General features: G+C 42.7%; 1 protein-coding gene across 1 annotated transcript; it reads left to right on the top strand.

Annotated features, from left to right (window-relative positions):
• The first annotated feature begins 18,799 nt into the window (after nucleotides 1–18,799).
• LOC128703123 (uncharacterized) lies at nucleotides 18,800–61,583 on the top strand. Its single transcript, XM_070103454.1, has 3 exons — nucleotides 18,800–18,945; nucleotides 40,293–40,407; nucleotides 60,676–61,583. Exons 1-3 carry the CDS (start codon nucleotides 18,805–18,807, stop codon nucleotides 61,164–61,166), a joined length of 747 nt encoding a protein of 248 aa, XP_069959555.1. The 5' UTR covers nucleotides 18,800–18,804; the 3' UTR covers nucleotides 61,167–61,583.
• The last annotated feature ends 10,506 nt before the right edge of the window (nucleotides 61,584–72,089 follow it).

The following is a 72,089-nucleotide window of genomic DNA, read 5'->3' as shown; positions in this document are numbered from 1 at the left end:
TAAAGGAGGGGTTTGGGATATTGGCAGTTTGGAGGGATATGTTGTGTATCTTTATACTTATATGCTTCTAAACTGTTGTGTTCTGAGCACCTCTGCAAAAACAGTGATAATGTGTGAGTGTGGTGAAAGTGTTGAATGATGATGAAAGTATTTTGATGAAGTCAGTTACAGGCTGATCATCTAGTAAGCCAAGGTTGATGTTGAAGTCTCCAGCTAAGAGAAGGTGGTGCTTATTCATTTGTCTGTTTGTTATTAGTGACTTTAATTTCTCACTGAAATTTGGGATGTTTGTGTGAGGTATCCGGTAAATAGGCGTCTTAAGGTTTTTTACAGGAAAATTAGCAATAATGTATTCCCCATATTCATCACTAAAGCAAGTGGTGCTAAGACAAGATAATTGGTTAGAGTAATAGATTGCAATACCACCCCCAACTTGGTTTGGTCTGCAGTTGTGAATTGCTGTGTATCCTGGTAGAGGGTAGATATCTATTGTGTCCTGCTTAAGCCAGGTCTCAGTAAGAATAATGCAGGAGAAGGGTGTCTTTAGTGATTCAAGGAGTGCTAAGAGGTCATCATAGTGTTTGCTTAAGGACCTGATGTTGTAGTTAAGTAGTGATAGACTTTTAGCATTGTTTAGGATAGTGCTGGCTTGTGATGCTGTGTAATAAAGGCAGTTACTTTCCAATAGGTTTTGATTGGGTGTCAGATTATGGAGGTTTAGATCAGGGTCAACGTGATCAATCATCTTCTAGGTTTAAATTATGGTTATTTATATCCTGAGTTGTGTGTTGAGTTCTAGTACTGATATCTGTAGTGGTAGGAAGTTTGGACAAGTATATAGCTAGAGTATTTTGGTCATGTAGAGTATAGTCACTACTACACATAATGAAGTTGATGTTGTCTATGTGTTGTGCTGGAATGAACTAAAGTACAACTAGGTATAAACTAGTAATATAAAAATACAAATTAAAAATAGAACAAGACTCTCACTTGTAATTGCACTAAGGTCTAATAATGACTTTTGTGGAGTCTATGTTTTGAGCTAGAATGAGCTATAGTACAATAGGTTTAATCTAGTTTTATAAAAATACAAATTAAAAATAGCACTAGTCTCTCACTAGTAATTGCACTATGGTCTAATATAGTGAATTTGGTATTGACTATGTATTGAGTTAGAATGAGCTATGGTACAACTGAATTTAATCTAATAATATAAAAATACAAATTAAAATCAGTGTTCAACGGGAAGACAACATGGCAGAAAACCTGATCAACTAAATCTCCAAGGAAATGACAGGTCTGTAGGACATTTTTCTTCAGTGCCAAACGAGGGAAAGAATTGAGCCTTTAAACATGGCTGACCGGCATCCAAACAGCAGCTACTGCCAGACGTACAACTAGCGAAGTGAAATTCTCATCTTTACTGACGTTCATCTGTTGACAGTAGCATCATATCTGTACCACCATCATATCACCTGTACCAGTGCTAACCAGAGGGAAACACAGGAGACATTGTCAAATCAACAGTACAAAACTCCAAGGTATAGGACGGTTATCCCTCAGTGCCAGTCGTGGGAAAGAAATGAATAGTTAAATAGTCAAGGTTAATGTTTTAGTAGCTGACCTATATTCAACTGACCAGTGTACAGTGAGAGAATCATGGCAGAAAAAGCCAAATATATCTATAAACTCAAGGTAAGTCAGGTTGTAGATGGCGTTACTCCCCTCAGTGTTTTAAAAATGGCTGAGTCAGCAGAACAGGTCAGGAGACAACAACACCACACAACCCCCGATAAATGGAATTGAGGGGGATTTGGAAGGATAAAAGCATTGATTAAACCTTTCTGGTCTTCCAGAATGGAAAGGAGTTAGAAGTTAATTGGTGAAGCCAGACTGTGAAGTGAGGTGGGAAGGGGAGTGTGTAATAAGGGGTGAACTATAAGGGGTTTGTGAAGTTAAGGGAAAAGTGAGCAGTGAAGAGGGTTTTGAAGAGGAAATTTTACTAGTAATTCAGTGGTGGTTGCTAAAGCAGATACTAAGTGTACTAGGGACTGGAAAAGAGAAATAAATATTATTGTATATGAGTAAAAGAGCGAAGAGTGAAAATGGCAGGCATTAGGGGGGTACAGGCTGTCATAATTATATTTATCTTTCTTCTTCAATTCCATGAAGAAAGAAATCAGTCATGGGGGCTGGAAAAGGTGAATGGAGTAACAGCGCCCTGGACAGTAAAAGCCCAACAGTTGCCATCCTACCAGAAAAGTAAATGTCACTATCACCGCAAGGTATGGCAACACTGCATACCCAAACAAAAACAGTGGCACACAGCTCTTATTGTAGCACTCTTAAGTGGTGATATCCAAATTAATCCAGGACCTCAAACTATTGTGCAGAGGCAAAACAGACAGATAAATGACTGCGATAATGACGGTCTAGTAGCTAGGAATGATAACCTTAACTCCATATGTAATGCATACATAGGTCAATGTGAGACAATACAGCCATTATTATCTCAAACACTACCAAACAGGTGCATACACTGTACTAAAGTACGCATGAAAAACAGAAAAGGCACCTTATGTAAAATGTGTAAGGGGTGGGTGCATGATGGGTGTATGTACAATTATAGTAACGGTGCCAGAATTCATTTTGTGTGTAACAAATGCACTTTGGCACAGTTACCCTTTAGCAATGATGACATTGATTTACCTAATTTTAATACAAATGACCCATTGCCATATATTGATGATTATGATTGTTTTATGAAAACAGGCCTTCACTTTATTCATGTCAACGCAAGATCACTTCTTCCTAAATTGGCAGAGATTAGGATTCTAGCTAACAAAATTAAGGCGGCAGTTATAACCATCTCTGAATCTTGGTTGGATGATACGGTGACTGACGACGAGGTCAAAATAGAAGGTTACAATATAAAACGCTTAGATAGGAACAGAAAGGGTGGTGGAGTATGTGCCTACATTAGAAATGACTTAGCTTACAACCCAAGACCTGATTTAAATAACATTAAACTGGAGATTCTATGGTTTGAAGTGCTGCTGCCCAAGACCAAACCCATCTTAGTAGGAACTAGTTATCGCCCTCCTACCCAGGACCAGTTCTTAGAAGACTTTTCCAGAGTCTTGTCCGGAGTTGAAAACAATTGCGAGACAATAATACTGGGCGACTTCAATATCTGTTTTCAGCAGCAAAATAACGGGCTATGCAAAAGGTATAAGCAAATTCTAGGTTTAAATAGTTACACTCAACTAATTAATACACCAACCTGGATCACACAGTTCTCAGCCACCCTAATTGACCACATACTTTGTAACCGCGCTGAGAACATTAGTCAGTCAGGCGTCATTACCACAGGTCTTAGTGATCATTTCATCATTTACTGCACCAGGAAAATCACTAGGGATAGGATAGGCCTACACAGGACAATAAAAATGAGGTCAACTAGAAACTACAGTAAAGAAACACTGGTAAATAGGCTACACAATTGTGACTGGACAGAGATAACAAGTTGCACGGACGTAAACGATGCCTGGGAAAAAATCAAAACAATGTTCACTACCATCCTTGATAATATTGCACCAGTTAAAGAGGCTAGGATTAAACGAAGAACTGAACCCTGGATGACTACTGAGATATTAGATAATATGAAATTCAGAGACCAGCTGCTAAAAAGATTTAAAGCAAGCAGACAGGATATTGCAGCACTAAATGAATTCCAAAGGGTGAGGAACAGAGTACAGAGACTTATAAAAGGAGCAAAGGCAAAGCACTATTGCTCAAAAATTGAAGAGTATAAGCATAACCCCAGAAAGCTCTGGCAACAACTAAAACAGTTGGGGTATAGCGATAAGCCAGTAGATAGGTCTAACATAGTACTCACTATCGATAATGAGGTATGCCACGAAACATCTAAGGTGGCAAATTGCTTTAATTCCTACTACACATCTGTTGCATCAACACTAGTAAGTAAACTACCAGCTGCATCAAATACCTTTAACACAGACTCTGATAAGTTTCAAACATACTATACCAATAAAGGGGTAACCCCAAACAGTTGTCAACTAGTAAGTGTATCTCATGACTTCATTCAAAAAGAACTAAGCAGGTTAAACCCACCTAAGAGCACAGGCCCTGATAACATCCCGTCTAAGTTCCTAAAAGATGGTGCTTCTGAACTGTCAATCCCTATTGCTCACATAATAAATCTATCAATCACCACTAATACCGTACCGGAGGGGTTCAAGGAGGCCAGAGTTACTCCTATCTTCAAGAAAAATAATAGGTCTGATGTAAGCAACTATAGGCCTGTTAGTATACTCAGTATAATATCTAAAATTCTGGAGAGGGCGGTGTATTCTCAAGTAGTTAAGTACCTTAATGACAACAGCATTCTCCATAGCTATCAATCGGGCTTTAGAAGATCCTACTCAACCGACACCTCCCTTATTAATCTGATGGATTACCTGAGAACTGAAATGTCAAAGGGGAACCTCATAGGTATGGTAACCTTAGACCTGCAAAAGGCCTTCGATACTGTCAACCACAATATATTATGTAAGAAACTTCAAGCTATCGGTATAGGTTCTGTAGACTGGTTTAAGTCCTACCTTAGCAACAGGAGACAAATAGTCAAAATCAACAAAACGGAATCAGAACCCCTGCCGATAACATGTGGAGTTCCCCAAGGTAGTATTCTGGGTCCCTTATTATTCTTATGTTATGTCAATGATATGCCTATCAGTGTCAAGTGCAAACTCCTACTGTATGCAGATGACAGTGCTCTGTTAGTGACAGGTAAAGACCCACAAGATATTGCTAATATTTTAACACTGGAACTGGAGTCCTGCAGCAAATGGTTAGTAGACAACAAACTATCATTACACCTAGGGAAAACTGAAACCATTCTCTTTGGCACAAAACATAAACTGAGAAGGGTAAATAATTTTAATGTTCAGTGTAATGGGGAGCCCATCACTTTGGTTTCATCAGTAAAATATCTGGGAATCCCCTTTGACCCATGCATGTCAGGAGAATTGATAGGGAACAGTGTAGTAAAGAAAGCGAATGCCAGACTGAAGTTCCTGTATAGATAAGCACAGTGTCTACCTACTGAGGCTCGCAGGACCCTATGTCTAGCCCTTATACAATGCCATATGGATTACGCTTGCTCTTCATGGTACTCTGCCTCGACAAAAAAACTGAAAGATAGACTGCAAATCACCCAGAACAAAATCGTAAGATTCATCCTGGGGCTGGGACCAAGAGAACATGTAGGCCAGGATGAATTACAGCAGTTGGATATGCTGAATGTTGAAGACAGAGTAAAACAACTGAAGCTAAATCATGTTTATAAAATTGCTCACAAACAGTGTCCAGAATATCTTGCTGTCAATTTTGTCAAGGTTGGGAACCAAAGCAAAAAATAAGTCACTCTGTCTGACTTTTTTGGGTTATCCTAGGTTCTCTACACATATGCTGCTATGTATGATAATTCTATGTAACTGTATTTGTGTATACCTGAATAAATTTACTTACTTACTTACTAAGAACGTGGATACTCGGCGTGAACCACAGCTGGGCGTGGGTTGTTTACACTGGCAAGCGTGTCTGGGCGCGCTGACTGACTGCGGCTTCAGCACACGGAGACAAAACATTTACTGCACTACTCGAACGTGCTAAAAACAGGCCTAAGTGAAACTATGAACTGGGACGAGTAAATTTTACTGTAACAAATCACTGGGGAAAACAGAACTGGTGATGAACTGGGAATGTAACAGCAAGGGAAAGAAAAAAGTGTTATGCTTATATTCCACTCACATGACAGGAAAAAAGACTTAATTATTGCATCTGTTAAAGTAAAGAAAGAGGTATACATAAACGAGTGTCTTACCAAAAAACGTCAGAACCTCCTGTATAGAGTCAGAAAACTTAAGCGAGAGAATAATGACACAATACACCAATGCTTCACACGGGATGGGAAAATTCTAGCAAAGGAAAACAAATGTAGGTCAACTGTACACAATCACTAACGAGAATGATCTATCACGATTTCTCAGGGATACTAATCTTACAGAGAATAACTAAACAATGTCCAACTTAAAAGTCTACGTAGTGTAGTGTATGTTTTGCTCCATTATTGTTCAAATTTCATTGTGCAATCTCTTAGTAATTAAATAATCAACTACCTCATTTTGTGAATTTACTAGTAAGCATAAGTCACCTTATGTGATTTTCTTATTTACTATTGTTCACTTGAACATTAGCTGAATTGATACTTTCTCTGTCCATATTACTACCTCTTATTTTTTTAAATACTATCCTGTTATCAATTGACATTACTTACTAAAATTAATAAATATCATTTTTACTAAAATTTCAATTTACTCTTAACATTTTTGACATTTAATAACCATTACTTGTCTAATTACCTTTACCTGTTTTAATACCACATTTACTATCCTAGATTACTCTTAATTACCTTGTACTGCCATATAACCTCTAGTGTAACTACCACTGCAATATTGAATGAAATAAACATTACTTTTTCACTTTTTTGTAATCATTATTACTTACTAAAATTTTATTAAACACCATATTTACTACCAGTCAATTTTACTTTTGTACATTAAACATTATTTTATACTTCCCATAACATTTTGTTGCCAAATTTTCAAGATTTTATATTCAACCCCAACCTTTATATTATCCTTTGTACCTGTGTACCTTGGTACCTGTCTACCATCTTACTATCATATTATAACCAAGACATTACCATTGTGATTTTTTTACTATTATTCTTTTGGTACTTTAATTGTGAATTTTATTTTGTCAATTTAAATCTAGTTATAATCTTGATCTTGTCAACAACCTATACCAGACTCTAGTGCAATTGCAAGTACCATTTCAAATTGTATTTTTATATTATAAGTTTATATTATAATTCCTACCATCTGTCCATTTAACTTTGCTTACCATTACTTAATTTTAGTCCCTTATATATTTTCTCCTTCATTTTAGCTTTATATAACTATCCTAGTTTATATATTCACAATTGTTAAAATAATCAAGGTGCTATTCTCAGGTGCTAAAGTAGAATAAGTTCACAATTTTGCCATTATATTCCAAAGCTCATTTATTTGATTACCACTTTATTGTTCACCACAACCTATATTAGTCCCTTTTTATTATAATTTTAAACTATAATTCTAACTTTAAAAAATTACCTTTATAGTACTACCTACTATCATATTCCCAAGCTCTATTATATGATCATCACTTTATTTGTATTAGTCCCTTAGCTCATTATTTTACATTTGTTAAATAATTCAGGTGCTCTTTTTTAGCTTAAGACTATTTACTTTGTTTTATACTTAATTCTAACTATAGATTCACTACAAATCTTATGATTACAAGCATTGATCCTGATACCAATCTCTTATTTAATGACTTAAATGAATCAAACAGTTACTGTAATTACTACACTGCAGAACAATCAAAGGCACTTCTCAGTGCCAACAACAACATAACTATCTTTAACTACAATATCAGATCTTTAAGCAAGCATTACGATGACCTCATAGCATTACTAAATTCCTTACATGCCAATATGTCCATCATTACACTAACTGAAACCTGGCTAAAGCCTGATAGTACAGATGTCTATGCCATTCCTGGTTACACAGCCATACACAACTGTAGGCCAGACCAACAAGGGGGTGGCACAGCCATATACTACTCAGACCAACTAGAATGTATCACTAATACTTGCACAAGGGATGAACATGGGGAATATATAATAGCTAAATTCAAATCCAAATACCTACAAAAACCTCTCACATTGATAAACATCTACAGAGTTCCACAGTCAAACATTAGCCAATTTAGTCAAAATCTAGGAAGTATGATAACTGATGAACGCATGAACAAAGATCACTTACTACTCTCAGGTGACTTCAATATAAATCTCCTGCAAGACCAGGACCCACACGTTACTGAATTCACGAACACAATGAGTAACTGTATGTTACTACCAACAGTAACAAAACCTACAAGAGTTACAGAGACTAGTGTTTCCCTACTTGACCACATCTGGACCAACACCATATCCCCTTTAAAATCAGGCATAATTACAGATAATACCACAGACCACTACCCTACTTTCCTCATAACAACTCTTGGTAAACTACCCCAAGACACTACTAAAGTCACCTTCAGACTTCACAATGAGGCAGCCATTAATAACTTCACAACAGCAGTAGCAAACATTGATTGGCACACTGAGCTAGAAATCTATACAGATATTGACGAATGTATTAATAATTTTCTAAAAAAGACCCAATACCTCTATAACAAGCACTGCCCTAAAAAAACTAAACAGATGACAGCAAAGAGACTGAACAGTCCCTGGCTAACACCCAGCATTCTCAAATCCATAAATACAAAACACCAATATGAAAAACAGTACAGAATGGGTCACATAACCAGAGACCAAACAAAACGTTACTCGTCAGTCCTAACCAGCCTGATAAGAAGGGCAAAAAAATTGTATTATGAGAACAGATTATCCAACTTACGAGGTGATATAAAAAAGATCTGGAAAACCCTATCAGAAATTCTGGGAACAAAAAAGATATCACGAAATAGCGAAATAAAATTAGCAAAATCAGATGAACCCCAACTCCCACCAACAGAAACAGCAAACAGACTCAATGATTTCTTCTCCACTATAGGACAAAACCTTGCCAATAAAATCCCAAGCTCAGATACCCCACCAAATGACTACCTCACCGGCAACTACAGGAACACACTGTTCCTAGCTCCGACTAACCCATACGAAGTCTCCCTTATTATCAACGCACTAAAAAACAAGGCAGGAGATTTAAGTACCTTACCACCCTTTATATACAAAAAAGTGTCACAGGTACTATCACCAATCATTGCAACACTCTTTAACAAATCCATTGAATCCTCCACCTTCCCTACAGTACTCAAAATAGCAAGGGTCACCCCGATCCACAAAGGAGGGGACCAAACAGAGTTGAATAACTATAGGCCAATATCCAACTTACACCCTCTCTCAAAAATCTTCGAAAAATTAATTCATAAACGAATCTACTCCTACCTTATCTCCCAAAACATACTCAACCCCTGCCAATTTGGATTCAGGCCTAATAAAAATACTAATGATGCTATTATACACATGCTAGAACATATATACACTGCAATAGAGAAAAAAGAAGTCCCACTGGGGATCTTCATTGACTTACGTAAAGCTTTTGATACAGTTGACCATGACTTGCTCCACGTAAAATTGTCACACTATGGTATAAGAGAGCACTCCCTCAACTACCTCAAGTCTTACCTCAGCAACAGAAGCCAATATGTGTACGCAAATGGAGCAAACTCTTCTGCGCAACCAATTACAGTTGGTGTCCCACAGGGAAGTGTCCTTGGCCCTCTTCTCTTTCTCCTAAACATAAATGACCTTCCAAATGCTTCGCAATTACTCAAACCCACACTATTTGCAGATGACACTACATACGTCTTCTCTCACCCAAGCCCAGTCACACTAGCCAATAGTGTAAATACCGAATTACAGAAAATATCTACCTGGATGAGGACTAACAAACTTACACTAAACATTGACAAAACCTACTTCATTCAGTTTGGGAACAGAGCTACAGATGTCCCTCTTAACATAATGATAAACGGATCACCTATCACAAAACTAACAGAGGGAAAATTCTTAGGAATCCACCTTGATAATAGACTCAAATTTCATACACATATACAACAAATTTCTAAGAAAATTTCCAAGACTGTAGGCATACTATCGAAGATACGGTACTATGTTCCACAGTCAGCCCTCCTGGCCCTATATCACTCTCTTATTTACCCCTATCTCACCTATGGAATTTGTGCATGGGGCTCAACAACAATTAACCATCTCAGACCACTAATTACCCAACAAAAGGCTGCAGTTAGAATGATAACAAATTCTCACTACAGGCAGCACACTCCACCAATATTCAATACACTAAACCTACTCACCATACAAAACATCCATACTTATTACTGCACCTATTACATACATAGGACACTTAACTCTGATATTAACCCTCCCCTCAAACATCTCCTTGCCAACCTCAACAGAACACATGACCATAACACAAGGCACAGATAACTCTTTGATGTTCCTCGTGTCCATCTCACACTATGCAAAAACTCAATGTACATAAAAGGCCCTAAAATCTGGAATTCATTACCTGTAAATATAAAAGAAACACTACCTGTTTATAAATTCAAGTCTCTTCTCAAAGATCACTTACTCACCCAAAACCAAATAAATACTGAATAACTGAACCTTATAAATTGTATATCTTAAATGTTTCTCACAATTATATCACATAAATGTTAAACCTAAAACCCAATCTAACTTTATTATTTTTTAAATACACTACCTAACAGAATCCTTCATATGACTGAATGCAACCATATGACCTGTCTTTGTAATACTCACTTGTGCTTTATAGTAATCTGTTTACATTAATGTTTTATCACTGATTTCATCATTGCTTAGTTAATCTTAAGTTAATTTTAAGCCAGCCCGTAATGCTATGCATAGTATAAGTGGCTTTGGCATGCTGCTCTTATCTGTATTTTTTGTACCTCTGTATGTGTGCTCAAATTGGTAATAAATAAATAAATAAATAAATAAAAAACTGGGCAACACAAAAAAAAACTGCACTGGCTGGAGATACGTAGACGCCGAGTAGTTGTAGACACAATGATGAGTCACGAGCTGCTGTAGACGGCGTGGGGGCTGAACTGAGTTGGCTTAGGGGCTAAGCCAACTGGGTTCGTATGTAGACAGCCTGTACTCATGTTGCTCTTTGGTCATCTTTTTATTTTTTGTAGACTTAAGAAATGTTTGGAAACAAGTTTCATTTATGTTTTTGATATTGTCTATTTGCATAATAAATTAGAAAAATACTTATTTGGTGCTTTATTAATAAAGGTGAGTACAAATAGGAAGCCAGTTTGTCTCAGCAAACGGAGGAACAAACCTTCACCACGTCTTGCGCTGAATGACCCACATGGGTTCAGCACTAATTATGAATTAATAAAAAATAATAAAAAAATTTATTAACGAATGCAACTTTGCAACATTAAAAATTTGGCACCCTTTACTGGGCAGGCCTGTATATTTGTTGACGTCGAATATTCGCAATTGAACAAAAAATTACTTTTAGAAATCCATTTATATAGGCTCATTTTCCTTACATTGACAAACTCCATCGACTAATAGGAAAGACATTTCGAATTTTGCAGTTTTTCTAACAATGACTGGTAAAAGGTTAATTAATGTGTTAACATGTTTTATTACCATATCCCTAGTGACTGTTATATTATAAAATTTATTTTCTTCAGGCCCATTATAAAAACTAATTATGTTCTGAGATATCGTTTGTGTCTTCTTGTGTGTAAACCGAGAGGAAATAATTAATAAAAGACGAATACATTTCATTCTCCCTGTCGGTAAGGTGTCCAGGGTTAGTGTTAAGAGGACCTAACTTAGCCTATATACCCGGAGAAAGCCTTACGGGTTAGTTTTTGAATCATATACAACTTCAAGTTCAGTCCCGTTTAGTTTTTCTTATCCTTTTTTAACCTCCCTCTTGATAAATTAGACACATGTGCAACTCTTGGGTATCTTTATTGAGGAAACGTTTCGCCACACAGTGGCTTCATCAGTCCATACGTAGGAGAAACTTGAAGAACAGGAGGAGAATGAGGTAATCAGTCCCTCAACCTTGAGTCGATGTGTTCAGTCCATCAATCTTGAATAGATGGACTGAACACATCGACTCAAGGTTGAGGGACTGATTACCTCATTCTTCTCCTGTTCTTCAAGTTTCTCCTACGTATGGACTGATGAAGCCACTGTGTGGCGAAACGTTTCCTCAATAAAGATACCCAAGAGTTGCACATGTGTCTAATTTATCAACATGTCGGTTCTCTGAACCATTCATCTACAAACCTCCCTCTTAATGTGAATATATTAACTCATAACACGACCCTCACCTATTATGATGCACCTATAAATTCCTTTCTTGTGCCTTAAAAGATTTTCAAGTCTCTTGTTTATCCATTTCAGATCGTTTCTATTTGATCTCATTTCTTTAAATGTAATAAATGTTGTTAGAGAAGCGTGCATAGTGTTTAGAAAACTGTCATACTGATAAGTGTTCTCTAAGCCCATTATAATCTGTTAAGCGAAAATCTGGTACTTGTGGAAAGTTCCTCTGTAATCTCTAGATGATTAACTAGAGTGTCCTTGTTATCCAGAACTATATCAAGTAAGTTATTTCCTCTCGTTGATTTTGTCACAAACTGCTCCAAAAAATAATCTTTAACTACCTCCAGCAAGTCGTTTGACTCAAGATTCCCAGTCAATGAATCCCAATCAATTACTACGTTATTGTACCTAGTGACCTTTACAATTTCTCCCCAAAGTAGTCTCCAGTGGTCTCTATCCAAGTTTGGTGGATGGCAAATCACGCCTAAAATTAATTTTTCATTCGATACCAAAAATTCTACCCCGACTCTGTGTGTGATTTTCAGGACAGTGGTCAGTACGCTGAGGTCAGTGGTCACGTGTGGTCATACCTGCCTATGTTCTTGGGGGTTAGCGTGGGCTGTTACCAAGCACCGTGGCTTGTTGTAGTGTTTTTAAATCTCAGGTTCAAGTGTTGAAGAAGGAGATTCTACTTATTCAGAAGGAAAATAGGAGGCTGAAGCATCGCATAGATGAGTTTGGGAGCGAGTGTGAGAAGGATTTAGCTGGTAAGGAAGGAATGGTCACCAGCAGTGATAGTGGCAGCCGCTCTAAGGGGCAAGTGGTGCACAGTTCAGGAAGAAGGAAGATGAGGAGAGTTAATAGAGAAGATGTGAAGGTAGGAAATCGATTCTCTGTTCTCCAAGACGAGTGTACTTCAGTGGTTAGTGAGGTTAAAGGTACCACCAATTCCTCTGCAAATCAAGGTAAGAATATTTTAATAGTAGGTGATTCTCAGGTAAGATATATGGACCGGGCATTTTGTAATAGAGACAGAAAGGTCATACAGAGAGTGTGTCTTCCTGGAGCTGGTGTTGGTGACATAGTCAGCAGGTTGGATAATATTATGATAGGTAATGGGATCAAGCCCATTATCTGTCTTAGTGCTGGGGGTAATGACATTGGGAAGGGCAGGATAGAGGAGCTGCTGGATAAGTACAGGTCAGCCATAGAAGTAGTTAGGTCTAAGGGAGGGATCCCAGTCATATGTAGCATCTTGCCTGGAAAGGGAGTGGGCAATGAATGGATGTCTAGGGCAACTGGTATAAATTGCTGGCTAGACAGGTGCTGCAAGGAACTTGCAATCCCATTCATTGATAACTGGGACCTATTCTTTGGCAAACATGATATGTATGCAAGGGATGGGGTTCATCTCTCTGGGGATGGAGTGGTTGCATTAGCCAATTCAATTGAGAGGGCAATTGATGACTTGTCTAGGAATTTAAACTGAGATTATAGAGGTATGGGTGTTTGTGGGAAACAATCAGGCTGCAGCATTAGGGTTAAAACAGCAGTTATTACCGGGATACCTGAGAGATATGTTTAAAAGACAATATTCAAAATAAAGTTGCTAGTAATGGCAAATCAATTGATCAACAAACAAAGAGAGATAGTAGAGGTCAACGAGTGACTAGCTCCCTTAAGGTTTACTATACAAATAGAAGGAGTCTAAAAAATGAGATAGATGAGCTAAAATTACTTGCAAGTGTAGGTAATATAGATATTATTGGTATAACAGAGACCTGGTTCAACCTGAAAGATAGAGAAATGCCTTCTGAATGCAACATACAGGGTTATAAACTATTCCACACTGATAGGGTCAACAGGAAGGGTGGTGGTGTGGCGATGTTTGTCAGAGAAATTTTAAATTGTTGTCTTAGATATGATATAAGATTAGAAACATCGAACACAGAATCTGTTTGGCTACAGTTTCTCGAGGGACGTGACAAATTAATTGTGGGTGTGATTTATAGGCCCCCAAACCTTGATAGGGAGTGCAGTAAGCTGTTATGGGACGAAATTCATAAGGCATCTAGATATGAAAATGTTGTGATAACGGGAGATTTTAACTTCAGACAAATTGATTCGAACAATATGACAGGAAATCATGAGTCTAGTGACTTTCTTGATACGGTTCAGGATTGCTTTTTAGAACAGTTTGTGACAGAACCAACTAAAGGAAACAATCTGCTTGACTTGGTTCTCGCCAACAAAGATTCACTAATTAATAATCTTGAGGTTAATGGTGAGTTTGGAGAAAGTGATCACAAATCACTTAGTTTCAATATATCATGGAATCACCCAGATAACTGTAATCAAATCTCTGTCCCAGATTTTCGCTTGGCCGACTTCATGGAACTGAAAAATTACCTGGGTGGGCTAAATTGGGATGTCCTGACTATGGGTCAGGTAGGTGATCTTGGTTGCCAATATGACGTTTTTCAGAGCATAGTTCTAGCTGCTCAGACAACTTTTGTTCCGAGTAGGGAAATTAGATCTAACAAAAATGATCCTATATGGATGAACAATAGATTAAAACATCTCATTGGTCAGAAGAGAGGTATATATAGGCGTAACAAAAGAGGGGATGGGCAGTTAAGAAATCAATATATTCAATTAAAGAGAGAAATAAAAAAAAGGAATATGAAAAGCAAAAAGGGATTATGACGCTAAGGTCGCAAAGGATTCAAAGACTAACCCAAAAGGGTTCTTTCAGGTATACAGAAGTAAGATTAGGGACAAGATTGGCCCACTTAAGAGTAACTCTGGTCAGATCACTGACAGTGATAAGGATATGTGTGAAATTCTAAATACCTACTTCCTCTCAGTTTTCACCCAGGAAAATATTAGCGATATTCCCGAAATAATAGATTATGTAGAACAGGATGATAATAAACTATGTACGATTGCGGTAACTAGTGACATGGTCCTCAGACAAATAGAGATACTAAAACCTAACAAATCCCCAGGTCCTGATGAACTGTTTGCAAGGCTGTTAAAGGAATGTAAAGAGGAACTTAGCATACCTTTGGCTAATCTTTTTAACATATCACTACAAACTGGCATAGTGCCTGATAAGTGGAAAATGGCAAATGTAATACCCATTTACAAGGCAGGTGACAGGTCCTTGGCTTCGAACTACAGACCAATAAGCCTTACCTCCATAGTGGGAAAATTTATGGAATCAATAACTGCAGAACCAATTCGTAGCCATCTTGACAGGCACAGATTGATTAATGAATCTCAACTCGGTTTTACAAAGGGGCGTTCCTGTCTTACGAATTTACTAACTTTTTTCACTAAGGTGTTTGAGGAGGTAGATCATGGTAATGAATATGATATTGTGTATATGGACTTCAGTAAGGCTTTCGATAGAGTTTCACACCAGAGGCTATTGAGGAAACTTAGGGCACACGGAATAGGAGGAGAAATTTTTTCCTGGGTATTGGAATGGCTGACAAATAGACAGCAGAGAGTTTGCATAAATGGGGAGAAATCAGAATGGGGGCACGTCACAAGCGGTGTTCCTCAGGGGTCAGTGTTGGGCTCGTTGTTGTTCACAATTTACATAAACGACATAGATGAGGGAATAAATAGCGACATAAGCAAATTTGCCGTTGAAACCAAAATGGGCCGTCAAATTCATTCTAATGAGGACATTAGAGCACTCCAGGATGATCTGAATAGACTGATGCAATGGTCAGAGAAATGGCAGATGCAGTTTAATATTGACAAATGCAAAGTTCTAAATGTTGGACAGTTAAATAACCATGCCACATATAAACTAAATAATGCAGATCTTAATACTACTGAATGCGAAAAGGATTTATGAGTTCTGGTTAGCAGTAACCTAAAACCAAGACAACAGTGCATTAGTGTTCGCAATAAAGCTAACAGAATTCTTGGCTTCATATCTAGAAGTATAAATAATAGAAGTCCTCAGGTTGTTCTTCAACTCTATATATCCTTGGTTAGGCCTCATTTATACTATGCTGCTCAGTTCTGGTCACTGTATTACAGAATGGATATAAATGCTCTGGAAAACGTGCAAAAGAGGATGACGAAGATGATCCCATGTATCAGAAATCTTCCCTATGAGGATAGACTGAGGGCCCTGAATCTGCACTCTCTCGAAAGGGGTAGAATTAGGGGGGATATGATCGAGGTGTATAAATGGAAAACAGGAATAAATAAAGGATATGTAAATAGCATGCTGAAAATTTCCAGCCATGACAGGACTCGTAGCAATGGTTTCAAGTTGGAAAAATTCAGATTCAGGAAGGATATAGGAAAGCACTGGTTTGGTAATAGAGTTGTGGATGAGTGGAACAAACTCCCGAGTACAGTTATTAAGGCTAAAACGTTGTGTGGTTTTAAAAATAGGTTAGATAAATACATGAGTGGGTGTGGGTGGGTGAGAGTTGACCTGACTAGCTTGTGCTGCTGGGTCTGGTGCAGGGCTCCATCCTTGAGTGGGGATGACCAGGCTGGGTGGGTCATTGGGATAATCCGAGGGGGTGGGTCACTGGTCTAATCTGGGGGGAAACATGTACCTGCTCCGCTTGGGTCAATAGGCCTGTTGCAGTGTTCCTTCTTTCTTATGTTCTTATGTTCTTATGACATATATACCACCTGGACCCTCCTTCCCGTTACTTCTATCAACGTGTAATAACTTAAAACATTTATGGCAAATAGGTCTGTGGAAAATAAATTCCCATAATTATACTGTATATTTTTTTATAATGTATATATACATGATTTATGCATTACTGTTGTTCTAAATTGTATTTTGAATAGAACCAAGAGTGTTCAATCTGTGCCTGCGCGGATGTGCAGGGGAAGAGGTCGGGAGAGGGCATCGAGAGGCGGGAGTATTTTGAATGTAGTGAAGAGGCTGTGAAAACATGGGACCAGGAAATTGGCGTTCACGGCGGCCTAAGGATTAATATAGGCCTCACTTCATAATAGGAAGTGTCATAACTGTTCCTGGTGAAGAGTGAGGGAACCTGATTTACGGGACCACCGTAAAAAGTGGTAAAATTAGTGAATAATGGTAGGACCGGGGGTGACGGGTGCGCCGCCATGGAAAGTGTCCAGGGGAAATTACCTGTGAGTTAATCCTCACTCATCGGTCTCAAATCTAAATGGAGTGACCTCTAATGTGTATAACAATTATGAGACATTAAATTGTCTTGTGAGTTGTAATGTAATCAGTGATAATAACACTAAGTTAAGGAATCGTTGAAGCGATATGAGTTGCCATTCCCAGTGTGTGTGTGCACATGTTTACCTCGTTGTTCCTGTCCCAAGGATAGTGAAGTTTTTACGGAGTCACGACTTCTAAACCGGGACAAACCAACGGATACCTCGTCCTGTTGGAATAAGAACCGTGTCGGTGTAGCAGGACATTGAAATGAGATGGTGAATGGAGGAAATAAGAAGCATCAATCACCCACAGTTAAGTAACCCTTCTAGTTACAGCAGACTGATACTGGCCAGTTAGGTATGTTGTAATTGGATAGGTTATGGGTGATCCAGCTACATCAAGTGACCACCAGAGAATATCTGGTAAGTGGTGGGATTATGTACAAGTGTTTTTCCTTGATGGATATATCCATGTGTAACCTACCCGCCCCCCTTCATTCAGTTAAACTAATATAATCTATACAGTCCACAATTAATTAGTAGCGCCGTACTTGTGGGTGCTATCCAATTTATACTGGTCTCGGACAGATATGGATAAGATTGTGAGGTCGAAGGGGCCACCTACAGTGACCAGATGTGGTTAAGTTTTCTCACATGTCTACACGGGGTGACTACGGTAAATATATAGTTGTTGTCTCCCAATGAGATTACTCATATGCATGTAATGCTGAGGTATATACAGGTAACACCCCTATAAAATTTTCCATAAGGTCAATATTACTTACACTTGCAACTAATCTCAACTTGTCTATCTTCAGCACTATCTCTATTACTGTCCTTATCACCTATTGCCACTTGCTTTCAAATTTTCACAAATAAATCAATCTTATTCTGCCTTTAAATGATGAGTGTCGGGGGAATTTTGCCTGAATGGTTCTGAGGCCTTGAAAAACAGAGATAGTGTGGGATGCTGAATTTAAATTTTTCTAGGATCTCATTATCTAGATTTATTGAAATGTTTATCAGTTTCTTAAAATATGAGCCATTGATCTAAGATCATCCATTATAAAATATAAATATTACGTATATTTCATAAAGCTCTATTAGCAGCAGTAAAAACAACACCAATAAAGTCTTAGTGTGATCGACACCATGCCTAACCCTTCTAGGGTAGGGTAGGTGCCTGAGCCCGAGCCTTTAGCTCATAAGACTGTCATTCCCATTTGCCCCCTTGGGGCGGGGATGGCAGACAAGAGAGGCCTAGCTTGTGGCTAGGCCTGGGGACAGTTGGTCCCAAAGATGAGGAGGTACTTGTGCCTCCTCCCATGGGAGACTTAGGTCTCAGACACTCCCTAAAGAGGGAGCCAAAGCCGGGCCACCACTTGGAAAAAGCCCGGGCCGGGAGAATACGGGCGAATCTTTAATAATAATAAATAATAATAAGTCTTATTGTGAGGAAATACCTCAATTCTTTATCTGTCTGAGATGGAGAAACCTGTTAGTACTCAGGTCGTGGGAATGAGATGAAGGTGCGCGGGTGCATCTACCACTGTATATATACACACACACACAGCTCTCATTGCCCAAAGTCTCTGGTAAGAACCAACAGCAGCAGCAGGAAAATGGTCTCAGCTGTTTATATATCGCTCATCCTAGCCCTTGTGGTATGTAATCAACCTCTGTTAAAGTTGTCAGCACACATACCAAACATTACATTTGATGTATTTGATGTATTTGAGTATTTCTAAGACACAGTATTACAGTATGATGTTAACATAAGAGATTACCAGAACAAAGAAATTCACAAGACGTGCGAATAAGAATCCTTAAGACATACATGTGTGTGTGTGTATATATATATATATATATATATATATATATATATATATATATATATATATATATATATATATATATATATATATTCTTCTTTCAACGTACCAGCAGTATCCCACCGAGGCAGGGTGGCCCAAAAGAAAAAACTGAAGTTTCTCCTTTTAAATTTAGTAATATATACAGGAGAAGGGGTTACTAGCCCCTTGCTCCCGGCATTTTAGTCGCCTCTTACGACACGCCTGGCTTACAGAGGAAGAATTCTGTTCCACTTCCCCATGGAGTTATATATATATATATATATATATATATATATATATATGGGTTGCTTAAATGTGCGTGGATGTAGTGCGGATGACAAGAAACAGATGATTGCTGATGTTATGAATGAAAAGAAGTTGGATGTCCTGGCCCTAAGCGAAACAAAGCTGAAGGGGGTAGGAGAGTTTCAGTGGGGGGAAATAAATGGGATTAAATCTGGAGTATCTGAGAGAGTTAGAGCAAAGGAAGGGGTAGCAGTAATGTTAAATGATCAGTTATGGAAGGAGAAAAGAGAATATGAATGTGTAAATTCAAGAATTATGTGGATTAAAGTAAAGGTTGGATGCGAGAAGTGGGTCATAATAAGCGTGTATGCACCTGGAGAAGAGAGGAATGCAGAGGAGAGAGAGAGATTTTGGGAGATGTTAAGTGAATGTATAGGAGCCTTTGAACCAAGTGAGAGAGTAATTGTGGTAGGGGACTTGAATGCTAAAGTAGGAGAAACTTTTAGAGAGGGTGTGGTAGGTAAGTTTGGGGTGCCAGGTGTAAATGATAATGGGAGCCCTTTGATTGAACTTTGTATAGAAAGGGGTTTAGTTATAGGTAATACATATTTTAAGAAAAAGAGGATAAATAAGTATACACGATATGATGTAGGGCGAAATGACAGTAGTTTGTTGGATTATGTATTGGTAGATAAAAGACTGTTGAGTAGACTTCAGGATGTACATGTTTATAGAGGGGCCACAGATATATCAGATCACTTTCTAGTTGTAGCTACACTGAGAGTAAAAGATAGATGGGATACAAGGAGAATAGAAGCATCAGGGAAGAGAGAGGTGAAGGTTTATAAACTAAAAGAGGAGGCAGTTAGGGTAAGATATAAACAGCTATTGGAGGATAGATGGGCTAATGAGAGCATAGGCAATGGGGTCGAAGAGGTATGGGGTAGGTTTAAAAATGTAGTGTTAGAGTGTTCAGCAGAAGTTTGTGGTTACAGGAAAGTGGGTGCAGGAGGGAAGAGGAGCGATTGGTGGAATGATGATGTAAAGAGAGTAGTAAGGGAGAAAAAGTTAGCATATGAGAAGTTTTTACAAAGTAGAAGTGATGCAAGGAGGGAAGAGTATATGGAGAAAAAGAGAGAGGTTAAGAGAGTGGTGAAGCAATGTAAAAAGAGAGCAAATGAGAGAGTGGGTGAGATGTTATCAACAAATTTTGTTGAAAATAAGAAAAAGTTTTGGAGTGAGATTAACAAGTTAAGAAAGCCTAGAGAACAAATGGATTTGTCAGTTAAAAATAGGAGAGGAGAGTTATTAAATGGAGAGTTAGAGGTATTGGGAAGATGGAAGGAATATTTTGAGGAATTGTTAAATGTTGATGAAGATAGGGAAGCTGTGATTTCGTGTATAGGGCAAGGAGGAATAACATCTTGTAGGAGTGAGGAAGAGCCAGTTGTGAGTGTGGGGGAAGTTCGTGAGGCAGTAGGTAAAATGAAAGGGGGTAAAGCAGCCGGGATTGATGGGATAAAGATAGAAATGTTAAAAGCAGGTGGGGATATAGTTTTGGAGTGGTTGGTGCAATTGTTTAATAAATGTATGGAAGAGGGTAAGGTACCTAGGGATTGGCAGAGAGCATGCATAGTTCCTTTGTATAAAGGCAAAGGGGATAAAAGAGAGTGCAAAAATTATAGGGGGATAAGTCTGTTGAGTGTACCTGGTAAAGTGTATGGTAGAGTTATAATTGAAAGAATTAAGAGTAAGACGGAGAATAGGATAGCAGATGAACAAGGAGGCTTTAGGAAAGGTAGGGGGTGTGTGGACCAGGTGTTTACAGTGAAACATATAAGTGAACAGTATTTAGATAAGGCTAAAGAGGTCTTTGTGGCATTTATGGATTTGGAAAAGGCGTATGACAGGGTGGATAGGGGGGCAATGTGGCAGATGTTGCAAGTGTATGGTGTAGGAGGTAGGTTACTGAAAGCAGTGAAGAGTTTTTACGAGGATAGTGAGGCTCAAGTTAGAGTATGTAGGAAAGAGGGAAATTTTTTCCCAGTAAAAGTAGGCCTTAGACAAGGATGTGTGATGTCACCGTGGTTGTTTAATATATTTATAGATGGGGTTGTAAGAGAAGTAAATGCGAGGGTCTTGGCAAGAGGCGTGGAGTTAAAAGATAAAGAATCACACACAAAGTGGGAGTTGTCACAGCTGCTCTTTGCTGATGACACTGTGCTCTTGGGAGATTCTGAAGAGAAGTTGCAGAGATTGGTGGATGAATTTGGTAGGGTGTGCAAAAGAAGAAAATTAAAGGTGAATACAGGAAAGAGTAAGGTTATGAGGATAACAAAAAGATTAGGTGATGAAAGATTGAATATCAGATTGGAGGGAGAGAGTATGGAGGAGGTGAACGTATTCAGATATTTGGGAGTGGACGTGTCAGCGGATGGGTCTATGAAAGATGAGGTGAATCATAGAATTGATGAGGGAAAAAGAGTGAGTGGTGCACTTAGGAGTCTGTGGAGACAAAGAACTTTGTCCTTGGAGGCAAAGAGGGGAATGTATGAGAGTATAGTTTTACCAACGCTCTTATATGGGTGTGAAGCGTGGGTGATGAATGTTGCAGCGAGGAGAAGGCTGGAGGCAGTGGAGATGTCATGTCTGAGGGCAATGTGTGGTGTGAATATAATGCAGAGAATTCGTAGTTTGGAAGTTAGGAGGAGGTGCGGGATTACCAAAACTGTTGTCCAGAGGGCTGAGGAAGGGTTGTTGAGGTGGTTCGGACATGTAGAGAGAATGGAGCGAAACAGAATGACTTCAAGAGTGTATCAGTCTGTAGTGGAAGGAAGGCGGGGTAGGGGTCGGCCTAGGAAGGGTTGGAGGGAGGGGGTAAAGGAGGTTTTGTGTGCGAGGGGCTTGGACTTCCAGCAGGCATGCTTGAGCGTGTTTGATAGGAGTGAATGGAGACAAATGGTTTTTAATACTTGACGTGCTGTTGGAGTGTGAGCAAAGTAACATTTATGAAGGGATTCAGGGAAACCGGCAGGCCGGACTTGAGTCCTGGAGATGGGAAGTACAGTGCCTGCACTCTGAAGGAGGGGTGTTAATGTTGCAGTTTAAAAACTGTAGTGTAAAGCACCCTTCTGGCAAGACAGTGATGGAGTGAATGATGGTGAAAGTTTTTCTTTTTCGGGCCACCCTGCCTTGGTGGGAATCGGCCGGTGTGATAATAATAATAAAAAATATATATATATATATATATATATATATATGTCGTGCCGAATAGGCAGAACTTGCGATCTTGGCTTAAATAGCAACGCTCATCTTGCGAAAATTTGTGTATGCAATAATTTCGCCAAAATCATTCTGAACCTAACGAAAAAAATATATTTCATTGTGTTTGTTTAGTATTAAATTACTGTAAACAAATCTAAAATATATTTAGTTGGGTTAGGCTAAAATAAATTGTTCTTGTTATAATAAGGTTGGGTAAGTTTTCTAAGATTCTTTTGGTGCAAAATTAAAAATTTTTACATTAACATTAATGAAAAAATATATCTTTAAACGTATAAGAGAAAATTTTAGAAAGGACTTAACTTTAAATGAGTTCTTGCTAATTGACCAGTTTTACATATTCGGCACGACATATATATATATATATATATATATATATATATATATATATATATATATATATATATATATATATATATATATATATATATATATATATATATATATATATATCATCATCATCGTTCAACACTTTCACCATCACTCAAACATAATCACTGTCTTTGCAGAGGCACTCAGATAGAACAGTTTAGATATCCCTCCAAACTGCCAATTTCCTAAACCCCTTTTTTAAAGTTCAGGGTAACTGGGTGACTGGTTCAGGGTAACTGGTCCGTCTAAACAGTTACCCTGAATCTTTTCACAAAATATTACCTTGCTCACACTTAAACAACTCGTCAGATCCCAAATACATTTGTCTCCATTCACTACTATCTAACACACTCACACACGCTGGAAGTCCAAGCCCCTCGCATACAAAACCTCCTTTACCCCCTCCCTCAAACTTTTTCGAGGTCGATCCCTACCCCACCTTCCTTTCCTTACTGATTTATACGGTCTCCATTCTCTCTAAATGACCAAACCACCTCAACAATCCCTCTTCTGCCCTCTGACTAACACTTTTATTAACTCCACACCTTCTCATAATTTCCACACTTCGAATTCTCTGCATAATATTTACACCACACATTGCCCTTAGACAGGACATCTCCACTGCCTCCAACCGCCTCCTCGCTGCAGCATTTACATCCCAAGCTTCACACCCATATAAGAGTGTTGGTACCACTGTACTTTCATACATACCCTTCTTTGCTTCCAGAGATTAAGTTTTTTGTCGCCACAGATATCTCAACGCATCACTCACCTTTTTTTCTTCTTTAATTCTATGGTTAACCTCATCCTTCATAAACCCATCTGCTGACACATCAACTCCCAGATATCCGAAAACATTCACATCTTCCATACTACCTCTCTCCAATGTGATATCCAATTTTTCTTTGTTTAAATCCGTTTTAGACTTATGTAGCCACACAGAGAAGCACATATCCTCTCGCCCTTGGAGGTGAGAAGATATGTGGTTGAAGCCAGTCAGATGTGACACTCAGAAATTATCACATGAAGAGCAGTATTTCAATTATTCTAGTTTATAAAATATGTAAATGGGGCTAACATCATTCCAAACTTTTCTCAACGTAAGGCTGACCACCAATTTAAGGACTGATTACCTCAAGTCTTCCTTATTTTCCACCTTTCTCTATATTGGACTGAAGAAGCCACTGACTGGCGAATAGTTTCTACATTGAAGATACCCAAATATTACACAAGCATCACATTTACGAACTTGTCGTTTTTCTAAACCATTTTTTCAAAAGTAAGTTTTATGTAAACTTAATCTACATAACATGCAAATTTTTATCAATGGTCATAAAGTCACAGATATTACTTGCACGTAAAGGAGCATTAAGCTGATTTAAAATACGATAACCAAATAAAGTCAAACACCGATTTATTTTTGATCAGTTTCCAATTATTTCACATAAACCAACTTAATTAATAAATCCGTCTTATGTTAACTTACACAACCTAAGGTTAAAATATTGTTGTCCTTGAAGAAAATACACCAGCACTGAAAGTTTAAAATTGACCTGAAGATGTATTTCCCAGTCATTGTACAGAATACAACAACAACAACAACAACAACAACAACAGCAACAGCAACAACAACAAATATACTTACTCAACCTTAACCTTAAGGAACATTAAAATTAAGTTAGACAAAATATAAGTGTGAAGTTCTGAGTTTGTTTAAGACCAGACTATCATGATGGTTGAAGCTGACTTCTTGAGTACCTTTATAATAATAATAATAATAATAATAATAATAATAATAATAATAATATTATTATTATTATTATTATTAACATTAATAATAATAATAGTTAATAATAATAATAATCGTAATAATTATTATAATCAAGGGGGAAGCGCTAAACCCGGAGGATTATACAGCGCCTGGGGGGAGGATGTGGAAGGCATTCAGGCTTAATTCGGGGAACTGGAGCACAGATCCAATTCCCTAAATCAAGAGCCCCTCACCAACATCAAGGAACCTTCCTTGAGGGTAATAGTAATAATAATAATCATGTTAATAATAATAATAATAATAATAATAATAATAATAATAATAATTGTGAAGGCTTACTCAGCCCTGTAACAACTTCAGACAGTATTACCAAGGCTGGCTCCTCCTCAGGAAAATTAATGAATAGAAAAAGAAATAATTCACAAAGATAAACACTTTATTATTTAGTAATGCAAAGATAAAACAGTGAAACATGAAGGTGTATCCTATTTGACAGAAAAATGAAAAATGAAACGAAAAAATGACATTTTATTCAACGCTAATACTTACAGTTATACTGGGGTGTCTGGTTGATGTTGACACTGTCTTGTAGAAATTGTAGCCGTTGTTGATGTGGGAGGGGGGGGGTCACAGGTGTTGAGTGACAACGCAATGGCTAGTTCACAGAGTCTATAGCCTTGAATAGTCTGTCCAGATGACAGGAACGCAGGTTCTTTACCACTGCCAAGATGAGGGGTAGTCGTCTGCGGTTGACTAAGTAATCAGGTAGGTAGATCAATAAATGACGTCTAATGGGCTGTTTCAGTCCGTCTCCTTCAACACTTTTCTTTGGTTGGCAGGTGACCCGAGCTGTCATTCTAAGCTGGAAAGAGACAAAGGTTATACAGTGCTTAAGAAATCACTTTCTATGATATGTACAATACCTAAAAGAATTGGTGATTATCTAAAAGCATACCGTGGAACTTAAGATTGGAAGGACTAAGTTTATTATTGGTGAAAAGTGAAGCTTTTGACCAATATATCCACTAGAATAGGAGCAGAGGCTTTTACTTACAGTTGTGCTGGGAGCTGTGAGTCAAGTGATTACTGTTTGGCCGGAGCCCCACACGTCACCTTCATGGTGGGGAAAAAGGGGGGGAGGGGATAATGGGAGCTAGACTGACCCTACCTTAACAAGCAGCTGGCAATCAAACTATCGTCTCCATATACTCGCTCCCTACTCCTATCTGTTGAGCTTTTCCCTCACAATAATAATAATAATAATCATAAAATAATAATAATAATAATAATAATAATAATAATAATAATAATAATAATAATAAATAAATAAATAAATAAATAATCTTTATTTCTACAAGGACATGATACAACTTATACAGATCATAACTGGCATCAATGACACATTCTCTTGATTCGCTGCCTGACCACGGTAGAGTGCAGTTGTGCTCTGCACCCCTCTGCTGTTTTCAGGCGAGCTACCTTGTACCAACATGGTGCCGAGTGTGAGGAGACGCGTAAATACCATTGGTATTGAGCTGCTTCGTGGGGCGATTTCACCCTCTTCAGCGCAGGTATTACTCCCAACAATCATTAGGGAGACCTATGGAATCCAGGACGATGAGGTGTATGGTGTAGCCCTGAATGGGGCATACAGAATCTTCGTCAAACTGAATTCCACGTCCGTGAACGAGTTTTTGGTGACGAGATTCCAAGACGTGAGTCTTGACGCTACTCCAGCTGTGAAGGTGCGTTTGATCGACGTATCTCGCCACTTTACGTGGGTTAAGATTCGTAATGTCCCATTTGAGGCAGATGAGGCTGACATCAGGAATGTTTTTGAGGCATATGGGACCATACATCTGGCACAACAGGGCAAGTGGATGGCAGGTGCTTACATGGGCAGTCTGGAGGGAACCTTTTCCCTGAAGATGACTCTGAGACATCCCATACCGTCTTACGTCGTGTTGGAGGACTTCAGGACGCAAGTTATGGTATCGTATGCCGGACAGAGACGTACGTGCAGAATATGTGGGGTGTACGACCATATGGCGGCAGCATGTGTGAAGCTGAGGAGGGCGCCTGCACAAACTGGTGAAGCACCAGTTACCAGCGAGATAGCTGTTGTTAAGAGCCCCACGCTAAAGCAAGGGCTTGGGCGCTTGTGGAGTGAAGAGGTGGAGGATTCCAAAGAGGAGAATGGCATGTGTGAGGTAAGCTGTGACGTAAAAGGATCTGTTACTAGGCAAGGGAAAAGTACAGAAGTGCAAGTGCAGGAGGAGGTGCAGGCTCTAGAGGAAGAGCTTCAGGAAGTATTAAGGACATTGATGCCGCCTGCAGAGGATGTTGTTCCTGAGCTGGTGAGAGGCACAGCGTTGCCTGTAGAGGAATGTAATGATAAAAACAATAGCAGGGTTGACGGGCCAACTAGTAAGCGTGAGTTGTCGCCGTGTGCCGTGGAACGAGGCGTGGTGGAGGTTGAGGTACATCGTGAGGGAACCTCATTAGATAACATGAATGTGGAGGGCATCACGAGGAAGAGAGCGGCGGTGTCAGACTCAGATGATGTCCTGACGCCGGCGCAGAGGTCTGGGAGGAAGGAAGAGCACTGTCTAGGTAGTCACGATAAGAGGCATCGCAAAAAAGGGGGGGGTTTAATGGTGTGAAGCCTTGTGCTGGCTCTGGGGCAGGAGGCCCTGGGATGAATGAAGAGAGGAGGAAGGGTTGGAAACTATAAAAAGGCCTTAGGTGTATGACTGTGAACGTAAATGGACTGTGTAATAGTGTGAAGAGGGAATGGTTTCGAATGTTTCTGTATAAATATAGGGTGGATGTAGTGTTCCTGCAAGAACACAGTTTCAAGGAGGGAAGAGTGCTCGAGGTGGAGGGGTTTCGGGTCATGACTCTGCCATCTGTACGTCTGAAAGGTGGTGTGGGAATATTGATCAGGGAGGCGAGCCCATTTGTGTTGCTAAGAAGTGAGGGGGGAGGGGGGGAAGAGTATTGCGTGTGGATGGGTGGTGGATGGGGCAGAGGGTATCCTTTGTAAGTGTGTATGCACCAGCAGAAAATGATGTGAGGGTAAAAAGGGATTTTGTATGTGAAGAACTAGTTTTCTTCTTACGTGGTTTACCTGCGGTGGCCATCGTTGGTGGGGACTGGAACTGCGTTATTATGAGGGCTGACGTGGAACCAAAAGGGGCGGGGCACGTGTTGGCGGCCTTGCAAGATCTTTTGAGGGATATTCAGTTGTGGGATGTGGTTGGAGGAGGGGCGTTGGAGGTAGAGCACACTTTTGTAAGACGGGGTTACACGGCAAGGTTGGATAGGCTGTATATATCTCAGGGGGTTTGGTTGACATTTTTCCGTACAATAGAAGTAGCTTATTCGGATCATCGGGCGGTAGTAGCAGAGGTGGGGTGGGAGTCACTAGCAGGTATATCTAGGGGTTATTGGAAGTTAAATACAAGTGTGTTAGGCAATGAGGAGGGGATAGAGGGATTTGCAATGCTGTGGGAGGGGTTACGTGCAGAGGTAAATGGGGTAGAGGATGTGGTGATGTGGTGGGATGGTGTGGCTAAAGAACGGATTAAGCAATAATACATAAAGGAAGGGAAACGTATCAATTCTTTAAAATATGGGCTTGCCAACTATTTGGAGGATAGGTTACGGGGTTGTTATGCGAGGGGGGCGGTGGCGGGCACTTATCCAATGGATGATATTATAGCAATTAAAGGGAGGCTGCATGAGGTACAGGATGAGAGGTTCCAAGCGGTGCGGGTACAGGCGGGGGTGGAAGAGGTGTTATGGGGCGATAGACCTTCATCTTGCGTATTGCGTAGGCAGAGACAAAGACAGCAGGCAATGACTATACCATGGTTGGAGGTTCATGAGTCGATAGAAGGGTACAGGGAGGGGCAGGTCATACAAGCTATGGAAGGAATGGGGGCGTTTGCTGATAAGTGGTATGAGAAGTACTGGCAACGAGAAGGGGTAGAGGATGGGGTTTCAGAACAGGTGTGTGGGAGTGTGGTATGTCAGTTGCGTAACAGTGATAGGGAAGCACTGGGTGGGGAAATAACTGAGGGGGAAATATGGAGGGCTTTAAGTTGAATGCGAAAGGGCAAAGCACCGGGAATTGATGGACTCCCGGCAGAGTTTTATCAGCAGATTACAAATTGTTTGCGAAGATTTTGGGAAATCGGGTCAAGTGTGTGGTGGGGCGGGTAGTATCAAAAACTCAGTTTGGTTTGCCAGGGAGGTCTATGGTGGAGGGGCATGGGTTACTTAGGGATTTCGTGGAGGCAAAAGGGGGGGGGGAGGGAGGGGAGGTTTGGTGGCGCTTGATTGGCAAGGGGCATACGATAGAGTGGATCGGAAAGCATTGAAAGCCATCCTCAGGGGTCAGGGGTTTGGGGAAGAAATAGTGGGTTGGGTTGAGGCGTTGTATGGAGGTGCAATGGCGAGGGTACAGATTAATGGTCGATTGGGTGGGAAGATTGTAATGGGTAGGGGACTTAGGCAGGGGTGTCCTATGTCACAATTATTGTTTGCGTGCATGCAGGACCCCTTTTATAGATTGGTGGAGCAGCGTATGTGTCACATAGAGGGACCAGGGTGTGAGGTTGCGAGGGTTTGGCCAGTTTTAATTGGGTATGTGGATGATACAACTGTTCTGATCAGGAAGGGGATGTCAATGGACACATTAGATGGGGTAGTACGAATGTTCGCAGGGGCAACTGGTATGAGGGTAAATTCAGATAAATCCATGTTTATGGGGTTAGGAGCTTGGGCAGAAAGGGTTGATTGGGGTAATGCAGTTGTGAGGAGGCAGTTGAATTCGTTAAAAATTTGCGGTCTTATTTATGCAGACGATCTAACTGTGGCATGCATGGAAAACTCGATTAGGATGGTAGACAGGATTCAGGGACGCTTGGGTGCATTGCGACCTTATCATTTGACCCTTGTGCAGCGTGCCATTGTTATTAATATCTTGCTGTATAGCAAAGTATGGCACGTGGCAGCCGTGTTCCCATTAACTGGGCCGACAATAACTAACATACTTAGGAAGGTTTTTAAATTCTTGTGGGGTTCGAGCTGTGATTGGATTAAAAGGGACGTGGTAATGTTACCTGTAAGTCAGGGGGGGTTGGGATTGCTGGACTTAAAGCAGAGGGTCAAATGTGTCTTCATTAAAAGGGAGGTGATGAGGGAAAGTGTGGGTGGGGGGGGTTTGGCCAGGATCCATAACAGATTGCAACGGATGTATACAGGAGTTGAGTTGCATGAGTGTGAAACTGTGTTGAGGGCTCTGGCGTGGGATCGAGAGCCAGCAAAGGTTAAAATACGTAGGTTGTGTAGATTGTTAGCCAGGAGGGTTGTAGCGCCTGTAGAGGGAATTTTCCCCATGTATGCATGGGGAAGTATATGAAATAGGTTGAGTAGGATGAGGTTGCAACCTCGTGTTCGGGATGTAATGTATCGTTTTCTGCACGGCATTTTACCGTCGGGTGTGGTTCTACGGGATAGACGAGTCGTTGACGGGGGGGAGTGCGAGATGTGTGGTGGGGAGGAGTCGGCTTTTCATGTAGTATATTTTTGTGACGGACTGAGGAGTGTCAAGGGGTGGTTAAATAGGGTGATAAATAGGATAGGAGGTCAAGGAATTTCTGCATTGAGAGCATTAAGTCTCGACATTGGGAGTTGGGAGGAAAGTGTAATCAGAGCTGTGGGGTACATTATGGCAGATTATATATATATAGTGTGGGGATTGCGGGGGGAAACGGGTTAGTGAGGTGAAGAGGAGGGTGTTAGCGGTAACGTTCTATAAAACGGTATGTAGAAATAAGGAAATTTATGGGAGGAGGTGGGTGAGGGATTTTTCAGAGGGATATAGGCAACTTCCGTTACAGGTTTTATTAGACTTGTAATATACAAGGGAGGGGAGGGTACGATTGGAAAGTGTTGCTGGGGTAGGGAAGTCATGGGTGAAAACAGGGTCGCCTCCCTGGTAATGGATGACAACAAATGTTTGTGTGTGTGTTGGATGAGTGATGCGTGAGTGAATAATGTATGGACCAAGGGTGCTAGCACCTGTGGAGCTGGCCAGTTTTTTGTGTGTCATGGGCTCTGGTGGTCTGGTGGTTAACGCTCTCGCTTCACACGGTGAGGGCCTGGGTTCGATTCCCAGCCAGAGTAGAAACACTGGACGTGTTTCTTTCAACCTGTTGTCTATGTTCCCCATCAGTAAAATGGGTACCTGGGTGTTAGTCGACTGGTGTGGGTCGCATCCTGGGACACTGACCTAAGGAGGCCTGGTCACAGACCGGGCCGCGGGGGCGTTGACCCCCGGAACTCTCTCCAGGTATCTCCAGGACTATACACTATTCATATAGTACTCATGTTCCTTCAAGGTAGTAGTGAATGATGGATAAGGTATTCAAGGGGGGGGGGGGGTTGCCTACATCACTGTGCAGAGTGAGGGTAGGGCAGTATATTGATTGGAAGTGATGGACAGTTGCTTGTCCAGTGTGTCGTAGTATTGTGTAGATAATACGCACATTATTGTATGTAGCAAGATGGGACTACACGCAAGTTGGACTTGGACTTGTACTATGAGAATTACTCTCTAACGCCTAATATGTGAAGGTGACGTGTACTTAGCTCAGTGGTGACGTGTACTTAGTTCAGTGGTGACGTGTACTTAGCTCAGTGGTGACGAGTACTTAGCTCAGTGGTGACATGTACTTAGCTCAGTGGTGACGTGTACTTAGCTCAGTGGTGACGTTTACTTAGCTCAGTGGTGACGTGTACTTAGCTCAGTGGTGACGTGTACTTAGCTCTGTGAAGACCTGTTTGCGCGCTCTCTACGAATTGAAGCAAGATGCCCTCCATCGAGCAACTTTGCCAACAGCTTAAGGAAAAATTGAGGATGGCGAAGATGGAGATTCGGCGACTGACCGAGCAAAACAAGAAGATTCGTAGTAGTCCTCCTGTTTTGAGTCCTCAGGTCAAGAAGGGAAACTGGTCAGTGGCTGGACAGCAGGGAACGAAGTTGACAATCAAGAAGACGAATGGAAAGGTAGAAACGATGAAGAAGAAAGAGACTGCCGTGGAAACTGTTGTGGAAACATCTAATACATTCTCAGTGCTACCCGACGAATGTGAGTCAATTACTGGGAACGTCACGACGATAAACATTAAAGAAGGTAAGAATATTGTTGTTGTTGGGGATAGCCAAGTTAGGTATATGGATAGGGCGTTCTGCTTGAAGGACAGGAGTAGGAGACAGAGAGTTTGCTTTCCTGGGGCTGGGATGGAGGATATTGTTAGCCGTCTGGACGACATCATGAGAGGTAATGGGAGCAATCCTATTATCTGTCTCAGTGCTGGAGGCAACGATGTTGGCAGACGTAGGAGTGAGGACCTGATTAGCAGGTATAGGTCAGCAATAGAAATAATTAGGAGTAAGGGTGGGAACCCTGTCATATGTGGTATTTTGCCGAGGAGAGGAGATGGAAATGAATGGTTGTCCAGGGCAATTGGTGTCAATTGCTGGCTGGACAAATACTGTAAGGAAAATGCGGTAACATTCATTGACAACTGGGACCTCTTCTATGGCAGAAATGACATGTATGCCAGGGAAGGGGTTCACTTATCTAGGTCTGGGGTGGTAGCACTGGCAACTGCAGTGGAGGGAGCAGTTAGGACTTTAAACTAGGGATAGTTAGTGGTATGGGTTTTGGCAGGAAAACAGTGAAGTCCCAGTGTAGTAATATTACGAGTTCTAGGGGAACTAGTAATAAGCAGAACGAGGTAGATATTGAAAAGCCAGGGACTTTGGGTGATAAGGACAGTAATAGGTTTAGTAGAAAAACAGAAATGAGCAGGAAGGGTAAAGAGAAAGGAGAGTCTTTCAATGTTTATTATGCTAATTGCCGTAGTGCTAGGAATGAGATGGACGAGTTGAGATTAGTTGCTAGTGCAGGTAACATTGATGTATTTGCCTTAACTGAGACGTGGGTTAATTCAAAAAGTCGGGACATGCCTGCGGAATGTCATATTCAGGGCTTTAAATTGTTCCAAGTAGATAGAAGTATCGGGAAGGGGGGTGGGGTGGCATTGTATGTCCGAGATCGCTTGAACTGTTGCATAAAAACGGGTGGAGACGTGTCATTTCTTCCGAAGGTGGAGACGTGTACTTAGCTCTGTGAAGACCTGTTTGTGTGCTCTCTGTGAATCTGAACCAGGATGCCCTCTCTTGAGCAGCTTTACCAGCAGCTGAGAGAAGAACTCAGAGTTGCTAAACTGGAGATACGGCAATTAACGGAGGAGAACAAGAGGATTCGTAGTAATCCTCCTGTTGTGAGTCCCCAGGTTAAGAGGGGAGCTTGGTCAGTGGTCGGGCAACATGGAACCAAGCTGAAGATTAAGAAAACGGTTGGAGAGGCAGAAACAACGAGAAACCAGAAGACTGCCGTGGAAACTTCCAACTCATTCTCGGTGCTACCTGACGAATGTGAGTGTTCTACTGGGAATGCCACAACGAGCACCAAGGAAGCATTGGCAGACGTGAGTGAGACATCCCTAGAAACCCCAACGAAGACCATCGAGAACGTCATGACGAATTCTACAAGTGGTGTAATGCTACCTGGCGAATTTGAGTCGACTACTCGGAGCATCACTACGGACGACGCCAAGGAAGGTAAAAACATTGTTGTTGTTGGGGATAGTCAGATTAGGTACATGGATAGGGCATTCTGTTTGAAGGATAGGAGTAGGAGGCAGAGAGTGTGTTTTCCTGGGGCTGGGATGAAGGATATTGTTAGCCGTCTGGATGACATCATGAGAGGTAATGGGAGCAATCCTATTATCTGTCTCAGTGCTGGAGGCAACGATGTTGGCAGACGTAGGAGTGAGGACCTGATTAGCAGGTATTGGTCAGCAATAGAGATAATTAGGAAGAAGGGTGGGAAACCTGTCATATGTGGCATTTTGCCAAGGAGAGGAGTTGGAAATGAATGGTTGTCCAGAGCAATTGGTGTCAATTGCTGGCTGGACAAATACTGTAAGGAAAATGCGGTAACATTCATTGACAACTGGGACCTCTTCTATGGCAGAAATGACATGTATGCCAGGGATGGGGTTCACTTGTCTAGGTGTGGTGTGGGAGCACTGGCCAATGCAGTGGAGGGAGCTGTTAGGTCTTTAAACTAGGAATAGTTAGTGGTATGGGTTTTGGCGGGAAAACTGTGAAGTCGCAGGGTAGTAACATGAGTACTAGGAGAACTAGTAATAGGCAAAATGAGGAGCATATTGAAAAGCCAGTGGCACTAATTGACAATGACAGTAATAGGTTTAGTGGAATAACAGAAAGGAGCAGGAAGGGTAAAGAGATAGGAGGGTCATTAAATATTTATTACACAAATAGTTGCAGTGCTAGGAATAAGATGGACGAGTTGAGACTAGTTGCTAGTGCAGGTAACATAGATGTATTTGCCATTACTGAGACGTGGTTTAATTCAAAAAGTCGGGACATGCCTGCAGAATGTCACATTCAGGGTTTTAAATTGTTCCAAGTAGATAGAAGTATCGGGAAGGGGGGTGGGGTGGCATTGTATGTCCGAGATCGCTTGAACTGTTGCATAAAAACGGGTATTAAGTCTGAAGTAACACATACAGAGTCTGTTTGGATAGAATTTTCAGAGGGGCATGAAAAATTAATTTTAGGTGTGATATACCGTCCCCCAAATTTAGATTGGGACCAGGGGAGACTACTATGGGAGGAAATTTTTAGGGCCACAAGGCACGATAATGTAGTAATTCTAGGAGACTTTAACTTTAGTCATATTGATTGGAATTTCTTGACTGGGAATTTAGAATCATACGATTTCTTAGAAGTAGTTCAGGATTGTTTTTTGAAGCAGTTTGTGACAGAACCTACAAGGGGTAATAACCTGCTTGACTTAGTTCTGGCAAACAATGAATCCCTTGTTAATAATTTAGAAGTTTCAGAGGAACTGGGTGCTAGCGACCACAAATCAATTACATGTAGAATTGAATGGAAGTATGATAGTAGGGATAACTCAGTAACAGTCCCAGATTATCGCTTAGCAGATTACGATGGGCTTAGAGAACACTTATCATCTGTTGACTGGGGTAACGAAGAGAGCTATCAATATGACAGTTTTCTGAACACAATACATGCTGCTCAAAAAACGTTTATCCCTTATAAGGAAATTAGATCAAATAGAAATGACCCAAAATGGATGAATAATAGGCTGAAATATCTACTAGGGCATAAGAAAGGAATTTATAGGCGTATCAAAAGAGGCGAGGGTCATCTTATGAATCAGTATATTGACATTAAGAGGGACATTAAAAAGGGGATAAGAAAAGCTAAAAGGGACTATGAAATTAAAGTTGCTAGGGATTCTAAAACTAACCCAAAAAGTTTTTTCCAGGTCTATAGAACAAAAGTCAGAGATAAGATAGGTCCCCTTAAAAATAACTATGGGCATCTTACTGACAAAGAGAATGAAATGTGCTCGATTTTAAATAATTATTTTCTCTCGGTTTTTACACAGGAAGACACTAATAATATTCCGGTAATTAATTTTTATAGTGGATCAGAAGAAGATAAATTATGTAACATCACAGTCACTAGTGAAATGGTTGTGAAGCAGATAGACAGACTGAAGCAAAATAAGTCACCGGGTCCTGATGAGGTTTTTTCAAGGGTTCTAAAGGAATGCAAAATGGAAGTCTGTGAACCATTAACTAATATTTTTAATTTATCTCTTCAAACAGGTGCAGTGTCTGATATGTGGAAGACGGCTAATGTAATTCCTATTTTTAAAACAGGGGACAAGTCGTTACCGTCAAATTACCGCCCAATAAGCCTGACCTCAATTGTAGGCAAATTACTAGAGTCAATTATAGCTGAGATTATAAGAAGCCATCTCGATAAGCATAGCTTGATTAATGATACTCAGCATGGATTCACAAGAGGCCGGTCTTGTCTAACTAATTTATTGACTTTCTTCAGTAAAGCTTTTGAGGCTGTTGACCACGATAAAGAATTTGATATTATTTACTTAGATTTTAGTAAGGCATTTGATAGAGTTCCGCACCAAAGACTGTTGAAGAAAGTAGCAGCTCATGGCATTGGGGGAAGGGTGCTCTCGTGGATCGAATCATGGCTCACAGACAGGAAGCAAAGAGTGTCCATAAATGGGGTTAAATCCGAGTGGGGATCAGTAACAAGTGGCGTTCCACAGGGATCAGTCTTGGGCCCGTTGTTGTTTATAATATATATCAATGATCTTGATGAAGGAATTACTAGTGATATGAGCAAATTCGCCGATGACACGAAGATAGGTAGGATAATTGATTCAAACGTAGATGTTAGGGAACTTCAGGAGGATTTAGACAAACTCTACTCTTGGTCAGAAAAGTGGCAGATGCAGTTCAATGTAGATAAATGCAAGGTTCTGAAGCTCGGGAGTGTCCATAACCCTAGCACTTATAAGTTAAATAATGTAGAACTTAACCATACAGATTGCGAAAAGGACTTGGGGGTTATGGTAAGCAGCAACCTTAAACCAAGACAGCAATGCCTAAGCGTACGTAATAAGGCAAATAGATTACTGGGATTTATATCAAGAAGTGTAAGCAACAGAAGTCCAGAGGTCATACTGCAGCTTTATACATCATTAGTAAGGCCTCACCTAGATTATGCAGCTCAATTCTTGTCTCCATATTACAGAATGGACATAAATTCGTTAGAAAACATTCAGCATAGGATGACTAAATTAATACATAGCATTAGAAATCTTCCTTATGAAGAAAGATTGAAGACTCTTAAGTTACATTAACTTGTTAGACGAAGAATGAGGGGAGACCTGATCGAAGTGTATAAGTGGAAGATAGGTATTAATAAAGGGGATATTAACAAGGTCTTGAGGATATCTCTCCAAGAGAGAACCCGCAGTAATGGATTTAAATTAGATAAGTTTAGATTTAGAAAGGACATAGGAAAGTATTGGTTTGGAAATAGGGTAGTAGATGAGTGGAACAGTCTACCTAGTTGGGTTATTGAGGCTAGGACTTTGGGTAGTTTCAAATATAGGTTGGATAAATACATGAGTGGGATGGGTTGGATTTGAGTGGGACTTGCACATCAGAGCTTATTTCTTGGGTAGCATTGAAAATTGGGTAGGTCAAATGTTTGTTAGTGGGATGAATTGTAAAGGACCTGCCTAGTATGGGCCAGCAGGCCTGCTGCAGTGTTCCTCCTTTCTTATGTTCTTATGTTCTTATACAGAGTCTGTTTGGATAGAATTTTCAGAGGGGCATGAAAAACTGATTTTAGGAGTGATATACCGTCCCCCAAACTTAGATAGGGACCAAGGGAGACTACTATGGGAGGAAATTGTTAAGGCCACAAGGCACGATAATGTAGTAATTCTAGGAGACTTCAACTTTAGTCATATTGATTGGAATTTCTTGACTGGGAATTTAGAATCATACGACTTCTTAGAAGTAGTTCAGGATTGTTTTTTGAAGCAGTTTGTGACAGAACCTACAAGGGGAAATAACCTGCTTGACCTTGTTATGGCAAACAATGAATCCCTTGTTAATAATTTAGAAATTTCAGAGGAACTGGGTGCTAGCGACCACAAATCAATTACATTTAGCATTGAATGGAAGTATGATAGTAGCGATAACTCAGTAACAGTCCCAGATTTTCGCTTAGCAGATTACGATGGGCTTAGAGAACACTTATCATCTGTTGACTGGGGTAACGAAGAGAGCTATCAATATGACAGTTTTCTGAACACTATACATGCTGCTCAAAGAACGTTTATCCCATATAAAGAAATTAGATCAAATAGAAATGATCCAAAATGAATGAATAATAGACTCAAATATCTACTAGGGCATAAGAAAGGAATTTATAGGCGTATCAAAAGAGGTGAGGGTCATCTTACGAATCAGTATATTGACATTAAGAGGGACATTAAAAGGAGGATAAGAAAAGCTAAAAGGAACTATGAAATTAAAGTTGCTAGGGATTCTAAAACTAACCCAAAAAGTTTTTTCCAGGTCTATAGAACAAAAGTTAGAGATAAGATAGGTCCCCTTAAAAATAACTATGGGCACCTTACTGACAAAGAGAATGAAATGTGCTCGATTTTAAATAATTATTTTATCTCAGTTTTTACACAGGAAGACAGTAACAATATTCCAGTAATTAATTTGTATAGTGGGCTAGAAGATAAATTATGTAACATCACAGTCACTAGTGAAATGGTTGTGAAGCAGATAGACCAACTGAAGCAAAATAAGTCGCCGGGTCCTGATGAGTTTTTTTCAAGGGTTCTTAAGGAATGCAAAATGGAACTCTGTGAACCATTAACTAATATTTATAATTTATCTCTTCAAACAGGTGTAGTGTCTGATATGTGGAAGATGGCTAATGTAATTCCTATTTTTAAAACAGTGGACAAGTCGTTACCGTCAAATTACCGCCCAATAAGCCTGACCTCATGGCAATATAAACACAAATGCAGTATAATGTGATCCTTTATTGACTACGTTTCGCCCACACAGTGGGCTTTTTCAAGTCACAAACAGAACTACCTGGGGTGGAAGGAACGCGAGTATTTATAGTCCGGCTGAGGTCAGGTGAAGAATGCTGCATCTGATGATGTACCGAGTTGGGTTGTAGAGTCTAAAAACTTGGGTAGCTTGGAAAGGAGACTGGACAAGTTTGTGAGGTCTGCTCACAAACTTGTCCAGTCTCCTTTCCAAGCTACCCAAGTTTTTAGACTCTACAACCCAACTCGGTACATCATCAGATGCAGCATTCTTCACCTGACCTCAGCCGGACTATAAATACTCGCGTTCCTTCCACCCCAGGTAGTTCTGTTTGTGACTTGAAAAAGCCCACTGTGTGGGCGAAACGTTGTCAATAAAGGATCACATTATACTGCATTTGTGTTTATATTGCCATTGTGTCGGTATTTTATACCATTTATTTCCACCAAGCCTGACCTCAATTGTAGGCAAATTACTAGAGTCAATTATAGCTGAGATTATAAGAAGCCATCTCGATAAGCATAGCTTGATTAATGATACTCAGCATGGATTCACAAGAGGCCGGTCTTGTCTAACTAATTTATTAACTTTCTTCAGTAAAGCTTTTGAGGCTGTTGACCACGATAAAGAATTTGATATTATTTACTTAGATTTTAGTAAGTCTTTTGATAGAGTTCCGCACCATAGACTGTTAAAGAAAGTGGCAGCTCATGGCATTGGGGGAAAAGTGCTCTCGTGGATCGAGTCATGGCTCACTGACAGGAAGCAGAGAGTGTCCATAAATGGGGTTAAATCCGAGTGGGGATCTGTAACAAGTGGCGTTCCACAGGGATCAGTCTTGGGCCCGTTGTTGTTTATAATATATATCAATGATCTTGATGAGGGAATTACTAGTGATATGAGCAAATTCGCCGATGACACAAAGATGGGTAGGATAATTGATTCAAACGTAGATGTTATGGAACTTCAGGAGGATTTAAACAAGCTCTATTCTTGGTCAGAAAAGTGGCAGATGCAGTTCAATGTAGATAAATGCAAGGTTCTGAAGCTCAGGAGTGTCCATAACCCTAGCACTTATAAGTTAAATAATGTAGAACTTAGCCATACAGATTGCGAAAAGGACTTGGGGGTTATGGTAAGCAGCAACCTTAAACCAAGACAGCAATGCCTAAGCGTACGTAATAAGGCAAATAGATTACTGGGATTTATATCAAGAAGTGTAAGCAACAGAAGTCCAGAGGTCATACTGCAGCTTTATACATCATTAGTAAGGCCTCACCTAGATTATGCAGCTCAATTCTGGTCTCCATATTACAGAATGGACATAAATTCGTTAGAAAACATTCAGCGTAGGATGACTAAATTAATACATAGCATTAGAAATCTCCCTTATGAAGAAAGATTGAAGACTCTTAAGTTACGTTCACTTGTTAGACGAAGAATGAGGGGAGACCTGATTGAAGTGTATAAGTGGAAGATAGGTATTAATAAAGGGGATATTAACAAGGTCTTGAGGATATCTCTCCAAGAGAGAACCCGCAGTAATGGATTTAAATTAGATAAGTTTAGATTTAGAAAGGACATAGGAAAGTATTGGTTTGGAAATAGGGTAGTTGATGAGTGGAACAGTCTACCTAGTTGGGTTATTGAGGCTAGGACTTTAGGTAGTTTCAAATTTAGGTTGGATAAGTACATGAGTGGGAGGGGTTGGATTTGAGTGGGACTTGCACATCGGAGCTTGTTTCTTGGGTGCCATTGAAAATTGGGTTGGTCAAATGTTTGTTAGTGGGATAAATTGTAAAGGACCTGCCTAGTATGGGCCAACAGGCCTGCTGCAGTGTTCCTCCTTTCTTATGTTCTTATGTTCTTATTTCTCTTGTAATTACAGGTGAAGTCTAGCCTGCAGATATGTGCTCCAAGCTGCGCAGGTGTTGAAAGTGGTTTCTTTGTGAGGGATCCCACTGATTGTACCAGATACTACGTCTGTGTTGACGTAGGAGGTGGTGAGTATCCCTGTGTGTGTGTACTCACTCATTTGTACTCTCCTATTTGTGGTTGCAGGGGTCGATTCATAGCTCCTGGCCCCACCTCTTCACTGTTTGCTACTAGGTTCTCTCTCTCCCTGCTCCATGAGCTTTATCAAACCTCGTCTTGAAACTATGTATGGTTCCTGCCTCCACTACGTAGCATTCTAGGCTATTCCACTTCCTGACTAAGACTGAATAAATACTTCCTAACATCCCTTTGACTCTTAGGGGTCTTCAACTTCCAATTGTGACCCCTTGTTTCTGTGTCCCATCGCTGGAACATCCTGTCTTAGTCCACCTTGTCAATTCCTCGCAGTATTTTATACGTCGTTAGCATGTCTCCCCTGTGTGTGTGTGTGTGTGTGTGTGTGTGTGTGTGTGTGTGTGTGTGTTTAAAAGATAAGATTAAATCAAATTTGTTCTGAAAGTCAGGAAAGTCAGTGCGTCATCGAGGACAATCTATCTTTTTTCCATTGTGGTCCTTCAATTTTGTCCCCCAGGATGCCACCCACACCAGTCCACTAACACTCAGGTGCTACTTGCTGCTAAGTGAGCAGACAGAGACAGAAGGAGTAAGGAAACATGCCCAACGTTTCCACCAATACTGAGGATTAAACCGTGGATACTCAGTGTATGAGGCGAGAGCGTTGTCAACTGAATTATGTTAACTATTGTCTATTTATTGTTCCTGGTCCTGTCTCATAACTCTTATCGACCTCTTTCACCTATTTCTTATCTCCAGGCCCGGTCATATCCTTTCTTTAAGCTGTGTATAGTGACTGCCTCCATCTCATCTTTAAATAGTGCATTCCACACACTTGCCATCATTAGACTGAAATGAAGTTCACACGGGCACTAACAGCCTCTTTGATCCTGTCATCTCAAACAGCCTCAATCTACTGTTTAATCACCTGTGAACTTGTATGTAACAATCACGTCTGTTTGGTACTTCTCTCTTCTAGTTTTATTAATTTAAGTTCCTTAAGTCTCTCCTAGTGTCCAGTCCTCCTAAGTTCTATCATCAGTCTCAATGCTAAACACTGGATATGTTCTAGTTTATATGAGTGAGTATTCAGGTGGATTTTTCCTGCTGGCGCTGTATACTCCAGTATGACAACGTTTCGCCCACACAGTGGTCTTTATCAAGTCCCAAACTAATCTATTTATGACTTGATAAAGCTCACTCTATGGGAGAAACGTAGTCAATAAAGTATCACATTATACTGCATTTGTTTATTTGTCCATAATATTGGTGTTTTAAACCATTGATCTCCAAGATCCTGACACTTCGTGTGATGCCCTAAACTGCACTTTCTGTATAAACTTGAAAGCACTTCTTAAGATATATTGCCACAGAACTGCAGGAGGCCAAGAGAAGAATACGATGAGAGCAACAGAGCAATGATCGACACACTAGCCGAGGTGGCCAGGAGAGCACACATGGGGGGAGCAAAGTTACTAGTTATGGGTGATTTCAATCACAAGGAGATTGACTGGGAAAACCTGGAGCCCCATGGGGGTCCCGAAACATGGAGAGCCAAGATGATGGATGTGGTACTGGAGAACCTCATGCATCAACATGTTAGAGACACTACCAGAGAGAGAGGAGAAGATGAACCAGCAAGGTTGGACCTTGTATTCACCATGAGTAGTTCGGACATCGAGGGTATCATGTATGAAAGGCCCCTGGGAGCTAGTGATCATGTGGTTCTGTGCTTCGACTACATAGTTGAGCTCCAAGTGGAGAGAGTAGCAGGAATAGGCTGGGAAAAACCAAACTACAAAAGGGGGAACTACTCAGGCATGAGGAACTTCCTTCAAGACATTCAGTGGGAGAGGGAACTGACAGGAAAACAAGTACAAGAAATGATAGACTATGTAGCAACAAAATGCAAGGAGGCAGAGGAGAGGTTTGTTCCCAAGGGAAACAGAAATAATGGGAACAACAGAACGAGTCCTTGGTTCACCCAAAGGTGTAGGGAGGCAAAAACTAGGTGTACTAGAGAATGGAAAAGGTACAGAAGACAGAGAACTCAGGAAAATAAAGAAATCAGCCGAAGAGCCAGAAACGAATATGCACAGATAAGAAGGGAGGCTCAGAGACAATATGAAAATGACATAGCATCAAAAGTAAAGACTGACCCGAAGCTGTTGTACAGCCACATCAGGAGGAAAACAACAGTCAAGGACCAGGTAATCAGACTGAGGAAGGGTGATGGGGAATTCACAAGAAACGACCGAGAGGTATGTCAGGAGCTCAACACAAGATTTAAAGGGGTATTTACAGTGGAAACCAGTAGGACTCCAAGAAATCAGAACAGGGGGGCACACCAGCAAGTGCTGGATGAGGTACATATAACCAAGGAGGAGGTGAAGAAGCTGCTATGCGAACTTGACACCTCAAAGGCGGTGGGACCAGACAACATCTCTCCATGGGTCCTTAAAGAGGGAGCAGAGATATTGTGTGAGCCATTAACGAAGATCTTCAACACATCATTTGAAACTGGGCAACTCCCTGAGGTATGGAAAATGGCAAATGTAGTCCCAATTTTTAAAAAGGGAGACAGACATGAGGCACTAAACTACAGACCTCTATCACTAACGTGTATAGTATGCAAGGTCATGGAGAAGATCATCAGGAGGAGAGTGGTGGGGCACCTGGAAAGAAACAAGTGTATAATTGACAACCAGCACGGTTTCAGGGAAGGAAAATCCTGTGTCACAAACCTACTAGAGTTTTATGACAAGGTGACAGAAGTAAGACAAGAGAGAGAGGGTTGGATCAACTGCGTATTTTTGGACTGCAAGAAGGCCTTCGACACAGTTCCTCACAAGAGGTTACTGCAAAAGCTAGAGGACCAGGCACACATAACAGGAAAGGCACTGCAATGGATCAGAGAATATGTGACATTGAGGCAACAACGAGTCATGGTACGCGACGAGGTGTCAGAGTGGGCGCCTGTGACAAGCGGGGTTCCACAGGGGTCAGTCCTAGGACCTGTGCTGTTCTTGGTATACGTGAACGACATAACGGAAGGGATAGACTCAGAAGTGTCCTTGTTTGCAGATGATGTGAAGTTAATGAGAAGAATCGAATCGGACGAGGATCAGGCAAGACTACAAAGAGACCTGGACAGGCTACAAGCCTGGTCCAGCAACTGGCTCCTTGAAATTAACCCTGCCAAATGCAAAGTCATGAAGATTGGGGAAGGGCAAAGAAGACCGCAGACACAATATAGTTTAGATGGCCAAAGACTGCAAACCTCACTCAAGGAAAAAGATCTGGGGGTGAGTATAACACCGAGCATATCTCCTGAGGCGCACATCAATCAGATAACTGCTGCAGCATACGGGCGCCTGGCAAACCTACGGATAGCGTTCCGATACCTCAGTAAGGATTCGTTTAAGACTCTGTACACCATCTACGTCAGGCCCATACTGGAGTATGCAGCACCAGTTTGGAATCCACACCTAGTCAAGCACGTCAAGAAATTAGAGAAAGTGCAAAGGTTTGCAACAAGACTAGTCCCAGAGCTACGGGGATTGTCCTATGAAGAAAGGTTGAGGGAAATCGGCCTGACGACACTGGAGGCCAGGAGGGTCAGGGGAGACATGATAACGACATATAAAATACTGCGCGGAATAGACGAGGTGGACAAAGACGGGATGTTCCAGAGATGGGACACAGACACAAGAGGTCACAATTGGAAGTTGAAGACTCAGATGAATCAAAGGGATGTTAGGAAGTATTTCTTCAGTCATAGAGTAGTCAGGCCATGGAATAGCCTAGAAAGTGATGTGGTGGAGGCAGGAACCATACATAGTTTTAAGGCGAGGTATGATAGAGCTCATGGGGCAGGGAGAGAGAGGACCTAGTAGCAATCAGCGAAGAGGCGGGGCCAGGAGCTGTGACTCGACCCCTGCAACCACAAATAGGTGAGTACACACACACACACACACACACACCGGCCAACTGAAGAGGCGGGGCCTGGAGCTATGACTCGACCCTCGCAACCAAAACTAGGTGAGTACACACACACACACACATACAGATGCTTCAGGAGGCCGAAGGAAGGACATGAAGAAAGACGACAGAGAAAAAGAGGTCGAAAATATCATCAAAGAAGAGAGGAGGACATGACTAAGTTGATAAATTTTCAGAGAACAAGGGAATAATCGAGGGGAAGAAATAGGCCAGTCCAAATGATTTTCAAGACAGAAACAGTGAGGGGACAGGATCCTGCAGCAGAACCATGTCTAAGGGAAACAGCAAAATACCAGAGGGTGCACCAAGATCGTGACAGAACGAGAACAGAACGACAAAAACTGGGAGACAGGATACAAAGACGAAAGGGACAACAAAGGGATACAAGGCTAGAGTCAGGCGGGGACAATCAGAGTCAGGAGGAACAGCAAGCATAACCACCCAGAGATCCCTCGACCAAACATATCCCAAAACAAACCACACTCCACACTCACAGTCTCCACCCTACACAGTAAACTCCCATAGCACCCTTCCAGATTTCCCACTCCCCCAGCTCCCATAACCCCCTCCCCCTCAGAATACGGTATTGGAAAGAAACTTGAAGGTATGGTACACAAAAGTTGATGGAATGATGAATAATAAGTGGGAGGAGTGGCACGAGAGAATCATGGAGGCATCACCAGACATTATAGTACTCACGGAAAGTTAGGATGTTAGGAAATATTTCTTCGGTCACAGAGGAAGTGGAATAGTCTGGGAAGTGATGCAGTGGAGGCAGGAACCATTCATAACTTTAAGAAGAGGTATGATAAAGCTCATGGAGCAGGAAGAGTGACATAGTAGTGAACAGTGAAGAGACGGGGCCAAGAGCTGTGACTTGACCCCTGCAACCACAACTAGGTGAGTACAACTAGATGAGTACACACACACACACACACACACACACATAGGGGGAGCAAAGTTACTAGTTATGGGTGACTTCAATCGCAAGGAGATTGACTGGGAAAACCTGGAGCCCCATGGGGTCCCGAAACATGGAGAGCCAAGATGATGGATGTGGTACTGGAAAACTTCATGCATCAACATGTTAGAGACTCTACCAGAGAGAGAGAGGAGAGGATGAACCAGCAAGACTGGACCTTGTATTCACCTTGAGTAGTTCGGACATTGAGGATATCATGTATGAAAGGCCCCTGGGAGCTAGTGATCATGTGGTTAGGTGCTTCGACTACATAGTTGAGCTCCAAGTGGAGAGAGTAGCAGGAATAGGGTGGGAAAAATCAAACAACAAAATGGGGAACTACTCAGGCATGAGGAACTTCCTTCAAGACATTCAGTGGGAGAGGGAACTGACAGGAAAACCAGTACAAGAAATGATGGACTATGTGGCAACAAAATGCAAAGAGGCAGGGGAGAGGTTTGTTCCCAAGGGAAACAGAAATAATGGGAAGAACAGAACGAGTCCTTGGTTCACCCAAAGGTGTAGGGAGGCAAAAACTAGGTGTACTAAAAAATGGAAAAGGTACAGAAGACAGAGAACTCAGGAAAATAAAGAGATTAGCCGAAGAGCCAGAAACGAATATGCACAGATAAGAAGGGAGGCTCAGCGACAATATGAAAATGACATAGCATCAAAAGTTAAGACTGATCCGAAGCTGTTGTACAGCCACATCAGGAGGAAAACAACAGTGAAGGACCAGGTAATCAGACTGAGGAAGGGTGATGGGGAATTCACAAGAAACGACCGAGGGGTATGTCAGGAGCTCAACACGAGATTTAAAGAAGTATTTATAGTGGAAACCAGTAGGACTCCACGAAATCAGAGCAGGGGGATGCACCAGCAAGTGCTGGATGAGGTACATATAACCAAGGAGGAGGTGAAGAAGCTGCTATGCGAACTTGACACCTCAAAGGCGGTGGGACCAGACAACATCTCTCCGTGGGTCCTTGAAGACGGAGCAGAGATATTGTGTGTGCCATTAACAAAGATCTTCAACACATCATTTGAAACTGGGCAACTCCCTGAGGTATGGAAGATGGCAAATGTAGTCCCAATTTTTAAAAAGGGAGACAGACATGAGGCACTAAACTACAGGCCTGTATCACTAACGTGTATAGTATGCAAGGTCATGGAGAAGATCATCAGGAGGAGAGTGGTGGAGCACCTGGAAAGAAACAAGTGTATAATTGACAACCAGCACGGTTCCAGGGAAGGAAAATCCTGTGTCACAAACCTACTAGAGTTTTATGACAAGGTGACAGAAGTAAGACAAGAGAGAGAGGGTTGGATCGACTGCATTTTTTTGGACTGCAAGAAGGCCTTCGACACAGTTCCTCACAAGAGGTTACTGCAAAAGCTAGAGGATCAGGCACACATAACAGGAAAGGCGCTGCAATGGATCAAAGAATACCTGACAGGGAGGCAACAACGAGTCATGGTACGTGACGAGGTGTCAGAGTGGGCGCCTGTGACAAGCGGGGTTCCACAGGGGTCAGTCCTAGGACCTGTGCTGTTCTTGGTATATGTGAACGACATAACGGAAGGGATAGACTCAGAAGTGTCCTTGTTTGCAGATGATGTGAAGTTAATGAGAAAAATCAAATCGGATGAGGATCAGGCAGGACTACAAAGTGACCTGGACAAGCTACAAGCCTGGTCCAGCACATGGTTCCTTGAGTTTAACCCTGCCAAGTGCAAAGTCATGAAGATTGGGGAAGGGCAAAGAAGACCGTAGACACAATATAGTTTAGATGGCCAAAGACTGCAAACCTCACTCAAGGAAAAAGATCTGGGGGTGAGTATAACACCGAGCATATCTCCTGAGGCGCACATCAATCAGATAACTGCTGCAGCATACGGGCGCCTGGCAAACCTACGGATAGCGTTCCGATACCTCAGTAAGGATTCGTTCAAGACTCTGTACCATTTACGTCAGGTCCATACTGGAGTATGCAGCACCAGTTTGGAATCCACACCTAGTCAAACACGTCAAGAAATTAGAGAAAGTGCAAAGGTTTGCAACAAGACGAGTCCCAGAGCCACGGGGATTGTCCTACGAAGAAAGATTGAGGGAAATCGGCCTGAAAACACTGGAGGACAGGAGGGTCAGGGGAGACATGATAACGACATATAAAATACTGCGCGGAATTGACAAGGTGGGCAAAGACGGGATGTTCCAGAGAAGGGACACAGACACAAGAGGTCACAATTGCAAGGTGAAGACTCAGATGAATCAAAGGGATGTTAGGAAGTATTTCTTCAGTCATAGAGTAGTCAGGCCGTGGAATAGCCTAGAAAGTGACGTAGTGGAGGCGGGAACCATACATAATTTTAAGGCGAGGTATGACAAAGCTCATGGGGCAGGGAGAGAGAGGACCTAGTAGCAATCAGCGAAGAGGCGGGGCCAGGAGCTATGACTCGACCCCTGCAACCACAAATAGGTGAGTTCAAATAGGTGAGTACACACACAGAAGACAAGATGTTCCAGAGATGGGACACAGAAGCAAGGGGTCACAACTGGAAGCTGAAGACTCAGACGAATCACAGGGATGTTAGGAAGCATTTCTTCAGTCATAGAGTTCTCAGGAAGTGGAATAGTCCAGAAAGTTATGTAGTGGAAGCAGGAACCATACATAGCTTTAAGACGAGGTATGACAAAGCTCAGAAAGCAGAGAGAGAGGACCTAGTAGCGATCAGTGGAAAGGCGGGGCCAGGAGTTGAGTCTCGACCCATCCTACCACAACTAGGTGAGTACAATTAGATGAGAACACACACACACACACACAAACACACACAAACACAAACACACGCAAACACACACATAAACACACACACAAACACAAAACAAACACACACACATACACACACACAAACACACACACAAACACAAAACAAACACACACATACACACACACACACACACACACACACACACACACACACACATACACACACACACACACACACACACACACATACACACACACACACACACGCACACACACACACATACACACACACACACACTCACACACACGTATACACACACACAGACTCAAAGACACACAGACACACACACACATAGACACACACAGACACACACACAGACACACACACAGACACACACACAGACACATACGCAGACACACACACAGACACACACACAGACACACACAGACACACACACATACACACACATACACACAGACACACACACAGACACACACAGACACACACACACACACACACACACACACACACACACACACACACACACACACACACACACACACACACACACACATGCAAACACACACACACATACACACAGACACACACACACACACACACACACACACACACACACACACACACACACACACACACACACACACACACAACTATTCTCAGAACCATACAACCTATCACACCATCCCAACAAACACTACAATCCATACCCACAGCCTCCACCCAACAGAGCTATAGAATCCCACAGTATGCTTCCAGGTCTCCCACCCTCACAGGCCCCCTAAACCACAGTGTTGGAAAGGAAACTGAAGGTATGGTACACAAACGCTGAGGGAATAACAAATAAGTGGGAGGAGTGGCATGAAAGAGTCAAAGACGCATCACCGGACATCATAGCTCTCACAGAAACCAAGCTTACAGGTATGATAACAGATGCCATCTTTCCAACGGGATACCAAATCCTGAGGAAAGACAGAGGGAACAGGGGGAGGTGGAGGAGTGGCATTGCTGATCAAAAATCGCTGGAGTTTTGATGAGCTGGAGAGAGGAGACAGCGGAGAAGAAAGTGATCACATAGCGGGAACGCTTCACTCTGGAGGTCCCAAGGTGGTAAAGCAGTGATGTATAACCAACCACAGAACAGCAGGAGGCCAAGGCAAGAGTACGACGAGAGCAATAGAGCGATGGTTGACACACTGGCTACAGTGGCCAGAAGAGCTCATGCATGCAGGGCAAAGCTCCTGATCATGGGTGACTTTAACCACAAGGAGATCGATTGGGAGAACTTGGACCCGCATGGGGGCCAAGATACATGGAGGGCTCAGATGATGGAGGTGGTACTGAAAAACTTCATGTACCAACACGTAAGGGACACTACAAGAGAGAGAGGAGAGGATGAGCCAGCAAGGCTGGACTTAGTGTTCACCTTGAGTAGTGCAGATATCGAGGACATCACATATGAAAGACCCCTTGGGGCCAGTGACCATGTGGTTTTAAGCTTCGAATGCACAGTAGAGCTACAAGCAGGAAGGCCAGGACGAATGAAGCCAAACTACAAGAAAGGGGACTACACAGGAATGAGGAACTTCCTGAACGGGGTTCAGTGGGAAAGAGAACTGGCAGGGAAGCCAGTTAATGAGATGATGGAATATGTAGCAACGAAATGCAAGGAGGCTGAGGAGTGGTTTGTACCCAAGGGTAACAGGAATAATGAAAAAGCCAGGATGAGCCCATGGTTTACCCAAAGGTGCAGGGAGGCAAAAACCAAGTGTGCTAGGGAATGGAAGAAATATAGAAGGCAAAGGACACAGGAGAATAAGGAGAGCAGTCGTAGAGCCAGAAACGAATATGCACAGATAAGAAGGGAAGCCCAAAGACAATATGAAAATGACATAGCAGCAAAAGCCAAATCTGACCCGAAACTGTTGTACAGCCACATCAGGAGGAAAACAACAGTCAAGGACCAGGTAATCGGACTATGGAAGGAAGGAGGAGAGACAACAAGAAATGACCGTGAAGTATGTGAGGAACTCAACAAGAGATTCAAAGAAGTGTTCACAGAGGAGACAGAAGGGGCTCCAGAAAGACGGAGAGGTGGGGCACACCACCATGTGCTGGACACAGTGCACACAACCGAGGAAGAAGTGAAGAGGCTTCTGAGTGAGCTAGATACCTCAAAGGCAATGGGGCCAGATAACATCTCCCCATGGGTATTGAGAGAGGGAGCAGAGGCGCTATGTGTACCCCTAACAACAATATTCAATACATCTATCGATTGCTTGAGGCATGGAAGACAGCAAATGTAGTCCCAATCTTTAAAAAAGGAGACAGACATGAAGCATTAAACTACAGACCTGTGTCACTGACATGTATAGTATGCAAAATCATGGAGAAGATTATCAGGAGAAGAGTGTTGGAACACCTAGAAAGGAATGATCTCATCAACAGCAGCCAACATGGTTTCTGGGAAGGGAAATCATGTGTCACAAACCTACTGGAGTTCTATGACATGGTCACAGCAGTAAGACAAGAGAGAGAGGGGTGGGTGGATTGCATATTCTTGGACTGCAAGAAGGCGTTTGACACAGTTCCACACAAGAGATTGGTGCAAAAACTGGAGGACCAAGCAGGGGTAACAGGGAAGGCACTACAATGGATTTGGGAATACTTGTCAGGAAGACAGCAGCGAGTCAAGGTACGTGGCGAGGTGTCAGTGTGGGCACCTGTGACCAGCGGGGTCCCACAGGGGTCAGTCCTAGGACCAGTGCTGTTTCTGGTATTTGTGAACGACATGACGGAAGGAATAGACTCTGAGGTGTCCCTGTTTGCAGATGACGTGAAGTTGATGAGAAGAATTCACTCGATCGAAGACCAGGCAGAACTACAAAGGGATCTGGACAGGCTGCAGACCTGGTCCAGCAATTGTCTCCTGGAGATCAATCCCACCAAGTGCAAAGTCATGAAGATTGGGGAAGGGCAAAGAAGACTGCAGACGGAGTACAGTCTAGGGGGCCAGAGACTACAAACCTCACTCAAGGAAAAAGATCTTGGGGTGAGTATAACACCAGGCACATCTCCTGAAGCGCACATCAACCAAATAACTGCTGCAGCATATGGGCGCCTAGCAAACCTCAGAGCAGCATTCCGACATCTTAATAAGGAGTCGTTCAGGACCCTGTACACCGTGTACGTTAGGCCCATATTGGAGTATGCGGCACCAGTTTGGAACCCACACCTAGCCAAGCATGTAAAGAAACTAGAGAAAGTGGAAAGGTTTGCCACAAGACTAGTCCCAGAGCTAAGAAGTATGTCCTACGAGGAGAGGTTAAGGGAAATTAACCTGACGACACTGGAGGACAGGAAAGATAGGGGAGACATGATAACGACTTACAAAATACTGAGAGGAATTGACAAGGTGTACAAAGACAGGATGTTCCAGAGACTGGACACTGTAACAAGGGGACACAGTTGGAAGTTGAAGACGCAGATGAATCACATGGATGTTAGGAAGTATTTCTTCAGCCACAGAGTAGTCAGTAAGTGGAATAGTTTGGGAAGCGATGTAGTGGAGGCAGGATCCATACATAGCTTTAAGCAGAGGTATGATAAAGCTCCTGGCTCAGGGAGAGTGACCTAGTAGCGATCAGTGAAGAGGCGGGGCCAGGAGCTCGGACTCGACCCCCGCAACCTCAACTAGGTGAGTACAACTAGGTGAGTACACACATACACACACACACACATATACAGGATTTCACACCTTTATGTGAATTTACGTAATTTTAGGCACACAAGACAGTACAGTGGGAACCAAGAGATAGGGTACATATGCAAAACATATGTAGTACATACGATGGAAATAAGGACTGCTTACAAAAACGCATGCATACACACACACATACACGCACACTAGGTGAGAACAGGATCTGCTGTTAGGCACTTGAATAGCTGTAGCACACACACACACACACACACACACACACACACACACACACACACACACACACACACACACACACACACACACACACACACACACACACACACATACACATACACATACACACACATATACAGGATTTCACACCTTTATGTGAATTGACCCTCTAACCCTTCCTTCTTTCTCCGTCTCTTTGTCTCTTTTCCTCTCTTCCTCTCTATCTCTATTCTTCTCTAGAAACGAATATGCACAGATAAGAAGGGAGGCCCAACGATAGTATGAAAACGACATGGCAGCGAAAGCCAAATCAGACCCGAAGCTGTTATAGAGCCACATCAGGAGGAAAACAACAGTCAAGGACCAGGTAATCAGGCTAAGGAACGAAGGAGGAGAGACAACATGAAATGACCGTGAAGTATGTGAGGAACTCAACAAGAGATTCAAAGAAGTGTTCACAGAGGAGACAGAAGGGGCTCCAGAGGGACGTAGAGGTGTGGCACATCACCAGGTGCTGGACATGGTACACACAACCGAGGAAGAAGTGAAGAGGCTTCTGAGTGAGCTAGATACCTCAAAGGCAATGGAGCCAGATAACATCTCTCCTTGGGTCCTGAGAGAGGGAGCAGAGGAGCTATGGGTACCCTTAACAACAATATTCAATACATCTATCGAAACAGGGAGATTGCCTGAGGCATGGAAGACAGCAAATGTAGTCCCAATCTTTAAAAAAGGAGACAGACATGAAGCACTAAACTACAGACCAGTATCACTGACACGTATAGTATGCAAAGTCATGGAGAAGATTGTCAGGAGAAGAGTGGTGGAACACCTAGAAAGGAATGATCTCATCAACAGCACCCAACATGGTTTCAGGGATGGGAAATCCTGTGTCACAAACCTACTGGAGTTCTATGACAAGGTGACAGCAGTAAGACAAGAGAGAGAGGGGTGGGTGGATTGCATTTTCTTGGACTGCAAGATGGCGTTTGACACAGTACCACACAGGAGATTAGTGCAAAAACTAGAGGACCAAGCAGGGATAATAAGGAAGGCACTACAATGGATCAGGGAATATTTGTCATGAAGACAGCAGCGAGTAATGGTACGTGGCGAGGTGTCAGAGTGGGCACCTGTGACCAGTGGGGTCCCACAGGGGTCAGTCCTAGGACCAGTGCTGTTTCTGGTTTTTGTGAACGACATGACAGAAGGAATAAACTCTGAGGTGTCACTGTTTGCAGATGACGTGAAGTTGATGAGAAGAATTCATTCGATCGAAGATCAGGCAAAACTACAAAGGGATCTGGACAGGCTGCAGACCTGGTCCAGCAATTGGCTCCTGGAGTTCAATCCCACCAAGTGCAAAGTCATGAAGATTGGGGAAGGGCAAAGAAGACCGCAGACGGAGTACAGTCTAGGGGGCCAGAGACTACAAACCTCACTCAAGGAAAAAGATCTTGGGGTGAGTATAACACCAGGCACATCTCCTGAAGCGCACATCAACCAAATAACTGCTGCAGCATATGGGCGCCTAGCAAACCTCAGAGCAGCATTCCGACATCTTAATAAGGAGTCGTTCAGGACCCTGTACACCGTGTACGTTAGGCCCATATTGGAGTATGTGGCACCAGTTTGGAACCCACACCTAGCCAAGCATGTAAAGAAACTAGAGAAAGTACAAAGGTTTGCAACAGGACAAGTCCCAGAGCTAAGAAGTATGTCCTACGAGGAGAGGTTAAGGGAAATCAACCTGACGACACTGGAGGACAGGAGAGATAGGGGGGACATGATAACGACTTACAAAATACTGAGAGGAATTGACAAGGTGGACTAAGACAGGATGTTCCAGAGACTGGACACAGCAACAAGGGGACACAGTTGGAAGCTGAAGACACAGATGAATTACAGGGATGTTAGGAAGTATTTCTTCAGCCACAGAGTAGTCAGGAAGTGGAATAGTTTGGGAAGAGATGTAGTGGAGGCAGGATCCATACATAGCTTTAAGCAGAGGTACGATAAAGCTCATGGTTCAGGGAGAGTGACCTAGTGGCGACCAGTGAAGAGGCGGGGCCAGCAGCTTGGACTCGACCCCTGCAACCTCAGCTAGGTGAGTACAACTAGGTGAATACACACACTCATATTAACATGACAGAAGTCCTAACTTCAATTAATAAGAAATTTTAAGTGTGGTATAGAAACACAGAAGGAATCAAAATAAAGAAGTGAGCTGAAGGGCAGAGTAGCAGAGGACCATCCAGATAATATAGCTATCACGAGATTAAACTTTCTGCAGTGTTAATTAATGCATTATTTCCTATGGTAGATATCATAATGAGAGGAGAGAGATAGAGAGAGAGAGACAGAGATAGAGATAAAGCAATAGAGAGAGAGAGAGAGAGAGAGAGAGAGAGAGAGAGAGAGAGAGAGAGAGAGAGAGAGAGAGAGAGAGAGAGAGAGAGAGAGAGAGAGAGAGAGAGAGAGAGAGAGAGAGAGAGAGAGAGAGAGAGATCACAAGGGAAGGAGGTATGATAATGACTCAGTGGATTTTAAAGGAGATACAAAATTTGGATGGTGTAACTTCAAAAGCCATATAATAGGATACATTATGACTGAGGGACCCGAGGTAACAGCAGCAGTAGTTTATAACCCACTACTGACCACCACAAGTCTGAAGTAGCACTATGATAAGATCACAGCCACAATGAAAATTCTAGGAAACGCAGCACACAGAGCAAATAAGACCATAGCATAGTTACTGATTACAGGTGATTTTCTTCGTAAGGAAATAGACTGACAGAACTGGCAGCCATAAAGTGGAAGAGAAATATGAAGACCATAATTATTGAAGGCGACGAGAGTGGGGTCAGGGATGAACCAGGTCGACTAGACTTGATTTTTAATTTAGGTGAATATTAAGTTTATAGAAGTGAATATGGGATTTCATCAGGAGATAGTAACCACGTTGCTCAGCCTTAAATGCTTTGTAGATGTGACAGCGGAGAAGAGAGGAGGCACAAATATTTAACCCGATTACAGAAGAGGGGACTATGAAGGGATGAAAGATTTTCTAAATGGAATCCAATGGAGCAGAGAACTGAGCAGGCAGATAACTCCTGAGATGACGGAGGGTTTCGGCAGCAAGTGCCTGGAGGTAACAAGGTTCGTACCTAACAGTTGTAAGAAGTAAATAGTATTCAGAAGAGGCCCTTGGTTTAATCAGAGCTGCAGAGAGGCCAACGGAAGGTGCAAAAGAACGTCGAAAACGTCCTGAACATAGATGACAAAATAAAATAGAGCTAAGCAAAATAATGAGGAATAAATAAACAAGGTAAAAAAAAGTCAGCCGAACGTCAGTGTCTGAATAACACAACAGGAAAAGACAACTCAGAGCCGAAATTACTACGCAGTCAAATAAAGAGGAAGCTGACTGTGTAAGACCAAGTATTCAGGATGAAGAAAGACGAAGGGAAACTCACAGAAAATTATAGAGAAGTTTTCAAGGAATTAAGCACAAGATTTAAAGAAGCACTCATTGAGGAAACAGGGAAGGTGCCAGAACGTTAAAAAGGCTAATCAACATATATTGGATAGAATTCAAGTATCAAAGGTGAAAAAATGAAACTACTAAAAGTGCCAGATACATCAGAATCCAGGGAGTTAATGCCATATCACTAAGAATACTGAAAGAAAGAGAGGAAGCACTACGTAAACTTTAAGCAATGATACGCAACTTGTCTCTGCAGACGGAAAACTGCGAGGTGTGACTTTAATATACAGACAGAGGGACAGACAAGAGAGACTAAATTATAGGGAAATATCACAAACATCTGTCCAGGATATTGGAAAAGATAATTAAGAAATAAAAATCCGGACACGGCAGATATCGCCACCTTAAGTGCCAGATGTGAAGAAAAGTATTTTAAGTAAAGACGAAAATGAGAGATAAGCACGTAAGCTCTCTGACTCACGTACTTACACTTCTCTTGTTTCCAACCGTCTTGATCGCATCAAGAAAACTTCTCCGATTTCTGTCCTCCTGACTTTGGCCTCGTTCAACGTTTCCTTGTTATTTATCTCTGTCACATTTCTATGGTCTTCCTAAAACTCATAAACCTGATATCCCTCTACGTCCCATCACATCCTACAGAGGTTCTGTCTGTTATTCTTTGCCTCTTGGCTGCCCAAAATTCTCACTCTTCTTGGTACTTTTTCTCCTGCTCACCTCCGTCACTCTCGACTTCATCGAACGTGTTCGCTCTCTGTAAGATGCCTAATCTTGATGATGTTTTTAATTTTCTCATAGTGAAAGTACTGAAGGGTTATTTTATCTCCCTGTACCTACTGATATCTTCCTTGGTCTTATTCGCCTATGTGTCAACTCCTTTCAAGGTAAATTTTATTCCCAAACCTTCAGTGTCGCTATGGGCTCTCCTCTGCCGCATATTCTTGCTAACCTTTATATGGTGTGCTTCCCTCCCTCTGGTAGATGACAAATTGCTCTTTGGCCTAATTACTCTAGCCTCTTCCAACCATTTTTCGATGCCCTTAACAATCTTGCTCCTTCCATGAGGTTTAAAACTGAATAGGAATCTAACTCTTTGCTTTTTTTCTTTCTTTGATGTATATATACATATACACACACACATATATATACATATATATATATTTATATATTTATATATATATATATATATATATATATATATATATATATATATATATATATATGTATATATATATATATATATATATATTTGAAAAACAACAACTGTGAAAGAATAGAGAAATTCCAAGCGCTTTCGTGACTACTCACATTATCAAGGAACTATGAAAGTAAAGCATCCAAAGAAGGTATATAAGGGGTCTGGCCAACACCTCACTATCAGATCCCACAAACGGTTAAACACCTGACGCGCGCCGGCCCGACTGGACAGGTCCTTCGCACAACCCACCAACAAACTATTCTACCCAAGAAAATTTAAAAAATTATTATTTGTCCAGTGTATTATTAAATTCTTCCCAAATTCTATTAATTATAAATGGATCTAATTTATATAAACCAAAGGAAATGTTCATATTATTGTCAAAACTGCTTTTTATGAAACAAGATTCAATAATATTCCTGTCGACCATGGACTTGCTTGATACTACTTTCTCAACTTTTTGAAAATCAATTGGATGGTTAAAATCTCTTACATGAATAAATAGAGCATTGGAATCTTGTCCAGTTCTAATGCTATATTTATGTTGTTTTAATCTTAGTTCGAGATTTTTACCATTTTGACCGTAATAAACTTTATCGCAAATTTTACAAGGAATCTTATAGACACATCCATCAGCATTTTGGGGAGAATTCTTTATCAAAAGTTTTTTTACTGTATCAAGATTTTTGAATACAAGTTTAATATTAAAAGTCTTAAGAAGAGAAGGCATATCAACCAAGTTTTCATGGTAAGGGAGAACCAACATATTTTTAGTTGAATAAGGCTGGTTGTCCCTTTTTGGATAGTAAAAAGTGTTTCTAGCAACTTTAAAAGATTTATCAATTACATTTCTTGGGTACTTTAAATCATTACCTATTTCATAAATTTTGGATATTTCCTCATCTATGAACTCAGGACTACAAATTCGTAAAGCTCTCAAAAACATTGATGAGAAAACAGACAGTTTGACTCTATCTTGATGCGAAGAATAATAGTGGACATAGGAACAGTTATTTGTAGATTTTCTGTAAATTTTAAATTTGAATTCATTATTACCCTTAATAATTAAAACATCTAGAAAAGGCAATGAGTTATTTTCTTCAAACTCAACAGTAAAGTTTATAGAATGGGCTAAGCTATTTAATTTTCCAAGAAAATGGTGTATATCTACATTTTTGGGCATAAGACACAAAATATCATCAACATATCTGAACCATTTAGCTCTATTAGGGAGGATTGTGTTAAGCAACCTTGTTTCAAAAAATTCCATGGTTGTTTTGCATATTCTGAAATCACCTGTTTACTGTGATCTTATTGCATATATATATATATATATATATATATATATATATATATATATATATATATATATATATATATATATATATATATATATATATATATATATATATATATATATGTCCACTACTCGGATACAGGTTTTTTACGTTTATCTCCAGCTTATACACAATGGTATGTACATTTACTACTTTTCTTACCATGTTTCGTCTGTCAAGAAGAGTGTTCTTATTTCTCTTTTTCTCTGTGACCTCCGCATTTGTGACCGTCAGTTCCTACACTCGGAAATTTCCACTCTTCGTAATTCTTTCTCTCGTCTTGGCTACCCTTACCATTTCACAAACTCTGCCCTTGGTGTCTACGTTATTTCATGCTCCGCAAGTTTTCAGAGTAGACAACAAGGGCACAAAAAGCGTTAGACTGCTGACGTAGATAATGCTCTTATCTCTCATATTAGAGATCACAGTCATCCTATTGACTGGTCCTCTGGTAAAATTGTCTACCCTACTTCTAGCCTTCACAGTCGCCGCCTTGTTGAAGTATTCCTTATACACATCTTTCCTTGTTTGAATCTTAGTCCTAGCTTTGCCTCTGTAAATGCCTTCCTTTCTCATTAGATTGCCAAATGCTCCAAACTTCACAACTGACCTGATCATTTCTTCTCCTCTTTCCCCTACCTCTTCTCCTTTCCTATTTTTTCCCTTTTCTGTCTTTCTTTTCCTTTCTTCTGCCTAGTGTGTTCTGTCCTTCAGTTTTCTCCCTCCTATATTTTCGGTCCTTACACTGACCCAACTTCTACTACTATGACTACCACTCTCTTTCTACTGCTATTACTACTACCATTAATACTGCCTCCATTTACTCCTTATTCTCTCTTGTGCAGCTACACTGCTCTCTCTACTTTATACTGCCACTATTACTACCAGCCTTACCACTACTTCTTTTTCTTCCTCTCTTGGTCCCGTCCCTGTTCCCCTCATCTATATATACTGGCTCCCTCACTCTTTTTTGTTAGTGGGATTTTGTAAAGGGTCCAAGTCAGACCGTAGCGTCGTCATAAGCTTTTCTCTCTCCTATGTGTGGGTTACATGTGTATTGCTCCAGTAACGGTAATATATTACTTACGTGATCTATCAGTAATCATCAAGATGGCGCTGTATGTTTTCATTTTAATCTCGTCGTACCTTGGACGACTTCTTGACTCACTTAATAACGTGACTGCAAATCAACCACGGAACGGGTAAGGGTTTGAACCCATTGCGGATAAGTCCTAAAACTCCAGGCCAGTGCGTCAACCACTGGGTCAGCTCGCTACAATAAGATTCGTCCAACTAGGTATATATATACACGATAGGGAGGTTAGCTTCCCTATGGTGTTTAGAAATATACCTAGCTGGATGAATGTTATTGTAGCCAGCTGGCCCAGTGGTTGACGAACTCGCTTGGAGTTTTACGACTTACTCGCCATTGGTTCAAACCCCCACCCATTCCGAGGTTTGTCTACAATCATGTTGTTACTATTTCGCCAGTTAAATTCTTCCTTGGTGGGGTTATCCTAGATTTTCCAATAATGGGTCTTCATCGCTGCTGTCAAAGCTTTTTCCGCGAAATCCTTAGTGTAACGCAGTATAATATCATAGGTTTTCTGAATTTACTCATCTAAATACTCAGGGCAACATATGCACAAAGTTCTCAGAAACATTGTGAGAAACATTTCTTTTTGCTCTAGTTTCATAAATGGAATAATAGTAGTTGGTTGATTGATTAAGTCATCATGGAACGGGAGAATATTACTCACCTTCTCCTCAACTAAGAGTTTAGTCTTAGTTTAGTGTATTATCCATCACAATAACAACCTCCAGGTATACATACCCATGGTATGTATACCCATGGTATAGTGGTAATCAAAAGATTACAGAGGCACATAATAGGTCCAGGAACTGGACCGCAGAATTTTGACTACTGAATAAGTTACAATGGTAATGAGCTATTTGCATATTTATATTTGGTTACAATCGTAATGACTTATTCATGCCGAAACGAATTAAGTTAAAAAATATTAGTGCAGCTTATATGCGGTAATGAGTTACTTACAATAGCCAAAATCAGGGCATTTTTCCAGAATGGTTGGTAATATACCACTGTGGATACAATACTTTAACATTTCTTGAACATTTGAGATTGAGTTGCCTCTTAATTCATTAATTTTATGGCATTCCAGCACATAATGACACAAGGAGTGACAATCGTCCATCTAGGAAAGTTTATATTTAGTTATGTCTACATGAGCTATATACTGTTAGTAATGACTGCTAAAATTATTTCTAATGCGAGTGTAATCGAATCTTAATGTAGACGTCACATGCTTGATCTCCAACTCGAATCTCACCAATGAAAAAAATTTATAACCATTTATTAAGATTTTTTTCTGAAACATTCCATATAATTACTTAATTTATCTTCTGTTCAGAAGTTTAGTGAGATTGTTAACAACGTGAGAGTAAAATAATCCATAAATGTTTTCTAACAAACTTGGCGTTGCTGATAATGTTTCGTTCAAATGTTCATGACACAGGTGTGATAGTGCCCTCCTCGCTACCAGTTGACTGCACCGATGGTTACTATTTCAACGATGGCCACGCAGTTCCTCGGTGTGACCCCATAAGTGATGCTGGAGCAGATTTCTGCAGCGACCTTTGCAATCCCTGTGTATACCAGTGTGATACAGCCGGCCAAGTCACGCCCAACCCCACGGACTGCAACACCTATTACGTGTGTCTTGCGGGCGGCCTCGTCTTGGAACAACAGTGTCCTGGCAACGCTCCGTTCTTTGATTTCAACACAGGAGAATGTACGGCGGATGACACCTTGTGTTACAATTACTGCGATACCTGCGTGCCTCACTGTACTGAGCAAAACGAGAAAGTCCCAGACCCTCTTGATTGTCACAATTTCTATGTGTGTAATCCCCCAAACATCGCCAGCTTCATCTGCCCACACACAGAGATCTTCAGCAGGGTCACACTAGAATGTGAAGCAGATGCTGATTGTATCATTGACTGTTAAGAGTTGGAAAAGGTGACACTTTTGTCCAGGAAGAGTGTCACCTAAGACTCAGCAAAGTGAAGCGACAACAACAATAACCACAGCCTTACGAAACTTATGGACACGAAACTTACTGTAGTAAAAAAATTTAACCCAAATACCTATTTAATATTATGTATGCGTAATTGCAGTGATATCCAGAACAGAACAGTGATATAAAATAAATCACTGTTAATAAGATTTAAATTTGAAAACTGACTTAATTTATGTATTTTGAACAGTATTTTAAACAAGCTACCAATTTTCCATCTAAATGATACCTGCACATTACGTACAAGATACATATTATCTACAAGATACAAATTATCTATAAGATACAAAGTTATTGTCTGTATGATAATTATTATTTTCTACACGTTTCCTGTTAATTATCAACAGGTTATTTTGATTGTCAATGTAGACGGAGTTGCTATTAATGGCTTACAGAGAATTGTTGTGTTCATTCTGTACAATTTGCTCTACTGTTATGGTATCATCCGTGTATGACCAGCACATTTAATCTAATCTAAATACAAAAAAATCTGGCAATATCAACCATATATACAATTTATCCTCTTACCCTCAAATCCGTAATATGTTTTCAACAGTGTTATTACTCTTACCATTAACAATCACTACTTAACCCGCTCTCACCAGAATACACGTGAATTAAACTTAACTTCACCTGCCACTAACGTTCAAATTTTATATGTATATCTGATATACTTTTAAGGCAATAAACACAAAAGGAAAATCACAACACTGGGACCTACACAGAACGCCGCAACGCAATGACCTTAGAAGATGCAAACTATACAGATATAAATAAACGAAGAAAAAAAAAGAGGAGATATTTGCATTTCAGAGCAAATTTCTCAATTTCAGAATTAAAACTTAATTAATGGTAAGAAACCGGCTGTATTCCACCGAGTCAGAGTGGCCCAAAAAGAAAATTTCTCTTTCTAAAGTTAGTAATGCATACAGGAGGTGAGGTTACTACCCCTTGCACACAGCAATTCAGTCGCATCTAACAACACACATGGCTTACACACGAAGAATTCTATTCCACTTCCCAATGGAGATAAGAGGAAATAAAAAAGGAACAACAACTAGTAAGAAAACAGAAGAAAACCCAGAGAGGTGTGTATATATATGATTGTCCATGTATGTGTAGTGTGACCTAAGTGTAAGTAGAAGTAGCAAGATACACCTGGTTTCCCGCGTGTCTACGAGACAGAAAAAAAGATGTCAGCAACCCTTCAATCATGTAAAAAAAATACAACTTTTCATTTCACACTCACTTGGCAGGACGGTAGTACCTCCCTGGGTGGTTCCTGTCTACCAACCTACTACCACAGGACGGTAGTGCCTCCCTGGGTGGTTCCTGTCTACCAACCTACTACCACAGGACGGTAGTACCTCCCTGGGTGGTTCCTGTCTACCAACCTACTACCACAGGACGGTAGTACCTCCCTGGGTGGTTCCTGTCTACCAACCTACTACCACAGGACGGTAGTACCTCCCTGGGTGGTTGCTGTCTACCAACCTACTACCACAGGACGGTAGTACCTCCCTGGGTGGTTGTTGTCTACCAACCTTCTACCACAGGACGGTAGTACCTCCCTGGGTGGTTGCTGTCTACCAACCTACTACCACAGGACGGTAGTACCTCCCTGGGTGGTTGCTGTCTACCAACCTACTACCACAGGACGGTAGTACCTCCCTGGGTGGTTGCTGTCTACCAACCTACTACCACAGGACGGTAGTACCTCCCTGGGTGGTTGTTGTCTACCAACCTTCTACCACAGGACGGTAGTACCTCCCTGGGTGGTTGCTGTCTACCAACCTACTACCACAGGACGGTAGTACCTCCCTGGGTGGTTGTTGTCTACCAACCTTCTACCACAGGACGGTAGTACCTCCCTGGGTGGTTGCTGTCTAACAACCTACTACCACAGGACGGTAGTACCTCCCTGGGTGGTTGTTGTCTACCAACCTACTACCACAGGACGGTAGTACCTCCCTGGGTGGTTGTTGTCTACCAACCTACTACCACAGGATGGTAGTACCTCCCTGTGTGGTTGCTGTCTACCAACCTACTACCACAGGATGGTAGTACCTCCCTGGGTGGTTGCTGTCTACCAACCTACTACCACAGGATGGTAGTACCTCCCTGGGTGGTTGCTGTCTACCAACCTACTACCACAGGATGGTAGTACCTCCCTGGGTGGTTGCTGTCTACCAACCTACTACCACAGGACGGTAGTACCTCCCTGGGTGGTTGCTGTCTACCAACCTTCTACCACAGGATGGTAGTACCTCCCTGGGTGGTTGCTGTCTACCAACCTACTACCACAGGAAGGTAGTACCTCCCTGGGTGGTTGCTGTCTACCAACCTTCTACCACAGGACGGTAGTACCTCCCAGGGTGGTTGCTGTCTACCAACCTTCTACCACAGGACGGTAGTACCTCCCTGGGTGGTTGCTGTCTACCAACCTTCTACCACAGGACGGTAGTACCTCCCTGGGTGGTTGCTGTCTACCAACCTTCTACCACAGGATGGTAATACCTCCCTGGGTGGTTGCTGTCTACCAACCTACTACCACAGGATGGTAGTACCTCCCTGGGTGGTTGCTGTCTACCAACCTACTACCACAGGACGGTAGTACCTCCCTGGGTGGTTGCTGTCTACCAACCTACTACCACAGGACGGTAGTACCTCCCTGGGTGGTTGCTGTCTACCAACCTACTACCACAGGACGGTAGTACCTCCCTGGGTGGTTGCTGTCTACCAACCTACTACCACAGGACGGTAGTACCTCCCTGGGTGGTTGCTGTCTACCAACCTTCTACCACAGGATGGTAGTACCTCCCTGGGTGGTTGCTGTCTACCAACCTACTACCACAGGATGGTAGTACCTCCCTGGGTGGTTGCTGTCTACCAACCTACTACCACAGGACGGTAGTACCTCCCTGGGTGGTTGCTGTCTACCAACCTTCTACCACAGGATGGTAGTACCTCCCTGGGTGGTTGCTGTCTACCAACCTACTACCACAGGATGGTAGTACCTCCCTGGGTGGTTGCTGTCTACCAACCTACTACCACAGGACGGTAGTACCTCCCTGGGTGGTTGCTGTCTACCAACCTACTACCACAGGACGGTAGTACCTCCCTGGGTGGTTGCTGTCTACCAACCTACTACCACAGGACGGTAGTACCTCCCTGGGTGGTTGCTGTCTACCAACCTACTACCACAGGACGGTAGTACCTCCCTGGGTGGTTGCTGTCTACCAACCTTCTACCACAGGATGGTAGTACCTCCCTGGGTGGTTGCTGTCTACCAACCTACTACCACAGGATGGTAGTACCTCCCTGGGTGGTTGCTGTCTACCAACCTACTACCACAGGACGGTAGTACCTCCCTGGGTGGTTGCTGTCTACCAACCTACTACCACAGGACGGTAGTACCTCCCTGGGTGGTTGCTGTCTACCAACCTACTACCACAGGACGGTAGTACCTCCCTGGGTGGTTGCTGTCTACCAACGTACTACCACAGGACGGTAGTACCCCCCTGGGTGGATGCTGTCTGCCAACCTACTACCACAGGACGGTAGTACCCCCCTGGGTGGTTGCTGTCTACCAACCTACTACCACAGGATGGTAGTACCTCCCTGGGTGGTTGCTGTCTACCAAGCTACTACCACAGGACGGTAGTACCTCCCTGGGTGGTTGCTGTCTACCAACCTACTACCACAGGATGGTAGTACCTCCCTGAATGGTTGCTGTCTACCAACCTACTACCACAGGACGGTAGTACCTCCCTGGGTGGTTGCTGTCTACCAACCTACTACCACAGGACGGTAGTACCTCCCTGGGTGGTTCCTGACTACCAACCTACTACCACAGGACGGTAGTACCTCCCTGGGTGGTTGTTGTCTACCAACCTACTACCACAGGACGGTAGTACCCCCCTGGGTGGTTGCTGTCTACCAACCTACTACCACAGGACGGTAGTACCTCCCTGGGTGGTTGCTGTCTACCAACCTACTACCACAGGACGGTAGTACCTCCCTGGGTGGTTGCTGTCTACCAACCTACTACCACAGGAGGTAGTACCTCCCTGGGTGGTTGTTGTCTACCAACCTACTACCACAGGACGGTAGTACCTCCCTGGGTGGTTGCTGTCTACCAACCTACTACCACAGGACGGTAGTACCTCCCTGGGTGGTTGCTGTCTACCAACCTACTACCACAGGACGGTAGTACCTCCCTGGGTGGTTGCTGTCTACCAACCTTCTACCACAGGACGGTAGTACCTCCCTGGGTGGTTGCTGTCTACCAACCTTCTACCACAGGACGGTAGTACCTCCCTGGGTGGTTGCTGTCTACCAACCTACTACCACAGGATGGTAGTACTTCCGTGGGTGGTTGCTGTCTACCAACCTTCTACCACAGGACGGTAGTACCTCCCTCGGTGGTTGCTGTCTACCAACCTTCTACCACAGGACGGTAGTACCTCAGTGGGTGGTTGCTGTCTACCAACCTTCTACCACAGGACGGTAGTACCTCCCTGGGTGGTTGCTGTCTACCAATCTTCTACCACAGGACGGTAGTACCTCCCTGGGTGGCTGCTGTCTACCAACCTTCTACCACAGGACGGTATTACCTCCCTGGGTGGTTGCTGTCTACCAACCTTCTACCACAGGACGGTAGTACCTCCCTGGGTGGCTGCTGTCTACCAACCTACTACCACAGGACGGTGGTACCTCCCTGGGTGGTTGCTGTCTACCAACCTTCTACCACAGGACGGTAGTACCTCCCTGGGTGGCTGCTGTCTACCAACCTTCTACCACAGGACGGTAGTACCTCCCTGGGTGGTTGCTGTCTACCAACCTTCTACCACAGGAAGGTAGTACCTCCCTGGGTGGTTGCAGTCTACCAACCTACTACCACAGGACGGTAGTACCTCCCTGGGTGGTTGCTGTCTACCAACCTTCTACCAAAGGACGGTAGTACCTCCCTGGGTGGTTGCTGTCTACAAACCTACTACCCCAGGATGGTAGTACCTCCCTGGGTGGTTGCTGTCTACCAACCTACTACCACAGGACGGTAGTACCTCCCTGGGTGGTTGCTGTCTACAAACCTTCTACCACAGGACGGTAGTACCTCCCTGGGTGGTTGCTGTCTACCAACCTTCTACCACAGGACGGTAGTACCTCCTTGGGTGGTTGCTGTCTACCAACCTTCTACCACAGGACGGTAGTACCTCCCTGGGAGGTTGCTGTCTACCAACCTACTACCAGAGGATGGTAGAAACTCCCTGGGTGGTTGCTGTCTACCAACCTTCTACCACAGGACGGTAGTACCTCACTGGGTGGTTGCTGTCTACCAACCTTCTACCACAGGACGGTAGTACCTCCCTGGGTGGTTGCTATCTACCAACCTACTACCACAGGATGGTAGTACATCCCTGGGTGGTTGCTGTCTACCAACCTACTACCACAGGATGGTAGTACCTCCCTGTTTGGTTGTTGTCTACCAACCTACTACCAGAGGACTGTAGTACCTCCCTATTTGGTTGCTGTCTACCAACCTACTACCACAGGATGGCAGTACCTCCCTGGGTGGTTGTTGTCTACCAATCTACTACCACAGGATGGTAATACCTCCCTGGGTGGTTGTTGTCTACCAACCTACTTCCACATGATGGAAGTACCTCCCTGGGTGGTTGCTGTCTACCAACATACTACCAGAGGATGGTAGTACCTCCCTGGGTGGTTGTGGTCTACCTACCTTCTACCACAGGATGGTAGTACCTCCATGGGTGGTTGTTGTCTACAAACCTACTACCACAGGATGGTAGTACCTCCCTGGGTGGTTGTTGTCTACCAACCTACTACCAGAGGACGGTAGTACCTCCCTGGGTGGTTGTGGTCTACCTACCTTCTACCACAGGATGGTAGTACCTCCATGGGTGGTTGTTGTCTACCAACCTACTACCACAGGATGGTAGTACCTCCCTGGGTGGTTGTTGTCTACCAACCTACTAACACAGGATGGTAGTACCTCCCTGGGTGGTTGTTGTCTACCAACCTACTACCACAGGATGGTAGTACCTCCCTGGGTGGTTGCCGTCTACCACCCTACTACCACAGGATGGTAGTACCTCCCTGGGTGGTTGTTGTCTCCCAACCTACTACCACAGGATGGTAGTGCCTCCCTGGGTGGTTGTTGTCTACCAGCCTACTACCAGAAGATGGTAGTACCTCCGAGGATAGTTGCTGTCTACCAACCTACTAAAACAGGATGGTCGTACCTCCCTGGGTGGTTGCTGTCTACCAACCTACTACCACAGGATGGAAGTACCTCCCTGAGTGGTTGTTCTCTACCAACCTACTACCACAGGATGGAAGTACCTCCCTGAGAGGTTGTTCTCTACCAACCTACTACCACAGGATGGTAGTACCTCACTGGGTGGTTGTTGTCTACCAACCTACTACCACAGGATGGTAGCACCACCCTGGGTGGTTGCTGTCTACCAACCTACTACCACAGGACGGTAGTACCTCCATGGGTGGTTGTTGTCTACCAACCTACTACCACAGGACGGTAGTACCTCCTTGGGTGGTTGCTGTTTACCAACCTACTACCACAGGACGGTAGTACCTCCGTGTGTGGTTGCTCTCTACCAACCTTCTAATACAGGACGGTAGTTCCTTTTTTGGTGGCTGCTGTCTACCAACCTTCTAATACAGGACGGTAGTTCCTTTTTTGGTGGCTGCTTTCTACCATCCTGCACATTAAAATGGTATAAAATACCGACAGGTTGTTATTTAAGACACATATGCAACAGTTAGGTATCTTTATTATGAAACGTTTCGCCTACACAGTAGGCTTCTTCAGTCAAGTACAGAAAAGTTGATAGAAGCAGAAGATACTTGAAGACGATGTAATCAGTCCATCACCCTTAAAGTTTTGAGGTGGTCAGTCCCTCAGTCTGGAGAAGAGCATTGTTCCATAGTATGAAACAATATGGAGATGAAGTGACAGGATGGAGCTTTTTATAGCGCCAAGAGGTGAGACGTAGGCCACTAGGAGAGGTAAGAACTCAGATGTTGAGAGGTCAGGTCCCTCTCAAGTATCTTCTGCTTCTATCAACTTTTCTGTACTTGACTGAAGAAGCATACTGTGTAGGCGAAACGTTTCATAATAAAGATACCTAACTGTTGCATATGTGTCTTACCTAACAACTTCTACCATCCTACCTACACATAACGGTAGTACCTCCGTGGGTGGTTGCTGTCTACCAACCTTCTAACACAGGACGGTAGTACCTCCCTTGGTGGTTGTCCACCAATCTACTACCACAGGACGGTTCTACCTCCCTTGGTGGTTGTCCACCAATCTACTACCAAAGGACGGTAGTACCTCTCAGGGTAGTTGCTGTCTACCAACCTACTACCTCAGGACGGTAGTACCTCCCTGGGTGGTTGCTGTCTACCAACCTACTACCACAGGACGGTAGTACCTCTCAGGGTAGTTGCTGTCTACCAACCTACTACCTCAGGACGCTAGTACCTCCCTTGGTAGTTGCTGTCTACCAACCTGCTACCACAGGACGGTAGTACCTCCCTGGGTGGTTGCTGTCTACCAACCTTGTACCACAGGACGGTTGTACCTCCCTGGGTGGTTGCTGTCTACCAACCTACTACCACAGAACGGTAGTACCTCCCTGGGTGGTTGCTGTCTACCAACCTACTATCACAGGACGGTAGTACTTCCCTGGGTGGTTGCTGTCTACCAACCTTCTACCACAGGACGGTAGTACCTCCCTGGGAGGTTGCTGTCTTCCAACCTACTACCACAGGACGGTAGTACCTCCCTGGGTGGTTGCTGTCTACGAACCTGCTACCAGAGGACGGTAGTACCTCCCTGGGTGGTTGCTGTCTACCAACCTACTACCACAGGACGGTAGTACCTCCCTGGGTGGTTGCTGTCTACCATCCTACTACCACAGGATGGTAGTACCTCCCTGGGTGGTTGCTGTCTACCAACCTTTTACCACAGGACGGTAGTACCTCCCTGGGTGGTTGCTGTCTAACAACCTACTATCACAGGACGGTAGTACCTCCCTGGGTGGTTGCTGTCTACCAACCTACTACCACAGTACGGTAGTACCTCCCTGGGTGGTTGCTGTCTACCAACCTACTACCACAGGACGGTAGTACCTCCCTGGGTGGTTGCTGTCTACCAACCTACTACCACAGGACGGTAGTACCTCCCTGGGTGGTTGCTGTCTACCAACATTTTACCACAGGACGGTAGTACCTCCTTGGGTGGTTGCTCTCTACCAACCTTTTACGACAGGACGGTAGTACCTCCCTGGGTGGTTGCTGTCTTCCAACCTTTTACCACAGGACGGTAGTACCTCCCTGGGTGGTTGCTGTCTACCAACCTACTACCACAGGATGGTAGTACCTCCCTGGGTGGTTGCTGTCTACCAACCTACTACCACAGGACGGTAGTACCTCCCTGGGTGGTTGCTGTCTACCAACCTACTACCACAGGACGGTAGTACCTCCCTGGGTGGTTGCTGTCTACCAACCTACTACCACAGGATGGTAGTACCTCCCTGGGTGGTTGCTGTCTACCAACCTACTAAAACAGGATGATAGTACCTCCCTGGGTGGTTGTTGTCTACCAACCTACTACCACAGGATGGTAGTACCTCCCTGGGTGGTTGTTGTCTACCAACCTACTAACACAGGATGGTAGTACCTCCCTGGGTGGTTGTTGTCTACCAACCTACTACCACAGGATGGTAGTACCTCCCTGGGTGGTTGCCGTCTACCAACCTACTACCACAGGATGGTAGTACCTCCCTGGGTGGTTGTTGTCTCCCAACCTACTACCACAGGATGGTAGTGCCTCCATGGGTGGTTGTTGTCTACCAGCCTACTACCAGAAGATGGTAGTACCTCCGAGGGTAGTTGCTGTCTACCAACCTACTAAAACAGGATGGTCGTACCTCCCTGGGTGGTTGCTGTCTACCAACCTACTACCACAGGATGGAAGTACCTCCCTGAGTGGTTGTTCTCTACCAACCTACTACCACAGGATGGAAGTACCTCCCTGAGAGGTTGTTCTCTACCAACCTACTACCACAGGATGGTAGTACCTCACTGGGTGGTTGTTGTCTACCAACCTACTACCACAGGATGGTAGCACCACCCTGGGTGGTTGCTGTCTACCAACCTACTACCACAGGACGGTAGTACCTCCATGAGTGGTTGTTGTCTACCAACCTACTACCACAGGACGGTAGTACCTCCTTGGGTGGTTGCTGTTTACCAACCTACTACCACAGGACGGTAGTACCTCCGTGTGTGGTTGCTCTTTACCAACCTTCTAATACAGGACGGTAGTTCCTTTTTTGGTGGCTGCTCTCTACCAACCTTCTAATACAGGACGGTAGTTCCTTTTTTGGTGGCTGCTTTCTACCATCCTACCTACACATAACGGTAGTACCTCCGTGGGTGGTTGCTGTCTACTAACCTTCTAACACAGGACGGTAGTACCTCCCTTGGTGGTTGTCCACCAATCTACTACCACAGGACGGTTCTACCTCCCTTGGTGGTTGTCCACCAATCTACTACCAAAGGACGGTAGTACCTCCCAGGGTAGTTGCTGTCTACCAACCTACTACCTCAGGACGGTAGTACCTCCCTGGGTGGTTCCTGTCTACCAACCTACTACCACAGGACGGCTGTACCTCCCTTGGTAGTTGCTGTCTACCAACCTGCTACCGCAGGACGGTAGTACCTCCCTGGGTGGTTGCTGTCTACCAACCTTGTACCACAGGACGGTTGTACCTCCCTGGGTGGTTGCTGTCTACCAACCTACTACGACAGAACGGTAGTACCTCCCTGGGTGGTTGCTGTCTACCAACCTACTATCACAGGACGGTAGTACCTCCCTGGGTGGTTGCTGTCTACCAACCTTCTACCACAGGACGGTAGTACCTCCCTGGGAGGTTGCTGTCTACCAACGTTTTATCACAGGACGATAGTACCTCCCTGGGTGATTGCTGTCTACCAACCTGCTACCAGAGGACGGTAGTACCTCCCTGGGTGGTTGCTGTCTACCAACCTACTACCACAGGACGGTAGTACCTCCCGGAGTGGTTGCTGTCTACCATCCTACTACCACAGGACGGTAGTACCTCCCTGGGTGGTTGCTGTGTACCAACCTTTTACGACAGGACGGTTGTACCTCCCTGGGTGGTTGCTGTCTACCAACCTTTTACCACAGGACGGTAGTACCTCCCTGGATGGTTGCTGTCTACCAACCTTTTACCACAGGACGGTAGTACCTCCCTGGGTGGTTGCTGTCTACCAACCTACTATCACAGGACGGTAGTACCTCCCTGGGTGGTTGCTGTCTACCAACCTACTACCACAGGACGGTAGTACCTCCCTGGGTGGTTGCTGTCTACCAACCTACTACCACAGGACGGTAGTACCTCCCTGGGTGGTTGCTGTCTACCAACCTACTACCACAGGACGGTAGTACCTCCCTGGGTGGTTGCTGTCTACCAACCTTTTACCACAGGACGGTAGTACCTCCTTGGGTGGTTGCTCTCTACCAACCTTTTACGACAGGACGGTAGTACCTCCCTGGGTGGTTGCTGTCTACCAACCTGCTACCACAGGACGGTAGTACCTCCCTGGGTGGTTGCTGTCTACCAACCTTTTACCACAGGACGGTAGTACCTCTTTGGGTGGTTGCTGTCTACCAACCTACTACCACAGGACGGTAGTACCTCCCTGGGTGGTTGCTGTCTACCAACCTACTACCACAGGACGGTAGTACCTCCCTGGGTGGTTGCTGTCTACCAACCTAC

This window comes from Cherax quadricarinatus, chromosome 85, assembly GCF_038502225.1.
Source record: "Cherax quadricarinatus isolate ZL_2023a chromosome 85, ASM3850222v1, whole genome shotgun sequence".
Lineage (NCBI taxonomy): Eukaryota > Metazoa > Arthropoda > Malacostraca > Decapoda > Parastacidae > Cherax > Cherax quadricarinatus.
The sequence above is the reverse complement of the archived record's forward strand: the minus strand, read 5'-3'. Positions and strand labels throughout refer to the sequence as shown.

Bases quoted from the DNA above. Each gene is read 5' to 3' on its own strand.
- LOC128703123 (XM_070103454.1), top strand. From the start codon at position 18,805: ATGAAGGTGCGCGGGTGCATCTACCACTGTATATATACACACACACAC. The intron at 18,946-40,292 runs GTATGTAATCAA...TTGTAATTACAG, and splicing joins CGCTCATCCTAGCCCTTGTG to GTGAAGTCTAGCCTGCAGAT. The intron at 40,408-60,675 runs GTGAGTATCCCT...TTCATGACACAG, and splicing joins CTGTGTTGACGTAGGAGGTG to GTGTGATAGTGCCCTCCTCG.